The following is a 71,158-nucleotide window of genomic DNA, read 5'->3' as shown; positions in this document are numbered from 1 at the left end:
CCAGATTATTAAAGGGATAAAAAGATCCGACTTGGGAACTTACAGATGCCAGTATCAAAATGCTACTACCTTTGGATATAGCGAAATCAATATTACTGAAGCCAGAGTGAAACGAGCCATAGAACTGACCCAGGCACCCCAGGAGATTTATGTTCAAAAGAAAGATACTGAAAAAATTTGATGATTGGGTTAATCAAGGATTTTGCTAGAATGCAAAATACAAGTAAGATTACAGCATGCTTGCCTTTACCAAAAACGGGTGGAGAACCGATAAACTGGGGAATATTGACTTTCCCACTCCCAGAGGTAAAAGAAAATAAAACCGAATGTAAACAAATAATAACACCCATACAGGAAAAACAGAAAATAAGTATAAGAAGGGAGTGGAGAACTGCAGGAAGTCGAAGCGATTGTGAAAAATTACCAAATTATAAGTTCACACGTATCGGACGATTTAAAGATGTAGGATGGTGTTCATATGATGAAATAAAGGAAATAGTGAGGGAAAGAAATACAATGGAATGGGTGTGCCAGAAAAGAAATGATACAGAACAAAATTGGGACACAGTTTGGTCAACAAGTATTTTACAAAAATTCCAATACGGAAGAGAAACATCTTAATATTTTAAATGGACAGGAAAACAAAGTAGTGACAAATTACCAGTAAATGGCCGGATCAGTAGAGATCCTATTGATAGCGTTCCATGGTAGAATTATTCTAAAATTTTAGATTGTGACCTAGACCCTGAAGAGATCACCATACCTCCAGTTAAAATGGCTCTAATAGTAGGGTGTGCCTGTCAGGGATTTAAGGTCGGGGGGAAAGGTAATACAAGTACCAGTTAATAGAATAGACTGTAAATATTCGACAGTACGCAGTATGGGTAATTTTGTTTGGGCATCTAATGATGGAACTTGGACTACACATTTATCAATGGAGGGTCCAGTTAAAGAAATAACTCTGGGGTTGCCTACCCTGTGCCCAATTTAGAAGCGATTCCCCTTCAGAGGTAAATTGGAAACTTTACAAATTCGTGCTAAAAGAGACATAGAAAATGATATTAAAGACATAGATGACACTTGGCAGAAGCCTGAGACAGGAGTTAAAGTGAGATGGGCATTAAAATCCCTTTTTGCCCAAATAGCGACGTATCGTAATAGAGAAATGATTTACAAACTAATTGGACAAACTGAAAGATTGGCAAAAATAACAAAGAAGGGATTTCGAGATTTAAACTTGCAACTACAGGCGACAACGAAAATGACTTTGCAGAACAGAATGGCATTAGACATGCTCTTGTTAAAAGAACATGGTGTCTGTGGATATCTCAAAGATCGAACTGATCACTGCTGTGTGCATATACCTAATGTCACAGCCGATGTGGAATATGATATCTCGCAATTGGGAAAAATAGAAAGAGAAGCTGAAAAAGAGAAAGAAAAAATTGGTCAAAATTGGGTTGGGGCATTATTTGATAGGTTAAGCATCCATGTTACTGGCTGAATACACTCTCTCATTCAAACGTTATTCACACTTTTGCTTATATTCCTTACAATCTATCTAGTGTATTTGTGTATCTGGAGAGAAATTACTCACAAACAAAACTGGACACACAAAATTATTGGAGCAGTGACACGAGAATATCCACAGCACCCAATACCCCCATCAACTTACCAAGAAACAGTTACATGAAATGAAAATACTTGCTAAGGTGAAGTATTTTCAAAGGGGGGAAATGCTAGGAAAGTTACACTTAAAGTAGGATAAAACACTGATCATCGACTAATCAGGAACTAAGACTGAATGTAAAATTTCATGATTCTGTTGATTCTTAACGTATCCTAGCAACAGACCCGAGGTACTTGCTCAAAGGACCTCATGTGACAATAGGATCCAAGTGTGCTTAGGAAAAGTACATACTAGCTACCCTACCCAAGTAGAACATACACCTGCAACAGCCAAAAGACCACCATAAATCTTGTGAAAGACAGAAGAATAGGTTTCAGGAGGCAAGAAAGATATACCTGAGCGGTCAAGTGGAGATAAGTGCGGGTCCAGCCAAGAAAAACTGACGAGTTTGCCAAAAGAACAAGAAGTAATAAAGACAATGCGAGGAAGACTACTTACTTCATCTGAGGAAGACTACTTACTTCATCAGGACGACCACCAGAGGGGGGCTACGCAGGCGCAATAGAGACTGATGTCGCAATAAGGTGATGAAGTAACCTACCTATACATATGTATTAGATAATGAAGTAACCTGTTGAATATACAATAGATTGCGAAACTTTTAGAGAATAAAAAGCGGACGCGATGTGACGGTCTTTGGAACCAGATCTGGGTGCGTACCCCTGGTTCCCGGGGCCTCGAAATAAAGCACCACATATAACCTCCTAGTGTGGTTATGTGTTTGTCATTCTGCTAACACTCCCACCACAGGACAGTTACACACAGGTCTGTCAGGAAGCTGATCCACTCAGAGAGAAGCACTTTACTTGTGACCTAGCAAAAAATCACGGAACAGCAGAGGCACATAGGAACCTTATAGGTATCAGGAGATCCCACTGCTGGCCAGCTCCAGTTATGGAACTTCAGGGCTGCAGACAGAGGCAGGCTTTTCCCAAAGATGATAACAGCTTTCACAAGGACCTGACTTCAACATTATTTTTTTTCCTAACTCTAGTCTGTAAGAAGCCTGCGTAGTTTTGGTTGTCTGTTCAAGCCAGAAAGAGCACTGGTCACAGGGATGTACACTACTAAGATTTCCCTTAGGACGTGGCAAAAATCCACTCTGCCAAGCAATTTCTGCAGTACAGGTCACTTTTATATGTTGTGATAACAAACCAAAAAGCAGCTTCTATTCTGCTCAGAAAAAAAATGGACCCATAAGTTTTAATAAACTATTCTGCAGCCCGGTGATGAACCTAGTATGGGGCCACCTTCAGAGGACTGGAAGCAGCCCGGTACTGGCTGGAGTGGCTGCAGGCAGGCAGACATCATCCCAGTGGCTCCAAGCACCTGGGGAACCCCAGACTCATCGGCACAAACCAGTTGCGGAATGGGGCAGGGCCCAGGGCCTGAGAGTGGGGGAAGCAGGGAAAGCAGCAGCAGCACAGCCCGTACAGAGAGCTCTGCCCCTCGGGATCATAACATCATAGAATGGTCTGCTTTGGAACAGACTTTAAATACCATCCAGTTCCAACTCCCCTGCCATGGCGGGGAACTCCTTCCACCAGACCAGGCTGCTCAAGGCCCTGTCCAACGTGGCCTTGAACGCTTCCAGGGATGGGGCATCCACAGCTTCCCTGGGCAACCTGTGCCAGTGCCTCACCATCCTCATTGGGAAGAAATTTCTCCTTATGTCTAGCCTAAATCTGCCTCTCTCCAGTTTATATCCACTGCAGCTAGTCCTGTCACCACAAACTTTTGTGAACAGTCCCACTCCAGCTTTCTTGTAGCTCCTTTCAGGTACCGTAAGGTCGCTAGAAGGTCTTTTCAGAGCCTTCTCCCAGGCTGAACAACAACAACTCTCTCAGGCTGTCCTCATAGCAGAGGTGCTCCAGCCCTCTGATCATCTTTGTAGCCCTCTTCTGGACCCGTTCCAACAGCTCCATAGTCTTCTTATGTTGAGGATTCTAGAACTGGACACAATACTCCAGGTGGGGTCTCACGAGAGAGGAATAGAGGGGCAGAATCACTTCACTCGCCCTGCTGGCCACGCTTCTTTTGATGCGGCCCAGGACACGGTTGGCCTTCTGGGCTGTGAGTGCACATTGCTGGCTTATGTCGAGCTTCTCATCAACCAGCACCCCCAGGTCCTTCTCTGCAGGGCTGCTCTCAATCACGTCGTCCTCCATCCTGTATTGAAACTGGGGATAGCCCTGACCCAGGTGTAGGACCTTGGCCTTGTTGAACCTCATGAGGTTTCCCCAGGCCTATTTCTCCAGCCTGTCCAGGTCCCTCTGGATTACATTCCGTTCTTCCATGAGGAGCATGGATAAATCCGTTTTAAACTACTCCTATATGAATATATTTTCGTACCTTGAGAAAACACGCTTTTTTAAAAGCAACGTTATTTATGATGAAGGACTGTTTTCTTTACACAAAATCAAAGATCATGTATCTGTAGTGCCACTTTAATTCTTTCTCTCTGTCTCCAGGATATAAACAGGTCTGAGATCCAGAAGAAAATCTGCACCTGGCTCACGGTAACACATGAAATGTGTAACAAAGACGATGTGGTAAGAGGACATTATGGTACAACTTCTGTATTTATGTAATGCAGGATTCCTAATGTCATGATAAAAATGGCACGTAAATGGAAAGAAATGTTCAGGTGTTTTTATGACTGTTACTGAGATGAATCAGCACTCTAATTTAAAAATAAACTGTCCTCTAGTTGCTCTACTTAACAGATTCTCAAGAGCTGTTTTTAGGAGAATGCTTTTAAGCTTAAGACCAAGTTCCCTGCCTAGTTGTAAATGCAGCCAATATGAAATGTGACTGATTTTGTATGGTCAGAAGTCACATAATCCCCACATCTCAATAGCTTCTCAAGAAGTCAGGAATAGGTGTTGCTTCTGTCACAGAACACTGACTTTCAGAAAATGATTTATGAAAATCTCGGATGAAGTGAGCCTTGGTTTTGCAAAGCCGTGGCTCTGTTCAAAATGAAAGCTGTCCTGTCCAGAAGTGAAATAAGCTCAGTTTCTGTCGAATGCTTGCTGGTCTTTGGGCAGTGATATAAGAGTCATTAGCAGGTGCCACAGGGTGAAATACAAAAAATGTATTCCTCACTGACACCACAGTGACAATTGCTGTATCAAACCACGCATTTCACTGGTTGAAGTTCTGTATCAGGCAGCATTGAGATGATGCTTTCTGGAAAAGCAGCGCTCCAGAGAAAATAGGAATTACTAACTTAGCTGTTCAGAAAGACCGGCTTCCAACTTAAAATAAGAACATTTACAGAGGAGATTCTACACAAACACATTTAAGTAGTTTTCAATTTTTGAAGGAAAGTGGAGAGTGCTACTTCAGCAGTTTTCTTTTATGCCATCATGTCTTAAAAAAAGCATATGAATCTGATTATTTTATTGAATATTTTCATTTTGCAAGAAAGATGAGAAGGGCTGGACAAGACAGCAAAGGAAAGGGTAACAGCTGACATCTCTCCAGTTAACGCAGCACATTTCTTAGTGCTGTAAATTGAGCAAGTGAAGGCAAACGGGGGGGGATGGTGCTTCTGGTTAAATAATCATGAAACGAAATAAGTCATATAACTGCCTCAGAGCAACTTTTCTGAATGGAAAAATGTAGTATCAGCCCTTAGAGCCGCTCTGCAAAAAAGATAGCATAGAAGAGTAGGGAAATTGTACTGATAAGCCCTGTGGAATATCATACAGCTTTCTCCACGCTTGCAAATCCAGGAAAAATTGCCATTAGTGTCTCAGTCTTCTGGCACAGCTCAGGGGGTCTGAAGGTGATGTCTTGCATTTTACAATTATGAAGTTCCTTCCCTCTTTTTTTTCTTTCCTTGTCTTGTGTATATATGCATCTAATTTCAACTTTGACTTTTTTACCTTTGTAAAGGTGTTATTCTTTAAACTAGGATTCAAATGTGATCAAGTCTGTTAGGCCACAAATTTAATCTGCTGAACCTGAGAAGAGTTTCTAAAGTTGAGGAATGTGCTTCAGAAGTAAATGTCTTTTATTTTAAAGAACAGCTTTAAGTAACTGAATAGTTGTGCTTGGGTTTCACATGGTTGCAGCAACACAGCCCTCAGTCTGTGCTGTCTGACTGAATCTATTTGTTTGCATGTAGGAAGACACAAACAGAGAAGCGTACATCTTTAAAGTCTCTCTTGCTATGAATTGCTATCAAACCTCAAGCTTAGCAAACTGAATCATGGAAATCCATGAGATTTCTGTGTATTACAAGCAATGAAAAATTAAAAGCAGCTGAACGTGATTCCTTGGAGTTCATGGGCTGCATTTTAATGCTTGTTTCACACATGGACTAGGTACTTTTTTTCTTTCTTTCTTTTTGTTTTTGTTTTTTCTTTCTTTTGTAGCCCATCTCCAGTGTTAATATAAATATTTTGGTGTTTTTTCCAGATGGCAGCACTTGAGAAAGCTACTGGTGATGTTGTGCTCAAGTTTGAACCATTTGTTCTTCACGTGCAGTGTCAAGAGATGCAGGATGCACAGCTTCTGGTAAAATTACATTGAGTAACAGTATCACAATATTGTTCTCTTATATTCTGTGCTGCAAAGGAAAAAGTGTTGGCTCCTGAGCAAGCTCTAGCACTTTAGAATAGTCCCAGATGTGCTATATGTTTAATAACCAAGGTATTAAAAGTAAGCTAATGAAGAAAACACAGCTTTAAAGTGAGTAGAGATTTTGCTTTCCATTTTAAAATCAAAATTACTCAACTGCAGCTTGGTTTGCAAGCTGAAGCAGATTGCCTGCTAAAAAGCTTTTCCAGCGAGCTCAGGTTGCTTTCATGGGCTGAAAGTGACGGTGTTTGTAGACAGCATTTTGCTGCCAGCCAGGCCATTTGGCTCCTGTGTTGCAGCTCATTGAATAGTACCTTTGCCTTCTGCTTTTCTAGCCTGACTCCAGAGAGTAATGCATGATGCGTTTGTTCCTTCATTGATCTAGAAGAGAGCTGATTAGCTGCTTTTATAGCATTGCTGCCCTTCTAGCTGTACAAGAGTAGCATGACTGAGTGCATGGCTACCAGATAATGCAGTGCCGTGCCCAGAGAGATGGTCATGTCCCATCTGCAGTGACGGGTTTAGATTGGACAGTCAGGATTGACTGGAGCTCTCTTAAAACTGCCCACTATTTGTGACACTACATGGGTTTGATCTTAAAAACATTTTAATGTATCTATTTTCCTGTATTAATCTGGGGAGATGGTTTGGAATAAGTTTTTTGCAAAACTGAGACTGAGCTGCATTGCAACCTACTGGGAATTATTCCTTGCTGTGAAAGTGTGTGAGACTTGTTTAAGGTATCTTTTTTTTTCCTCAGCATTCAGTGGCTGTTGATTCTGGGTTCAGGAACTCTGGTATTACAGTTGGCAGAGGAGGAAAAAATATGATGGTAAGGACTTTTCTACTGACCTGTAAGGAATATAACAGAATCCCATCATTACTTGTAGCCTCAGTTTTTTTACAAGCCAAGATCTGTGCTGTAACGTGATTGACTGCTTTCACAGGCCATGCTGTAGCACTGCAAATTCTTTCTGCCTCATTTGACAGCAAACTAACCAATTCTGTGGGAGAGTGGTTTTTTTCCTTTAGTAAATTCCCCATAATATTCAAACAACCTTAATAAAATAAAAAACTTTATTCTAGAGAAATCCTTCTCTGTGTGTTTTTAGGCTGTCCGGAGCACTCATTGCTTAGAAGTTCCATTGAGCCACAAGGGGAAATTGATGGTCTCTGAAGAATATATTGAATTGTTGGATTCCACTAGTCCTGTTCATTACATCTAAATCTGAAAGTGAAAAATGCACAGGAGAGATTGTTTAAATAAAAAAAACAAACCAAAACACAAACTAGACAGCTCTTACAAAGTCTAAAATACAATTTCAATTAATTGTTTGAGCTCCAAAGGCTATAAAGTATTTAAGGAAAAACCTGTAAGCGACATGAGTTTGCAGACTTTGTTATTAAGTGTGGTTTGAGTTTCTTTTCTCATGTTAACAGCATTTGTTATTCTAACACAGTGGCCATCTCAGCAGAATTCAGGTGGCAATACATGCTTTAAACCACTAAATGCTTTGCATAGTTTGCAAAACTGAGGATTTTTGAGGGTGGTGGAGAGTTACACACAGTACAATTGTGTCCAGCTGAGGAAGAGAACAGGCAGAAGTGCCAGAGTGCGAGGGACACAGATACTGGTGAGGCACCTATGTATACGTAACCAGAGGAGTTTCTTTTTATATGTCCACTGGGAATCTCTGTAGTGGTTAAAGTTAGCAGTGACTGCTCATAGCAGCAGTCCATCTGATTGCTAATGCTGTCAGTCATTAAACATTTAACCTGATACCGTTTCTAGTTTCTGTAAGGTTAACAGGGTCTTCATGGCACTTGAGTGCCTCCACCACTTGATTGCTAACATCCAGGCATTACAGAGTGGAGTAGCAGGACACGCACAAGGACACGCCCTGGTATTTCTGATTATCCTTCCAGTGTTGGCTAGAACATCTCAATGTCAGTAACAATTTTCTTCTCTTGGCACATTTTGGTGATATTACAAAAGCATTTGTTTGTTCAGTTTTGCAGATCCTGAGCAAACCTACAAAAGTAATACTGACATAATTTGTTTCTTTCTAGATTCTACAGAAGCTTAGAGTCAGCTTTGCAAACTGCCGCTGGTGCAAATGACTTGCATTCTGAGGGGATGGAGAGGAGTCGCTCTGTGTATGTTCGTAGAAGGAAGAGGAAGACAGTTCACAGACAAAGAGTATGCTCCTCTCCCAAGGATCAGCATGAAGAGCTGGAGCCTGAGGATGATATAGAAAACAGTCTTGATATTTTTGCTGATATCATGATCTAGACTAAAGCAAACTGAATAACAATTGTAATGCTCTTTGTAAGAGACAGAAATACTGCTCTGTTCTAAGCAGTAACACTCCTATGGATGTTTACCAGAAAAAAGGTAATTAAACAGAATTGTGCACAGGTTCAATGCCAGAGAACAAAACCTTAGAAGGTTTTGGGTGTTGTTTTTTTTAAAAGCACTGTCTTTTACTCTGTCTGCTAGTCATCACAGAAATAACTGGTTTGGTACAGCCTTTGGCTATGTCCTCAGTGGTGGCGTTTTGTGTCCATATGCTGAGTTTAGGCCTTCTGATTTTCACCGACCAGAGAAACTCTAAAAGCCTAGTTGTTATCGCTGAAGGTTTTTAATCCCTGTAGGAGCTTTGCCAGCAGTACAGATGCCCGTCTCAGAACAGGACAAAGCTACGTGTCAGCCAGCTGAAGGACAGTTGCTGGTGTGGAGATAAGAACAGAAAACTAGAAGTTGGGTCCTGCTCTGTGCCAGCTTCAGCCACTGTGTCCTGGATCCTTTCTGGCCGTTGCACTGGGCAGCAGTGTTGATGTTGTTTTCCTGCACTTTGCTGTGTTTCAGGCCCCAGCCCCCTGTGTGTTGCCATGTTCTGCTTCCCTTGGCCAGTGGCCGTTAAGTGTTATTTTCCTTTGAGTCTTGTAGCCAGCTCCATACATTGATTTTGCTCCCTTACATCTCATTCCATGTGGCTGGTGCCCAGCCTCCGTTCTAGCTGTCGGGCATAAGGTCATCCCAAGTGTACCCTAACAGGCTTTCTTCCCAGGCTGTGAAGCATCGGCACTCAACAACTGTTAAGCACAAACCAGCGCAATAATGTGCACATTCCTGTATTGCACCCCTGGAAAATTCACTCCTTACTCCAGGTGTATTTTGCAGAACAATGGTGAATTTGTGAACATTTGCAGCAATGGATCCTGAGCCTGCCCTGCTTTTTATGCCCCTAGTAATACACTAACACTGCAAAACAAGGCCCTGACTGAAGGAAAATGGTTTATTTGGTGCGGTAGCTCCAAGTTCACAGAGCAGGGAGTTGTCTGTTGGGAAATGGTTAAGTGAACAAGGACATGTTCCCTTGAAGGAGCTGTATAAACCATCTCCCTGATGAGCTGGGAGCAGCTGGCTGTACAAGCTATTCTTTTTGATAACATTAAGCCTGACTCTAAGATAAGTCAGCACGTAGCCTAGAACATTGTAACCAAAACAGGACTTTTTGTCCTTGAACATAGAAACTATAGCAGGATGTTAGAAGCAAAATATCAGGTAGTAGTTAATGAATATTAACATAGGGGGCAATATGAATATGGCCAATGAACATGTATTTGCATGCTGTTACTAACCAATGAAATTATAATACGATGATGTAATCAAGTAGAAGAAAAGTATATAACCTGACTTGTTTTGAATAAAGACAACCTTGCTTTATCAATCATATTGATTTGACTGCTTGAGTCCCTCCCGCCGTGGCAAGTGGCGCCCGAACAGGGACCCGAAGACCTGACTGGACCGGGACCTGATATGGTCACCATCCTGACCGGCAGGAGCTCGGAAAAGCACCGGTAGCAGCGACCAGGGGGCAAAAGATTGACGCTGGCTGGAACAGGAAACTCGATCCGTGCCTGAAGAGACCTTATAGAAGGGGTTCGCCGTCCGACGAGGGCCAATGCAAACGTAAGGCTGCACCATTTATGTGATATAGGGCAAGTTACCAGTAACAATGGAAAAGCAAGTGGCCCTAGGTTTACTTCAATGCTTTTTAGAAAAGCGAAAGGTACAGGATATAAATCTTAAAAAGGAATTACCAGGGCTGACAATCCCTTTGATCCGGGTCCGAGAGACACCGACAAGGAGCCCAATCCACCCCCTCACTGTCCCTCAGACCAACAGGCGCGAGCCAGGAGGGAGGCACAGCAGCAGGGAGAAGTTGAAATATTGCAAGCTTTGATCTGTGTGCGGCACGGCAGTCTGCGCTGGGGACTAATTAGTGACGAAGCGATGCGGGGGATGTGGGCCATTCACAGGGGAGGTTTGGGATGCAGGGGGTGCGGGACGGCAGCGGGTGCAGGGGCGGCTGCGGTGCAAAGCGTGGGGGCAGGTTCATTCCTGCACTCCAAAACTGGGAAGAAGGGAAAAAGAAAATGAAAAAGTTTAGTTTGGGATTTTGTTTTACTGCCTTTTTCTACCTCTAATGGAATTCGTAGACCTAAAATGATTTGGCAGAACATTTTTCACCCAGCTCTAATCTTGATATTTTAAGCTGCTTTTGACATGGAAACTACTGAACAAACAGCTCTGAATCGCTACATCCATAGCTGTGAGGATTGGCATCGTTGCCACACAGAGGTATTATTGCCTGTGCCTGTCATTTCAGATTTGGCTTTCTATCTTTTAAAATGCATTTTTCCAATTAATTTGTGAGTTACTTTAGTTTTCTGTGTGTTCATAATAGTAGTAATAATTCCAACAATTATTATAAAAATAGCATACGGAACTGGTAGTTACAATCAGCTATAGGAAAAATCTGAGGCATACCTGACATTAAGCTCACTGAAAAGAATGTGTCTATATGACAACCAAAGCAAAAAAGGTGGCTTTGGTTTCAGCTATTTCAGTAAGAACATATGTTCAATTTCTTGTAATTCTTAATATACCTAATTTTTCTTAAATTTTTGAGCAATTAATGTCATAGTTTTATTTTCATCCTTACTACTTATTTTTTTATTTAATTTTGTAAGACTAGCTTTTTACTTTGGAATTCTTCCAGGCCTCAGACTGTGGGTGGGAGGGTCCAAGGAGGAGACATGAATCTCCTTGGTGACCAGTCCTTTGCTGTCTCTAATTCACTCCAAGCTTCAGGAACAGAGGGGGTTTGTTTTATTTTTGTTTTCTCCCTGGCAAGGCTGCACATCAGGACCCCTTGGTGGTCAGCCTGCCCTTTGCTGTGTCTTGTGCTGCAGTTTCAAGCCCAGGAGCAGTGGTGTGAGTTTGGGAGTGGTGCTTCCAGCTGTGAGGATTGTAGCTTGCTGGGGCGCTCGGTGTGGTGTTTGCCTGTGAGGCAGTGCCATTTGGCTGGTGCCCATCGATCCCGCTGGCTGTGCCGCAGTTTGTGGTAGCTGGACTTGCCATGTCTCTTCCTCGTGTGCAGAGAAGTCAGCCACAGCACAGTCCCTCTGCCCCCCAAGAATCAACACTGTGTTACTCCACTGCTTTTCTCCTGGCAGACTCAATGAGATTTTCAGGGGACCATGATGAGGATGTCATCACCACTTAGCCCTAAATGCACCTGGATCCTTTAGCTGTTTTAGGATTCGGGCTTGGCAGAGCCCACATGGTCACTGCTGTGCCTGTGTCCAGGAGTCGCTGCCTGGGGAGCAGACCAACAGTCAGGCTACAGGTATGCCAGTCCTGTGGGTCCTGCAAAGCAGCTGGAGGCATTCCTGGCCCTGGCTTTGCTTCCTCTTCTGCTGCAAGATCTCAAAAGTTCTGCAGTCTTTGTTACCTGGTGCTGGGTTTTCCCTGTCCTAAACTCATGGTGTTGTCCTTCCTGTTCTGTGCTTAGTTCCAGATGCTGAGCCATACATGGCACTGCTGCATTTCCAGGAACTCCTGCTCCTCTGATATCTTACACATCCTTTGGTCAAACTATATAATAAATTCATCTTAGAGAAATTATTGTTATCATCAGTTAATTTCTTTAGAGAGAGGGAACAAATAATTTTCTCCCGTGCCTTGTCAGCTGGCTTGGCACTGGCTTTCAACAAGGAGCGTTGGGTCCAGGGACAGTCTGAGCAGGGAAGCACATAGCTCAACAGGAACAGAATTGCACCAAAAGCAAACAAAACAGCATTACAAGTGCAACTTTCTCTGTGTTTCAGTGCTGTTAGTGCTGAGCCAATGTAGGTGTATCTGCAAAAGCTGCTGGAAGTGACGTCTGTGCTAAACCCTGCAAGTGGTGTCCCATCTGTCCTGCTCAGAGCAATGTCTGCTTCCCCTCCATGCTCTCAGCTCCCGGGCTGTGGCACTAATGCTGCAGAAAGCTCAGCTCCTTTGGCTTCTCTTGGACTGAGTCTATGAGGATGAAACTTCTCTCAGAAGAGGGCCCCGCTGCCTCCAGGTCTTGACACTGGCAGGTTTCTCCCTGCCTGTGGCTGCTGGGGTCCAATGCCTGGGAGGCAGACACCTGTCCTTGCAGGGATCCACCTCCCCTTCTGGAGCCAGGCACCTCAGGGAGGCCGAGGTTGTGTGAGTCACTATCCCTGGAGGTATTTAAAAGACGGGTGGATGAGGTGCTCAGGGACATGTTTTAGTGGCTGACAGGACTGGTTGGACTCAATGATCCTGGTGGTCTTCTCCAACCTAGTGATTCTGATTCTGTGATTCTGAGTGCTCTGCCTGCAGTGGTGGACACCTCGCCTGGATGTTTTGGTGCACTTACTTCAAACATTAGTGACCTGGCACAACTGACCATGGGCACCAGGATTTTGGAGACCAGCTCTCCCTCTATCCTTTCCCAAGACAAGGAAGACTGACTGAAAATGTCGTATGAGTTGGTGGAACGAGAAGGTGCACATTCAGCATACAAATCTCAGTAGCAGTTGACACAAAGGTGTTGAAGAAGCATTCCTGGATAGATGGGGGCTGAGCCTAGGGCCCCGTGGTGGAGATGAGCCTGAGGCAGCTGGGCAGCAGGTAAGTGTTGTACTCACCTGGTGCTACGCTGGGAGACAGTGCTGAGCTCTGGACTGCTGGCATAGGACTAAAGGACTGGTGTGACTGCAAAACACAGCACATAAACTGCTTATGCTGCTGAAGACAAGGAGGGACCATGAGTTCAGAACCAAACATTTCAGGAGGGGTAAAGTGAAAAGGTATGGTGGGCTAGCCACTCCAGAAAAAAATGCCTTAGAACTTGGTTGTCTGTGAAGTTAACTGTGCATTGCTTTACAGTGTGTTAGTCAGCAGTTTACTGTTCAAAAGCAGAAATTGCAGCTAATTTCTGGAGGAGAAACAAATTCTTGTGTAATACTGGCAAGGTGAAAACCCACTGTAGAGTTGTGCCAGTCTGATCCTGGATTGTACGCCTGGAGTTCCCTCCTTGTGAGGTTGCTAGAGTGAGGGCACGTTGATCCCTGGGGAATGATGACATTTGATTCACTTTAAACAAAAAGAAAAGTTAAGAGTTTTTTCAGGTGTTTTGGTTATCACTAAAGCCCTTTGCTTCTGTAGTGAAGAGTTAGCTTCAGGCTAGCACAGCCAAGATAACTGGCACAAAGGCAGAGCCCTGAGCTCTGGGGAGAAGGGGAGGTCTCAACCTCTGCCTCTCTGGTCTCGTTTTTCCTGTGTGGAGTAGTTACACTTTCCAGAGTCACAGCGCTGTGCCGCTGTCAGGGCTGTTGATTTCCTTGACATCATTTCTCCTTAAGGTTAATAGTATTTCACTTTTTTGTTTAAAACTACTAACAGCATTCTCTGTGTGCACTGGGACTTGGATATCTGAATTATAATATCAACAGCCTCCGCTGTTTTACTTTTGTGGAATGAGCTGTAGTTACCAGAACCCAAATTACACCCTCTGCTTCTGCTTTTGCTCAGATCTTTCCTGTGCTACCTTTCTTGAAAACTTATCTGCGTGTCCTTTCCTTATTTCCTCTGGGCCCATTCCTGAAGCTACTGTGGATGTAACTGTGTGAACTGGGGATGCTCACACAACTGCTTTGTTTGTTAATTAACATCCAGTGACCTAGGCTGCAGATGGTGAAGGCGAGTGATCATAATCATCAAGCTGTTTTTCTTTCTTTTCAATATGAAGAGTTTGGGGGTAGGAATGGAGGTGCCTTTGCAAAGCAGTGGTAGAACCAGCTGGCATGCTCAGGGCACAGCAAGGTTGTTTGCCTTTTTTAGCTTGGTTTTGGAGACAGGTTTTATATCTCCATATGCCACTTTGATTGAGTTATCTTTATTGTTTGCCTCTTGGTTTTTTTAGTTTCCACCTTGCTCTCTAACGGTGGAAAACACACATGCTAGAAATTTTCCATGACAGGAAGTTCAAACTCGGTACAAAGATTCCTTCTTGGGAAATAGCTGAGGAAGCAGGTTTTACTGTGTGCCCTGAAGATCAACAGACCTGGATCCCCATCAGTCAATGACAGAAGATAATTCCAGAGTCAGGGGGCTGAAAAACTTCATCTTTTTTTCCTAGAATAGTTAAATTCAATGGCAATGGACCATTAGATCGTATGGAAATCCTAGGGTCTCTCAATGCCTGAGCTATATAAGACCCCAGTTAGATGAAAACAGAGAGAAGGATGAGGTAAGATGCTAGGAGAACTATGCTGAAGTAAGTCTGCAATTGACAAACTTGCTTGAAGAAACTGTGCTTTCAAGATTGACTTCAGTGACTGATAAACTTAGGTGAGACATTTATAAAGATGTGAATGAATATCTGGCACTTTAGACCGCCTGAAATTTCTACCCTGAATTTTTTATTGGCTGCAGCTCTAAAATAGTGGAAGCCATTTATGTAACTCTCTGAACACCCTTGATAGGAGTGGCTATATATCCTATTCCTAAACAACTCTGCATGAAAAATGGTTTTTACTTGACTCTGCAAAGAGGCTGGAGAACTCCACAATGATACGTTGCATACCCTTGAAAATTAGCAGAAGTGGGAAAAGAAAGGTAGTGCAACAGTAAATCACAGATTCAAGGGGAGCAAGCTAGAATGGTAAATCCCAAATTATTGAATGAGGGTTCATTACTATGTGCTGTGAGTGCTGTGCGATTAAAGAATTGCGCCAGATTGCCTATGGTATGCTGGTATAATCACATTGATTTTATCACAGCTATGCCAGTGTGATGCAAAGGAGAATGTGGTCCTAGAAATGTTTATGGTTAAGTGTTAGCAACTCAGAGGAAGCAATCTAATTTTGTGCCTTCCAACGAGACAGAGCTCCTGGTGAACTCAGCCGTTCAAAGTGGCGTGTCGCTTCCATGAATGCCTTCTGTGGATGGCAATGCTGGGGAGCAGCAGGGCTAGCGGCTCAGAGTGCCTCCTTCTGTTATGTTTCTGTTGCATCAGGTCCCTGCTCCCAACACTGACAGAGAGTTGTGCCTGACAGTACCACAGGGTTCAGTCCTTCAGCTGCAGATGAGGAGTGAACATCTGAAGTCAGTTAGTCAGGATGGCTCTTCAACAACTGGCAGCATCTGTGCAACATTCATGGCAAGCACACAGTTTTAACAGCTTAGTTCTCAGCCATACCCATGCTTCTCTGTAAGACTGCAAAGCTGAAACAAGCTGTCCAACACTTTTGCAAGCTTTTACATTAAAGTGGATGATAATAAACCCATTTTTTTTTGAGACCTATGCATGTCAGCATGTTTTTGTAGCGACATGCCTTCATACCTCCCGTTCCACCGGTGATGGAATTTCAGCAACTGGCTTTTAGTGATACCAGAAATTTCTGGTGCCTCTAGGAAGCCCAGTGAACAGCTACAAGAAATGCAATTGTAGACACCTGTGATGAATAACAGCATTGATGTTATATGGTTAGCGAAGGCATAACTGCTCCTCTCTTGTACTAATTTCCCAGCCCTGTGCAGGCAGTGACTGTGAATGCACTCAGGCAGTGTGTCTATTAGCTCACTTCAGTTAGCATCGTAATGATCGACTCGCTAGGATAACCTATAACCATTATAAGGGATTTTCAGCCTTACTCACTGTGTATTCTTTTGCAAGGATGCACACTAGCAAACAGTTACTTTTCCAGATTGATATTGACCAGAGAAGGTGAAGCCAAAGGTGGGAGAATGGATCTCTTAAAGTCTCAAAAGCAAAGATTCATGTTTGATTATGTTTTAACGCCCTATGGACAGTTTGTTGCGATCAGTAACTTCTGTTCATCTGATATCCAAAGCCGCCTTCTTGAATCACTTTTCCTTTGTGATCTAGAGTTTGCCAGTTCTTTTTTTAAACTCAGGTTAACTCCTGCTGGCATTACATGACACTACATATTATGTTAGAAGTTTGTTTAACTCCGTACAGAAATATGTGGTGACAGATAGTTCCTCAAAGAGCTCATTGCTTTCACCGATTCTCCAGCTTGACACTTTGCTGGCTACTCAGAGACCTGTTTTTTGGCAGGGGTCGTGGATGCTACCAGAAGAGTATTTGAAGAGCATTTGAAGGTGAGAGTCAACAGTCTCCTGCTTTGCCAGCTATGTATAGTGCCAAAGTAAAGCTATCATATTAAAAGAAAATACACTCTAGACTTTTTTCATTTATTTATTGAAGCTAAAAGTGACCAGTACATTCAATGGTACAAAATGTGAGCCTAAACTCTGGTCTTGTTTTCTTCTTACAACACTCTGGGGCCCTTCTTCCTAAGGAAATTTCCTGCTGTTGTGTAGATTTCAGCTGTTTGAGCTCTGCCTCCAGATGCTCATGGAATTAAATGTTCAATATTGGCTGTCAATGGCAATGAGTGCTGCTGGTCGGAACCCCCATTCAAAGGGGAAAGCATAATTTCTTCTCTCGGAGCTTGTTAAAAGGCTGCTTGGCTGACCAGAAGCAGCCACATATAACCTCCATGACGGTAACCATAGTGGATTGAGGTTGGTGCTGTGACTGTGTGTGGGAGAATGGGGTGCAGCCCTTACTTCTCCACGGTGACTGCCAAAATGACTCTCCCAATGTGTGAATGCCACCGCTTTCCCTCTTTAAACTGGGTGCCTAAAACCCCACGGGCTGCCTTTTGGCATGACAGGATTTGGTGAATCCACTAAGAGCTCACACACACTTAAAATCCTCAGGCTGGAGACGACGCTGCTGATTGTCTGCTGAGGATAGCCTGGGAGGTCGAGCATCTCCGGGTTGAGAAAGGAGTGCAAGCTGGCTGGGTGCAGGCAGACTTCTGTCCTCAGGGAGGGTTTTGGCAGGTGCCTTTGGTGGAGTGGAAAGACCTGGGCTGGAAAGAGCCTGTGGTGAAGGGCCCTGGCAGTGTCAGGCATGGGGAGGGTAGTGAAGCATGCATGTGTGCTGCCCTGTGTGCTTTTCTTGTTCCTCTTCCCCAGGCTGTTCATCAGTGTGTGCAAGCGTGTATATCACACTGGGACATTCGACTCCCTTCACCTGCCTTTCCTGGGAAACAGTGTTCATGGTGCTGACAGTTGCATGTAGGTAAGTCGTCTTCTGGAATGCTCTGGGTGGTCCCGGTGCCAAGCTTTCTACCCAGCCCTGTGAGTGATGTGTGTTCTGGAGGTGGCACAGAGCAGTCTCTGATACCACTTGTCTGCTCTGGAGCCCTTTGCTACACCACCCTTCTTCAGCAAGGGGAATTTTCCTTGTCTAGTTTGGATTTTACTTTTGAATGAGGTTTCCAGTCTTGGGCCTTGGGTAACCTGCCTACTCCAAGGAATTACCAGTGCTCAGACTGTGGATGTGGTTATCGCCTTCCTGTGTGGGCTCTGCCTCACCGACATGGTAATGACATTGCTGTGACTCGTTACAGGCAAGCTTCTTTAAATTATAACCCCCACTGATAAAACAGAATAATGACCTCCCTATGTCATGCCAGCCAGAGGAGTCCCACTGGGGGCTATTGAGGTCAAGGGCAGTAAATTAGCAAATGCCACGACAAATAAATGAGAGTTAAGGGAAAAAAATCTACGCACATGGCACATTCTTGCTGAGCGTAGCCCACGATGGGGATTGTGAGGCTTTTATGATGCAGTTTGGGTGGGTGATTGAAATCCTGTAGTTTTGGAGAAAGGTGGAACCTTCTCCTCCCCACCCCCCTGCCTCCCTTGATCCCTGAGCTGGATTGATGCACATGGAAGACCTTCTGATGGGCTCCTTGCTAGGCTTCTCCTTTGCGAGCCTGAAACTGTCTAGGAGCTGCGGAGCTCCAGTTCTGCACATAGAGCTGTATTCCTGCTGAGCGGCTCAGCACTGTGCTTCTGCAGCACCTGTCCATGCTGAGTGCCTGCTCTGTACAGTTGGCATGGAGGTCCCACAGGCAGCTGGGGCTGGGCAGGCCACGCAGGCAAGCTGGAAGGGGTCTGATCTGACTGATAGTTGAGAAGCACAGTCCCCAAAATGGTGATCTAGGCAGCCTGTGTGACCGCATGCCGGTGCTGAGGAAGAGGTGGTGTGCCCCGAGCTCTCCTACCTGCGTCTCCTGGGTCATACGTGGCACCACCAATGAATCATAGAATCATAGAATGGTTTGGGTTGGAAGAGACCTTAAAGATCATTCATTTCCGACGCCCATGCCATGGGCAGGGACATCCCCTGGACCAGGCTGCCCAAGAACCCATCCAGCCTGGCCTTGAACACTTCCAAGGAGAGGACATCCACAACTTTCCTGCGCAACATGTTCCAGTGCCTCACCACCCTTGTTGTGAAGAATTTCTTAAGGTCTAGTCTATATATTCCCCCCCTTCCCCTCCCCCCTCCCAATTTAAAGCCATTCCCCTCGTTCTATCACTACATGTCTCTGTAAAAAGTCCCTCCCCAACTTTCTTGTACACCCTCTTTGGTGCAGCATCCCTCTGCATAAAGAGGGACCAGAGTCATTGCAGAGGAGAGAGAATGAAAGAGGGGTCGAGAACTGGCTCTTGGGCATTCAAACATGGTGTTTGACAGTCCTGGGATCTGTTCCCAGTGTCCCATGCTACTCCTGTACATTGCCTAACACAGAACATAAAAGTTGTCTTGCTGCCAGACACGTGAAGCCAAGAGGTGGGTTTTTTTACTGAGAAGTGCCCAGAAGTTAGGGTTTGTGGTACCTGGCTGCTTGTTACCTTGGGCCAGGTCCAGTAAAGCGTGTCAGCAATACGCAGTTCGTTAAGTGAAGGTCTGCGATCTGCCAGACTGCAAAAGTGTCTGTGTGCTGTGAGTCATTACACCAGAAGCACACCCTAAGCAACCAAAAGTGCATTGCACTGTGTCAGGCATAAAATTTGGACAGGAAACAGAGGGGTTTTGGCTTCAGCAGACAAATCGAACCCCTTGTGTAAAGAATTTGCAATTTCAAGAGGAAAACTTGGAAGGAGGGAAGAATGTACAAATAGTGCCAAGAAACAGACTCACTTATCTGGCACAAAATATGAAGAAATCTTTCCAGCTGATGGTGAGATACCCAAAAGCACTGCAGCGGTCACAAGTTAGCAAACTTATTTGTCTCTTTGTTCCAGGTAATATTAGTAATTTTCCAGTAGATTCTGAGGACCCTACAGTATGTTATAAAATCCCTTTTGGGTGACAAGAGCAAGAACATAAAGCAGATTCTAAGTTTGTCAGGCACATATATTCATGTTTCACTGATGAAAACCAACAGAACAGAAAGTTCTTTTGAACTTGGCTGTAGGTGTATACAATGAGCTCATGTAGATCCAGGTGCAGCCATTAAGGAAACATTTGATATTGTGAAGTTGCTTGAACTTCAAATACTGATACTTCTAGAAAGTGTGTTATTTAATATAAGTGTAAATACCAGGAAAGAAAGGGAACTGCTTTTTTTAGCTTGGGAAGTCGCGTGCTTTCTCAACAATAAATACAATTAACCATTGACCTCATTTTGCACACATGAAGTGAGATGTAGTGAGGTGTAATGATGTAGAACCTGTGACATTATCCCTCTGTGCATTGCTGATATATGAACCTATGACAACATTGCTAACCTACCGAAAGCCACGCTTGAGCTCTCTTCTGCCTACAAAACATAAATCCCCTGCTTCTGATCCTGTTCCCAAATGTTTCTTTGCAGAGCTCATCTTGGTGATTTTCCTGCCTTTGTACCTCTAAACTCAGGAAAGTGTCAAACTCATTTCATGTGCCAAGAGGTGGCTGCTGAGCAGGATGAACTTGGCCCGGGGCTGGCCAGCCCAGGGTGGCAGTGTCCTGGCAGGGACCCTCATAGCTGTGCCTGGGGAGAACCGAATGCTGCTGGGGCAGCTTCCCTGAGCTTAGCATTTTTCCTTCAGCTGTTGAATTTCAGTGTGGTGTGCTTGGTACATGCCTGGTGAGAAAAAGCTGATGGTTCATGTTCATGAATGCGTTGAGGATCATTCTTGGCTAAGGAAGTTGTATTAATAAGTATTAATAAGAAAGACAGGCCTCCTCCTGCACTCCAAATTAATTTGTTTCAACATTGTAAAGTAAGAATTCATATTTTTTTCACTGTTTTGTCTCCTTTTTAAAATTATTTCCAACTTCTAGTGGCCTCTAAAGTCGGTAAAGAATTTAGACAGTATGTTGCCTTCCTTTGTATTGGTGTTAAGTGGAGGCGTCAGCATAGTTTACAGTCTTTGTGGGGAGAGTAAAATGATAGATAGTTGGTCAACAAAACTTTAGACCAAACTCTTCTCTCTGCAGATATTTGTCCTTTGAAATGCTGACACCAAATCTCTTCAGATTTTAAAGGCTGCATGTTACTCTTCAGTTTCTGGTATTAAAGTCAATTTCTCACAAATATTGCCTAGAAGTCTTATATTCTTGCCTTCATTGATGTATTTAGATCCTGAAATGTATTGATCATATCTTTTAAATTCCTTTGTGCAAGACTAGAAATAAACTCCCCTAGGTCAAGTTCTGTTTATACAGTGGACTGTTCTTGCAGAATTACCTTCTTGACTTAATAGCTTCCTTTTGGATGACATTTCTGCCAGAAAGAAGACAAATTGTCGAAGGTCAGCGTGCAGATCAGCTCAGAGTGTGGGAGGAGATTGTAGCAGATCAGCTAAATTGCAGCAGGCCTGGCCAGCAGCGTTGGGCAGCATGATGCCGGCCAGCGGCAAGACACTGTGGGAGCGCAGCTCCCTCCCCACACTGTAATGTGCAGCAAGAGCCCTTTGGCTTTTGGATGCTATCAGGCTGTAATTTGTCCCGTTTAGTCTGTTCTTCAGCCTGAAGAACTTAACTGGCACGGTGACAATGAATTAGATCAGCATAGCTGATCCTTTCAGCTTAAATGTTGACAGGTTCAGTGGTCCTCCAGACTCTTTACATTAAACCTAGCAATTACCTGGCTGTACCCAAAGTAGTCACGTTCGTTTGCAGATGTTACACAGTGCAATTTTCCCTGCACCTTGCCTCCCACTGATTCCTGCAACCTTCTTTGAAACTGTTGTCTTACAAATAGTTGGGAGCCGAAACCTCGCTGCTGAATCTGCTCTCCTAATTGCACATCGGCTGTGATGCTGAATTGTTCTCCTGATGTGTAACATCAGGGAACCAGGACTAAAGGATCTCATACCATAACCCTACTCTTGGCGAACTTAATGCTGTTCCATATATATATGTATGTTATATAGAACACACTATGTTATATAGCACACATTCTATATACGATACATATACGTTACCTATGTTTTTTGTTTTGTTTTTATATATATATAAACAAATAAATATGAGTTGATAGAGAATAGTTCTGCTGAAGTTAAGGGCTTTAAATTGTATGAAGTTTATGGTAAGAGGATAATCAGGGCTGCAAGCACCAATAGAAGTGGCACCAAAATCTGTGCATTTTGCAGATGTACTTGAAAAATGAAGCTAAAACTTGACTCCATGCTTGTCTTGTCATATACTGTGTTCATTGAGGTGGGGATCAGTGTTTTTCTGTGGCATTTCTAGCTACTGCACCTTAATTCTGTTTAAAGTATGCCTCCAAAGCCTGTGCACATAGGGGGAAAAATGCTAAAGCACAACTGCGTCATAATTAAAACAAGGGAGTTGTCTTTTCCCTTTGCAAATTCTTCTATTTATTGTATGTTCTACAAGAGAAGAAATATAAAAGTCTCTTCTAATTAAGCTTTTTATCCTTTGAAGTTATTTTGGTTTTTTTTTCACATTGGTGATGTAATTTATGTAAATAATCATCTATCTATGAAAGGAGTGTGTCTGTCAAAAGCTAAAATAAAAAACATCCATCATTTTGAAGTGATTAACATTCTCCAGATGTTTAAATCATCAGATTCCTGGAGTTTCCCTTTGTTGTGATAATGATATAGTATCCAGAACAAGAATGTTTACTTTTTTGTATGGTTCAGACACAGATTTTTCACAATCTTATTAAAGCATGCAGTTTATTGTAATTGTATGTGCAGATGAAAGCATATGCAGTTATTATTATTTCCTTTAATTGTAAACTGCTGCTGGTAATTTTACTGTACTGCTGAAACAAAAGGAGTGAACTTGAAAGGACCACCACTGCCCACTTGTGTAATCAATTTATAGATGTCAAGTCTCTACAGAGATGGTTATCCTGCTCTGTTCGAGGAGTGGTGACATGCTACCACCCTGCAGCCAGCCCTCTCCCCGTCCTCTGCTTTGGGGGAGCTGCTTGGGCATACAGTAGATGTAGCTGATAATATTAAGTGACAGTTCTGAACCGTTGTAGTCAAATGTGTTCAGCTTGTTCAGCTTTAGACTTCAGGGAAGAAATCAAACATGCATTCTTCTCTAATGCGAGGACCTCGTGGTTGATCAAGAGAGATTTATCCGTCCTGCTCCAGCCAGCTCTCTATGGTAACTGGAGCCTCAAAGCCTCGCTGGAGGTTAAGGGCAGGGGGGGTTACAAGCAAGGAAAAGGGCTACACGTGGATAAAACGGGTCATTTCCTCTCCCTTCTGTTGTCATTGCAGAGCAAGACCCTTCAATTCATAAAAGTAGCTAACGTACAAGAGAAATGTGCAGATCTTGTGTGTCACCACCTTGGCAAACTTTTCTCAGTGCTGACAAAATACACCTGGACAAAACTCTGAGCAGGCTGCTTGATGATGGCAATGAGCCGACATGTTTGTTTTTAAAAAAACCTCTCCTGAAACAGAAATTTTGCTAGATTCCCCTCAAAAAATAATAGATAATCGTTCCAGGTAAATAACCGCCCTTTCTTCCCCAAGATTTAAATTGAGCTGAAATGTTAACCAAAAAATAGTTCAAAATCTAACATTTTTTCAGTTGATGGAGGGTGCTTGTGAAATGAATAACTACGCCCTGCAGGATCGCAGTATTAGGTAGCCAAGGCAGGGACAGTGTGTGATGCTGCCTCCCAACACCTTCCCCACAGGGCTTGTTTTAGCACGCAGCTGTCCACTTAGTGGCTCCAAGCAAGCTTTTCTTCGAAAGATGTACAAATCTGTCAGAGCGATTTCTGCCTTGACCCATCCAGGACTCGTGTTTCTCAAAGGCTGCGCTTGGATGGGTCCGCAAGGGGGAAGCTCAGCCGGGTCCCAACATCTCATGTGCATTATGGAAAACTTGCCTTTCCCCAGGCATTATAACACCCTCCTCGGTGTCCTTTACTCCATGGGAAAAAGGCAGAGAAGCGAAAGCTGTGTTTTGTGGAAGAGGAGAAACCAGGATTTCTCTCTGTTCTCGCCAGTCCCCGCCAACATACTATACATGATTAAGTCTCTAAAATGTTAGTCTGTTTTTTCATCTGGATCCTTGGATTTGATTTTGCCTCAGGCAAGGTAAAGAGAAAAGTCATCGAAACACAGTTTTCTGTCGCACGCAACCTTTACAGCGTCACAAGGTACTTGCCTAGGATGGCCAAAATAATTTATTAAGGACTTTAAGATTTATTTGCGAAGAAACCAGATTGTTCCACAGAAACCTGTGCTGCACCCAAAGGGCTGAAATGGTGAGCTAGATCAGCCGAGGAGCTGAGATGCGTAGGGAGAAAAACCACACACATGTGGTCAGAGCTCTGCGTGCTGTCCCTAGAGCAGCAGGAGAGAGTTGGTAATGAACAGACAGAGCTCGTTGGTGGTTTCCTGAGCCCTCACGCATCAGGAAGTTGGGCACTTTGCGGAGTCTGACACCAGCTGGGGGCTCTGCTCTGCTGTGCGGGTCTGATTCTCCATCCCTAGGGCTTCTGTGCAGCTCAGCTGCTCTGCCAGCTTAGCAGGCACAAAGTCCTCCCTGGTAAGCATGGGCATGAGGATAAGGTCAAATCCTTCACCCTTCTCAGTGTGCTCCTATGCTCTCTAGAAACTGGTGGGCTTCAGAATATGTAATCAATTATGCAAATGTGCCTGTTACAGACTGGGTGAGCTGCTCAGATGGGCAAATGCAACCAGGCGCATTTGTCTAAGTACAAGGAGAGTGGGTGGACGGGTTTCGTTCTTAGCATTGGATCAACTGGGAATAAAACAGTTCTCACTTGGAGAGTTACGTCAGCGACATCAAGTGTAAATGATGAATTAAAGCCAAAGGCTCTCTTCTGTTTTGTCCTACCTTGGTATTTTCATACAATAGTGCTGTGCAGTGCACTCTGGACTCCTTGTGCTAATTAAGAAGGTAAATGCAATTATTTGTATTGGGGTCTGGGTGAGGGGTGGAGGAGGTGGTGGGAGCATGGGGACAGGAGCATGGGGAGAGGACGGGCTGGGCTCAGCAAGTGGGCAGGTGCTAGAGAGGAGCAACTCAGAGGCTACCAAGTCTGGGGAGGAAAAGCGGGTGTCTGGGCCACCACTCGCCGCTGCCACAGTGCCACATTTGTGCAGGACTATTCCTACCAGTCGGGGGGAAGGGGTGATGGTCCCTGTGCCCCGGGGTCCCCTCCTGCCCCTCTGCACAGCTGGGCAGCTCGCTGGCATGAGCAAGGGCAAGAGAAAGGACCTTTTTCCTTGGCTGAGCGCTCCACTTGGGTTGTATTGACTGTCTCCCGACCATTGGCCTGATGCTACTTTCAGGGTAAGAGGCGTGGTGGTGCTCTGCAAGAATGTGTTGTAAATACAGGTGTAAGAAAGGAAATCATTTCTGCCATTGTGTGTTGGCTTCACTGTGCATTCTGTATTCCCTCTGAGTCTGACTAACTTTTTTTTTTCTCCTGAATAATGCTGAAACAGACTCTTCCTCTTTCTGGAGTAACTTATTTTTGTGAGTCTTCCATTACCTCATTCATATAAGCTTGCTAATTGGGCTGAAATATGAGCCAGTTGTGTGGTTTTTCCCCCCTTGATATACTGGACCCTCCTAAATGACAGCTTTGGAAAACAAATGATAGCTGTGAAAGTGAGTTAAAAATCTCCACTAAAATGGTCATTCTACTGCACTACAGCCTTTAGCACCCAGAAATACGAGTTCTGCTATCTTTCTTCTCCCTGGTTTTGTACACAGTAGCAAGTGCTGCCTTTCTAATGCAGCATTACATGAAATGGTGCAGTTTGACCTCTGTGCTCCCAGTGCCTGTCCCACCACTGCAGTCATGGATGTGGCAGCGCTTCAGTGCTAAACTTCTTTTAGAGATGTGCCAGTGGACAGTGGAAGTGTTACAGAGTTTCTCCCTGTGAACATACTCTGAAGCAAAATTCAGCTATTTCAGAGCAGTAGCAATTATGTAAATTTATTTTAAAGGTATACATGGCTTCCTACAGATGGGTGTATGTGTTTCTGAACCCCGAATGCCTGTGAGTGCTGCAGGTTGGCACCTCAGTGGGGCTGGAGTTGTCAGTGCTGCCTTTTCAGTGCTGTGGGCTGGAGTGAACCTTGATGGTCTCCGAGGCATTTTCCCCTTGTACCAGGACCCCCTCAGGTGTGCTGCACACCTCTACAGAAAACTTGGGAGGGGTTATAAAATAAATACGATATGCCAGCAAAACAGATGATTTCTGGTAAGAAGTGGTATAAATTCAAGCTCTCGTCTTGAATCTGGTTCCCAGACAAACAAAACTCTAAACTCCAGCACCTACCACACCCATCAGTGCTTTTAATTGACTTCAGTCATTTGAGCATTTCTTCGTCCTTATTTCCCATGTAACTGCAGGTTTGTTATGTGCCATGGAGTCCAGATGACATCCCAGCCAGCTTCTGCTGCTTTCTTTCAACTTCATACCTGGAATTGAAGTTCACACAATATTTTCAGCCCCCCGTCCCCCACAAAAAAAAAAAAAAAAAGGGGAAAAAAAAGGAAAGATACAGAGTGAGGAAGTAGAGGGGCAGGAGGAGAAAAGACAAACAAAAAATACAGTTCGCTTAAAAATATCTCTGCTTGATGGAGGCTAAAAGGTGGCAGCTGTGCCAAAGCAGTGGACCCTAAATCGTTGAGGAAAAGAGAGCAGGGAAAGCTCTGATTGCTTCTGGTACAGTGGTGAATGTGCGCTCTCAGCCATAAATCAAGCAAGCTTAAAAAAAAAAAAGACTCAATCAAGGCAATAATGGCCTCCACTTCACAATCAGACAAGTGCTCCTACTTCAGAAATCTTACCATTTAAGGCTGATTGCTAACCCTGGCCTCATTTCTAATCTAAAGGGCGAGTAATAATTTGGAAAAGGAATTATAACAACTTCCCAACCATTTGGTAAATTGTTATTATTTTAAAGGGGTGTTGGGAGGCTGTTGCTGTTTGTCAGACAGTTTGTCCCTGCTGCTGCGCTACCACTTCCACCGCACTGATTCTTGCTAATGTCAGACTAGAAGGAAAGAAATGCACAGCGAAAATATATAAGAAAGAAAAGCCCAGTGCGACATTCTGATCACAGGTCTTCAGCGAGTTACAAGTTTAGATGAAGGCACACAAAGAGAGAAGAAACGGCTCCTTTTTTGTTCCTGTACAGTGCCCACAGCCTTCTGTTGGGATGAGGGCTTGTGCGGAGCAGGGATGCTGTTTCTACTCCAGGAGCTCCTGCTGGAGTTGTCTTGGGTGGGAAGCTCTCCGCCTCAGAAAGGCCCCAAGCGCGCCGGGTGCTGCAGTGCCTGAGATGCTTCTGTGCCTGGGCTGCTGCAGTGCCTGGGTTGCTGTGGGGCCAAGGATGCTGTGGGGGTCGGGGTGCTGCGGCAGCCTCCTCGCAGGCCATCGAGGTGCTGGGGCAGCTGCCCCACTCCTGGATGGCGGTTGTGCTGCCTCGGCCCTCACGCTCAGGGGCTCCCCAGCCTAATGGGGACGAGGCTTTACTGGCCTGACACCACCTACACCGTTCCTCAGATGCAGTGCCACCAGAGCACATTAATTATTAAATTAATAATTTAACTGACAGGCTATCAGGAAGAGAAATGCAAGTTATATTAGTGTAGAACCCTGGCACCTTAATTACATTTATTGCACTTGTTTTCCCCTTTCAAGCATGCAGAACTGCATGTGTAAATATTTCAATATTTATGTAAATATTTATTTAAACATCTGCTCCAGATCTGTTGTGATTTTCATGTGGTTTTTTCTAGGGAGAAAGCCCTGAATGAGAGGATTTGGGCAATGTGCATTCCTGCCATGAATTTGGGGATTGCCACTCCGCAGAACATGGGATTCCATCAGCCTCTTTTCCGAACGACAAAGCATTGAAAAACAGATGCAATGTGACCCAGAGTGAAAAGAATGAGGGAGATCTGTGCCCGGCTTTCCCTAGGTTACTGGATCCTGCTGAAATCATGACAGTGTTTTGATAACAGCAGGCATTTGTGACCAAAATACCTCTTATTTTAGAGAATCGAGGACAAAACGGGATGCCATAATTTCCCGCATGACTGTGATACATTTTGTAAATAGGACTGTCAGTAGGTTTTGGAGGAGCGCAAAATTTCATTCACTGACTCAGGAGTTAAATGCAGCACCAGCTTTAATGCACATTATAAACCTTACTGCTGGTTTGCCTCGTGAAGGGATCTGCTGCCACGGTTATTTCAGTCTGTCTTTTAAACATGATTTGAAGACAGACTGATTCGAAAATTTTCAGCGACCTAGTGAAATCTGAACTGCTTATTGCTGGACAAAAAGTATGATGCTTCCATCAAAATAACAACTTGGAATGTGTTTTATTAAAGGGACTCCATCTAATATTACCCTGGAGTGCTGGGGATTTGAAAACACATTCTTGAATTTGAACTTTTGTATCTAGGTAATAGGAATGAGGGGGAAACGGTAATTTGTAATATTTGTAAAATACGCACATTTGGGGCCAAATTCTGATCCTGCGTAGAACCAGCCACAGTGTTGCTGCATATATTTTCCAAAAGCGGCACATCCCTGGGTGCTGCCTATCATTCCAAGGCGAAGATGGTGCGGGGAAAACATGCAGACCCTGCACAGGGCTCTGTAAAAATTGCTGTATTTTGCTCTCTCCTCACTGCTCCATTTCTGCACAATTTCTGCGGTGAATGTCTTTTCAGTGAGGGAAAAACGAAACCAGGTTCAGTCTCTGTGGAAAAATTCTGCCTAAAATATGCCGCCAAGGGATGGAAAATAACGGGAAAAAGTAAATTGTGTGCATAAACTCTGAGCGCATTTCACTTGTAAATATTCCTTGGGTTTTGTTAGCAATGTTATGCAAAAATATGTAAATCAGCGGATTATAAAAGAGCAGTACTGCCAGTTTAATATTGATACAGGACCGATCGGGAGGTAGAACACTACTTAGAAAGCAAAGGGATCCATTTACATCTCAGTTAGTGGAGAAACAGCGGTCAGTCCCAGAAAAAACGGGTTTTGCAGTCGAGCTGTTTGGTATTTCAGGAGTTTAAATGATTTATGTGACACGGGTGGGACAACCCCCAGGGGCTGATTTTTCTCTTTGGAAGATGGTGGTGTGAGTCCAACCGGCCCCAGAGACCACTGAGCCAGGCCGAGGCGAGGCCTGCGGCCGACGAGTCCTGACGTCGAAGTGCAGTGACAGTTGCGTTGGGGTCCTCGAGCGAGGGGGCCGTGCTCTGCCGTCTGCGTTGGGACTTCTCAGCCCTGTACCCAGAGCCGTGTTCCATCTTTGCCTCCTGCCACTGGTGCCGTGTCGCTGGGTCACTGCGGCGCGCAGGCATCCCAGGGCTGGGAAAGGGACACTGCGGCGTCCTATTCCCTCCAAGCAGACAAACCCAGGGAACGAGAGCCATTCCAGCGGAACAGCCCGAATAAAACACACGAGGGTTTGTTTAGGGGCTGTGAGTTCCAGATGCGGGGGGACCCTTGGCTTAACGTCGCGGTGTCACTGTTGGAATGATCACAGGGAGGGGGATGCGGGTGTTCCTGGCATCGGTGTCACGGGCACCGCGAGCAGGACGCTTCCCGGTTTCGGAAGCTGCCTCTGCAGTTCACGCACCGGGGCAGACGCGGTCCTGCTGAACGCGTCACGCGGGGCGCTCGGTGCGGGGTCGCTGCGGCGTCCGGAGGGCGGCGGGACGGGCACCGCAGGACGGGCTGGGGGCCACGGACGAGCCCCGGGGGGCTCCCCGCGGTGGGGAACGCGGCTGCGCTCCTACCCGAGGCGGAGGGCTCTGCCCCGGGTGATCGGGGCCGTGTGCGGGGGCCGTGTATGGGATCGGATCCGTGTGCGGGACTGTGTGCGGGTCTGTGTGCAGGCTCCGTGTGCGAGTCCGTGTGCGGCTCTGTGTGCGGGATCCTTGTATGGGATCCACGCGCGGGTCTGTGTGCGGGACCCTTGTATGGGATCGGGTCCAAGCGTGGGTCCGTGTGCGGGTCTGTGTATGGGATCGGCTCCGTGTGCGGGTCTGGCTCCGTGTGCGGAGTCCGTGTATGGGATCAGGTCCGTGTGCGGGATTGGATCCACGCGTGGCTCCGTGTGCGGGGTCCGTGTGCGGGTCTGTGTGCGGGACCCTTGTATGGGATCCGTGTGCGGGGTCCGTGTCTGGGATCGGCTCCGTGTGCGGACCGTGTCCGAGCTCTCCCCGCGGCGGTGGCAGCGCCGCCGGCACCTGCGACCCAGCGCCGCGCTCGCCCATCACCGCGTTTCCCGTGCCGCGTCCAAAATGCCGTAAAATCGCATTTAAACGGTATTTAGAGAACTCAGCCAGGAAATAACGCGTTTAGGGGCATGAAAGAGCGCGTCCTGCTCGACCGGGCGCAGCCCCGACGCCTCGGCTGCCACCCGCCCCCAGCTCGGGCTGTTGGGCCCCCTCTCACCCCTCGCGACTCTCGGCTGTTGGATTTTACCCTTTCTGCTGCCCTGGCCGTGCCGTGTCGAGCCTCGTCCCAGCACAGCGCTGCGATTCCTCGGCTCCGTGCCGGCGGAGGGGAAAAGCCCCGAGGAGATGCGCGTCCACCCCGCGGGGAGGTGCTGGGAGCGGCGCGGCTGCCGGCGAGGGAATGGTTAAACGACCGGCTTGTTCGCTTCTAGTGGTCGTCTTCAAAGAAATCTAATTACAGTCACTACAAAGCTTGATTACGGCGTTATTCGAGGGAAGAAATTACCTTCTTTTTGATAAAAATTCAATTGGCTTTGAGAACAGTATTTCTCTTCTCGTGGGGTCGTGCGGAATGAAAACAAAATAAGATCTATTTCTTTTCCCCGGTATAAAATTGACCAAAGTACTGCATCTGCTCAGTTACCAGAGAGAAACCTCATCCAGAAAGCAGAATAAAAGCTTATGTGTAGTTTCTGTGTGGAACAGGGTTATTGTTCTCTGTAGTTAAAAAGGGCTGAGGATGCTCTGCTCCTGACGTCTGGATGTCTGTCTGCTGCTGTCGCACCAGAGCTGGGCGGTTTAAAACAGCACTTTTTACAGGATTTGCTTTCTCTTCCTGTAAAGAAATAAAGAAAAAAAAAATCGAGGAAAGTTTAGGTATACGATTATCTATTTTTTTTTATAGACTCAAATTTCTTTTCAAGGAGAAAAAGCACAGCGCACACCACTGGTGTTGCTTCCAACCGGAAAGTTAAATGTCCTCCTTAATATCACATTGTGTAAAATCAAATTGAGAAGATATTGCAAACTAATTGTGTATTTTCAGTAATCAGAAGTATTAAAGACTTTCTAAGACTCCAGGGCACGGTATATTTAAGAGTACAAAATTGTTTTAAAAATTTGAGACTAAATTTTATACAATTGCATGTAGTTGTTAAGTGCAGGGAAATTCAAGTAAAGGATTAATAGGAGTGGTGGCTGAGAATGGATAACCCGTCCCATCCTGAGGCTTTAACTCCATTTGAAAACAGTGCTTTTTACTGCAATCTGATGCTGTTACTGTTATGTTCTTGTAAACTGATCTAAGTACTCAAGTTTCAGAGGAAGAAGGCGTTTCAAGCAAATACTTGTGCTTGTGACACCTGTGATTTGTATATAAAGCATTATCGCTGAGTGACTCCCGTGCTGAAGTGCCTGCCCGATGCTGTTTGTGAGCAGGACTCTAATGCCAGGAACAGCAACTTGAAGTGATTTTGTGGTACGGATGACAAATGTTATGGTGAGAGAAGACCATCAGTTACTGGAGGGAATGAACACAGCTGCCTCGCTAGAAACAGTTGAATGCAAAGTGAATGAGACTGTACTTTTAAATGTTCCAATATTTAGCAAAAGCAATTATGAAAGTTGGGCTGTAAATACCCTTTTGTTAACTATGGCTAAGCCCACTTAGAAGTGGTAAAGATTTGCCAGTTTTAGGAATCTTATTGCTTCTCAGTAAGTTTCTTTTCTGCCATGAACCCCAGAATTACCTTTCCAAAGGCTCCGTGCAGCCTTCCTGTCTGCTGGGATCCCTGCAGTCTGCAGTTGAGTAATGCATTTAGGGCATGACAGAATTAGTTGCAGGAGCTGGAGATAAAACACAGCTTGACAAAATTAATCTCAAAAGGAACTTGTGAAAGTCGAGTAAGACTCAGGAGAAGTGTGGTTATCCCCTAGAATTAGGGCTAATAGGGGCAGTGATGCAGGGAGCAAGGTGGTGCTGGCATTTGGCACCTCCCCAGCAAGGCTGCAGGACCCCTGAAACTCCCCTTGGTATCGCCTCTGGAACATTCAGGGGAGGAAAAAAATAAGAAAAACTTTGTTATAACTGTTTGATCATTTAGGCAGTGAGGTAACAGGATTCTCTAATTATACTGAGAATCACACAACTACATATTTTTTCTTGTTGTGGGGTCGTTTTGATTTTTTGTATGAGGTCCCCAACAGTCTGCAATAATTGGAGTTAACAGGTATAAAGCAACAAGATGGCCATAGTTAGGGTCAACTTTCTGGGTTAAGACTGTCAAAAAATGTTCCTGAATTTGATATATAACTTCTAAGAGGAACGTGGGATCACATTGCACTGCAGTTGCTGGCAAACCTTATTTCTGAGAACGTAAATCCTGTACGGGCTGTTACACGCTGTCAAGGTTTGGGCATTATTGTACTGCTTGGACTAATTTTTTAAAAGAAAACAAAAGTAAAAGGAGTTTCCCAAAAATGAAGTAGTTTCACTAAATACCTTTTCCTCCGATGCACAGCCCCACAGCTCTGCCCTTGAAAGCACACTGGCATCCTGGGTTATACATAAAATTAGTATCCATGCTCCCTCTCCCACCTTGCACAGGTGCAGTCATGACCATACACAGCTGGAAGCAAAGCCTTCTGAGTTCTGAGGCAGGCTGCCTCGGACACAGCAATGGCAACTCTTTGGGCTGGGGTTGAAGTCTGATGCAGTTTCTTCCAATCTCTGCTTTTTCAGTACTAAATTTTTATCTTCCCATACGTGGGGCAAGGTGACAGCACTGTGAAGTGCACGGCAATGGCTCCCGTTCATTAATGACATCTGCAATCCCTTGCAGGATTGCCAACAGATCAGAGCCAGACCTTGCCAGCATCGCTTTGGAGGTAGAAGGTTGTTCTGGCTGCTCCAAGCAAACCCTCTGCAATCCACACACACCCCGATAATGTGTGGCAGAGCCACATCCCCAGGCCTTGAGAGGCTGCTGACTCCAGCTGCCGTGGGGACCCTCGGCTGCTCCCACCCGTGGTCCTGCTGTTGCACAGGCTGTGGGATCCCAGGTTCACTTGTCCCTGTGGTGGCAGATTCTCTCTGCCCATTCCAAGCCCACCAGGACTCAGCACTTGCTGCAAGCCTCCCAGCAAGCAGCTCCTCAGCATTAGAAATGGTCTCCCCCTGGTTCAGTCAGAATGAAACAAGGATTAGTCCACCCAGATACGAAGGCTTCTTGCAATATTTCAAGATCTTATGTACACATTCACCTCACAAGCTGATTTTCTTTCATCTTCAAAAACTTATCACTAGTGCCTCACCCCCTCCACAAGAGGAAAATTGTAGCGACTACTTTTTCTGTTGTTTGTCCAATTTGTGCTTGCAGCCAGCAGCCAAGGGCAGCATCAGCCTCCAAGTACCTCACTTGACACAACCACAATCTTCTTGCATGGATGGAACCGTGTTGTCCTGATCACCTTGCCACACTTCTGCTGAGATCCTTCGAGCCACCAGAAACAGAGTGAAAGCACGTGCACCGAACTGCTCAGGCAGTACATTAGAAACACCGCAAGCAACACAAAAGGCTCAAGTTTATTTTTTCTGGCATGCATGCTGCTGGAAACACAGCCCAACAGGTCTTCCAGAATCTATTTAAAACCCCAACTACTTTTCCCTTTAGCTGCCACTTTGTATGTCACTTTTTTTTTTTTTTACGGTGGAATTAAAACATCCCCAAGAACAAGTTTACGTAATGGAAACAATGACAACTCCCTGCTCTGTGAACTTGGAGCTACCGCACCAAATAAACCATTTTCCTTCAGTCAGGGCCTTGTTTTGCAGTGTTAGTGTATTACTAGGGGCATAAAAAGCAGGGCAGGCTCAGGATCCATTGCTGCAAATGTTCACAAATTCACCATTGTTCTGCAAAATACACCTGGAGTAAGGAGTGAATTTTCCAGGGGTGCAATACAGGAACGTGCACATTATTGAGCTGGTTTGTGTTTAACAGTTGTTGAGTGCCGATGCTTCACAGCCTGGGAAGAAAGCCTGTTAGGGTACACTTGGGATGACCTTATGCCCGACAGCTAGAACGGGGGCTGGGCACCAGCCACATGGAATGAGATGTAAGGGAGCAAAATCAATGTATGGAGCTGGCTACAAGACTCAAAGGAAAATAACACTTAACGGCCACTGGCCAAGGGAAGCAGAACATGGCAACACACAGGGGGCTGGGGCCTGAAACACAGCAAAGTGCAGGAAAACAACATCAACACTGCTGCCCAGTGCAATGGCCAGAAAGGATCCAGGACACAGTGGCTGAAGCTGGCACAGAGCAGGACCCAACTTCTAGTTTTCTGTTCTTATCTCCACACCAGCAACTGTCCTTCAGCTGGCTGACACGTAGCTTTGTCCTGTTCTGAGACGGGCATCTGTACTGCTGGCAAAGCTCCTGGATTAAAAACCTTCAGCGATAACAACTAGGCTTTTAGAGTTTCTCTGGTCGGTGAAAATCAGAAGGCCTAAACTCAGCATATGGACACAAAACGCCGCCACTGAGGACATAGCAAAAGGCTGTACCAAACCAGTTATTTCTGTGATGACTAGCAGACAGAGTAAAAGACAGTGCTTTTAAAAAAAACAACACCCAAAACCTTCTAAGGTTTTGTTCTCTGGCATTGAACCTGTGCACAATTCTGTTTAATTACCTTTTTTCTGGTAAACATCCATGGGAGTGTTACTGCTTAGAACAGAGCAGTATTTCTGTCTCTTACAAAGAGCATTACAATTGTTATTCAGTTTGCTTTAGTCTAGATCATGATATCAGCAAAAATATCAAGACTGTTTTCTATATCATCCTCAGGCTCCAGCTCTTCATGCTGATCCTTGGGAGAGGGGCATACTCTTTGTCTGTGAACTGTCTTCCTCTTCCTTCTACGAACATACACAGAGCGACTCCTCTCCATCCCCTCAGAATGCAAGTCATTTGCACCAGCGGCAGTTTGCAAAGCTGACTCTAAGCTTCTGTAGAATCTAGAAAGAAACAAATTATGTCAGTATTACTTTTGTAGGTTTGCTCAGAATCTGCAAAACTGAACAAACAAATGCTTTTGTAATATCACCAAAATGTGCCAAGAGAAGAAAATTGCTACTGACATTGAGATGTTCTAGCCAACACTGGAAGGATAATCAGAAATACCAGGGCGTGTCCTTGTGCGTGTCCTGCTACTCCACTCTGTAATGCCTGGATGTTAGCAATCAAGTGGTGGAGGCACTCAAGTGCCATGAAGACCCTGTTAACCTTACAGAAACTAGAAACGGTATCAGGTTAAATGTCTAATGACTGACAGCATTAGCAATCAGATGGACTGCTGCTATGAGCAGTCACTGCTAACTTTAACCACTACAGAGATTCCCAGTGGACATATAAAAAGAAACTCCTCTGGTTACGTATACATAGGTGCCTCACCAGTATCTGTGTCCCTCGCACTCTGGCACTTCTGCCTGTTCTCTTCCTCAGCTGGACACAATTGTACTGTGTGTAACTCTCCACCACCCTCAAAAATCCTCAGTTTTGCAAACTATGCAAAGCATTTAGTGGTTTAAAGCATGTATTGCCACCTGAATTCTGCTGAGATGGCCACTGTGTTAGAATAACAAATGCTGTTAACATGAGAAAAGAAACTCAAACCACACTTAATAACAAAGTCTGCAAACTCATGTCGCTTACAGGTTTTTCCTTAAATACTTTATAGCCTTTGGAGCTCCTACAATTAATTGAAATTGTATTTTAGACTTTGTAAGAGCTGTCTAGTTTGTGTTTTGGTTTGTTTTTTTTATTTAAACAATCTCTCCTGTGCATTTTTCACTTTCAGATTTAGATGTAATGAACAGGACTAGTGGAATCCAACAAACCTGCCAATCCTCCTTATGTTTTCTTCCATTTTCTGATTAGCTACATGTATCAGAAATTCAATATATTCTTCAGAGACCATCAGTTTCCCCTTGTGTCTCAATGGAACTTCTAAGCAATGAGTGCTCCGGACAGCCTAAAAACACACAGAGAAGGATTTCTCTAGAATAAAGTTTTTTATTTTATTAAGGTTGTTTGAATATTATGGGGAATTTACTAAAGGAAAAAACCCACTCTTCCACACAATTGGTTAGTTTGCTGTTAAATGAGGCAGAAAGAATTTGCAGTGCTACAGCATGGCCTGTGAAAGCAGTCAATCACGTTACAGCACAGATCTTGGCTTGTAAAAAAACTGAGGCTACAAGTAATGATGGGATTCTGTTATATTCCTTACAGGTCAGTAGAAAAGTCCTTACCATCATAATTTTTCCTCCTCTGCCAACTGTAATACCAGAGTTCCTGAACCCAGAATCAACAGCCACTGAATGCTGAGGAAAAAAAAAGATACCTTAAACAAGTCTCACACACTTTCACAGCAAGGAATAATTCCCAGTAGGTTGCAATGCAGCTCAGTCTCAGTTTTGCAAAAAACTTATTCCAAACCATCTCCCCAGATTAATACAGGAAAATAGATACATTAAAATGTTTTTAAGATCAAACCCATGTAGTGTCACAAATAGTGGGCAGTTTTAAGAGAGCTCCAGTCAATCCTGACTGTCCAATCTAAACCCGTCACTGCAGATGGGACATGACCATCTCTCTGGGCACGGCACTGCATTATCTGGTAGCCATGCACTCAGTCATGCTACTCTTGTACAGCTAGAAGGGCAGCAATGCTATAAAAGCAGCTAATCAGCTCTCTTCTAGATCAATGAAGGAACACACGCATCATGCATTACTCTCTGGAGTCAGGCTAGAAAAGCAGAAGGCAAAGGTACTATTCAATGAGCTGCAACACAGGAGCCAAATGGCCTGGCTGGCAGCAAAATGCTGTCTACAAACACCGTCACTTTCAGCCCATGAAAGCAACCTGAGATCGCTGGAAAAGCTTTTTAGCAGGCAATCTGCTTCAGCTTGCAAACCAAGCTGCAGTTGAGTAATTTTGATTTTAAAATGGAAAGCAAAATCTCTACTCACTTTAAAGCTGTGTTTTCTTCATTAGCTTACTTTTAATACCTTGGTTATTAAACATATAGCACATCTGGGACTATTCTAAAGTGCTAGAGCTTGCTCAGGAGCCAACACTTTTTCCTTTGCAGCACAGAATATAAGAGAACAATATTGTGATACTGTTACTCAATGTAATTTTACCAGAAGCTGTGCATCCTGCATCTCTTGACACTGCACGTGAAGAACAAATGATTCAAACTTGAGCACAACATCACCAGTAGCTTTCTCAAGTGCTGCCATCTGGAAAAAACACCAAAATATTTATATTAACACTGGAGATGGGCTACAAAAGAAAGAAAAAACAAAAACAAAAAGAAAGAAAAAAAGTACCTAGTCCATGTGTGAAACAAGCATTAAAATGCAGCCCATGAACTCCAAGGAATCACGTTCAGCTGCTTTTAATTTTTCATTGCTTGTAATACACAGAAATCTCATGGATTTCCATGATTCAGTTTGCTAAGCTTGAGGTTTGATAGCAATTCATAGCAAGAGAGACTTTAAAGATGTACGCTTCTCTGTTTGTGTCTTCCTACATGCAAACAAATAGATTCAGTCAGACAGCACAGACTGAGGGCTGTGTTGCTGCAACCATGTGAAACCCGAGCACAACTATTCAGTTACTTAAAGCTGTTCTTTAAAATAAAAGACATTTACTTCTGAAGCACATTCCTCAACTTTAGAAACTCTTCTCAGGTTCAGCAGATTAAATTTGTGGCCTAACAGACTTGATCACGTTTGAATCCTAGTTTAAAGAATAACACCTACAAAGGTAAAAAAGTCAAAGTTGAAATTAGATGCATATATACACAAGACAAGGAAAGAAAAAAAAGAGGGAAGGAACTTCATAACTGTAAAATGCAAGACATCACCTTCAGACCCCCTGAGCTGTGCCAGAAGACTGAGACACTAATGGCAGTTTTTCCTGGATTTGCAAGCGTGGAGAAAGCTGTATGATATTCCACAGGGCTTATCAGTACAATTTCCCTACTTTTCTATGCTATCTTTTTTGCAGAGCGGCTCTAAGGGCTGATACTACATTTTTCCATTCAGAAAAGTTGCTCTGAGGCAGTTATATGACTTATTTCATTTCATGATTATTTAACCATAAGCACCATCCCCCACCGTTTGCCTTCACTTGCTCAATTTACAGCACTAAGAAATGTGCTGCGTTAACTGGAAAGATGTCAGCTGTTACCCTTTCCTTTGCTGTCTTGTCCAGCCCTTCTCATCTTTCTTGCAAAATGAAAATATTCAATAAAATAATCAGATTCATATGCTTTTTTTAAGACATGATGGCATAAAAGAAAACTGCTGAAGTAGCACTCTCCACTTTCCTTCAAAAATTGAAAACTACTTAAATGTGTTTGTGTAGAATCTCCTCTGTAAATGTTCTTATTTTAAGTTGGAAGCCGGTCTTTCTGAACAGCTCAGTTAGTAATTCCTATTTTCTCTGGAGCGCTGCTTTTCCAGAAAGCATCATCTCAATGCTGCCTGATACAGAACTTCAACCAGTGAAATGCGTGGTTTGATACAGCAATTGTCACTGTGGTGTCAGTGAGGAATACATTTTTTGTATTTCACCCTGTGGCACCTGCTAATGACTCTTATATCACTGCCCAAAGACCAGCAAGCATTCGACAGAAACTGAGCTTATTTCACTTCTGGACAGGACAGCTTTCATTTTGAACAGAGCCACGGCTTTGCAAAACCAAGGCTCACTTCATCCGAGATTTTCATAAATCATTTTCTGAAAGTCAGTGTTCTGTGACAGAAGCAACACCTATTCCTGACTTCTTGAGAAGCTATTGAGACGTGGGGATTATGTGACTTCTGACCATACAAAATCAGTCACATTTCATATTGGCTGCATTTACAACTACGCAGGGAACTTGGTCTTAAGCTTAAAAGCATTCTCCTAAAAACAGCTCTTGAGAATCTGTTAAGTAGAGCAACTAGAGGACAGTTTATTTTTAAATTAGAGTGCTGATTCATCTCAGTAACAGTCATAAAAACACCTGAACATTTCTTTCCATTTACATGCCATTTTTATCATGACATTAGGAATCCTGCATTACATAATTACAGAAGTTGTACCATAATGTCCTCTTACCACATCGTCTTTGTTACACATTTCATGTGTTACCGTGAGCCAGGTGCAGATTTTCTTCTGGATCTCAGACCTGTTTATATCCTGGAGATAGAGAGAAAGAATTAAAGTGGCACTACAGATACATGATCTTTGATTTTGTGTAAAGAAAACAGTCCTTCATCATAAATAACGTTGCTTTTAAAAAAGCGTGTTTTCTCAAGGTACGAAAATATATTCATATAGGAGTAGTTTAAAATGGATTTATCCATGCTCCTCATGGAAGAACGGAATGTAATCCAGAGGGACCTGGACAGGCTGGAGAAATAGGCCTGGGGAAACCTCATGAGGTTCAACAAGGCCAAGGTCCTACACCTGGGTCAGGGCTATCCCCAGTTTCAATACAGGATGGAGGACGACGTGATTGAGAGCAGCCCTGCAGAGAAGGACCTGGGGGTGCTGGTTGATGAGAAGCTCGACATAAGCCAGCAATGTGCACTCACAGCCCAGAAGGCCAACCGTGTCCTGGGCTGCATCAAAAGAAGCGTGGCCAGCAGGGCGAGTGAAGTGATTCTGCCCCTCTATTCCTCTCTCGTGAGACCCCACCTGGAGTATTGTGTCCAGTTCTAGAATCCTCAACATAAGAAGACTATGGAGCTGTTGGAACGGGTCCAGAAGAGGGCTACAAAGATGATCAGAGGGCTGGAGCACCTCTGCTATGAGGACAGGCTGAGAGAGTTGTTGTTGTTCAGCCTGGGAGAAGGCTCTGAAAAGACCTTCTAGCGACCTTACGGTACCTGAAAGGAGCTACAAGAAAGCTGGAGTGGGACTGTTCACAAAAGTTTGTGGTGACAGGACTAGCTGCAGTGGATATAAACTGGAGAGAGGCAGATTTAGGCTAGACATAAGGAGAAATTTCTTCCCAATGAGGATGGTGAGGCACTGGCACAGGTTGCCCAGGGAAGCTGTGGATGCCCCATCCCTGGAAGCGTTCAAGGCCACGTTGGACAGGGCCTTGAGCAGCCTGGTCTGGTGGAAGGAGTCCCCCGCCATGGCAGGGGAGTTGGAACTGGATGGTATTTAAAGTCTGTTCCAAAGCAGACCATTCTATGATGTTATGATCCCGAGGGGCAGAGCTCTCTGTACGGGCTGTGCTGCTGCTGCTTTCCCTGCTTCCCCCACTCTCAGGCCCTGGGCCCTGCCCCATTCCGCAACTGGTTTGTGCCGATGAGTCTGGGGTTCCCCAGGTGCTTGGAGCCACTGGGATGATGTCTGCCTGCCTGCAGCCACTCCAGCCAGTACCGGGCTGCTTCCAGTCCTCTGAAGGTGGCCCCATACTAGGTTCATCACCGGGCTGCAGAATAGTTTATTAAAACTTATGGGTCCATTTTTTTTCTGAGCAGAATAGAAGCTGCTTTTTGGTTTGTTATCACAACATATAAAAGTGACCTGTACTGCAGAAATTGCTTGGCAGAGAGGATTTTTGCCACGTCCTAAGGGAAATCTTAGTAGTGTACATCCCTGTGACCAGTGCTCTTTCTGGCTTGAACAGACAACCAAAACTACGCAGGCTTCTTACAGACTAGAGTTAGGAAAAAAAATAATGTTGAAGTCAGGTCCTTGTGAAAGCTGTAATCATCTTTGGGAAAAGCCTGCCTCTGTCTGCAGCCCTGAAGTTCCATAACTGGAGTTGGCCAGCAGTGGGATCTCCTGATACCTATAAGGTTCCTATGTGCCTCTGCTGATCCGTGATTTTTTGCTAGGTCACAAGTAAAGTGCTTCTCTCTGAGTGGATCAGCTTCCTGACAGACCTGTGTGTAACTGTCCTGTGGTGGGAGTACCGTGCTCATGGTGGTTTGTTGGAGCCCATCAGGAATGAGTGTGGTTGGAGCAGTTGCACCTCCCTGTGTTGATAAGCTTTCCTTGTGTCCAGCAGTGCCTGTGAGCTGTGAGCTGCAGCACAGGGCTGTCACATACAGATGCAGTTGTGGAATTAAGGACTGGAATCTTAAATGTCTGCATTTCAGTCTTTCCTGGCTTGTTTTAATGTTCTAGGGGTACCTTTGTTTGTGATAGCTGATTAATAGACTTTTTTTGCCTTTTTTACCTGGAGGTTTGACAGCCTGCAGGAGCGGTGACTGGAATGTCACTTGGTTAGACAACCCTGTTGGCCTGTGTGTAGCAGGCTTTTTTTTTGCCAGAGTGTAGCAGTAAGTTGTAGCAGTTTTCCCCCCAAAGTGCTGTATATCTGTACAGATGTGACAGCTCCTGTTCACAGGAGCTGCTGTAGAAACATTTCTATGGGAAAATTATTTGCATGTGGTTCTCTTAATACCCATAAAGCCCTGCAAGTGGTGGGGTAAATGTTCTGCGTTTTGCAAGTTTTGGGAAAAAAGCCCAAACCAACTCTCCTTCCCCCAGTTTAAATAAAGAGTGAAGCTCTGTTTAATCTGTTGCTTGGCAGGTGGTTGTTTGATTTCTTTATTTTGAAAATGCAAAATAAATTATGATGGCAATACCATATTTTTTTTCCCTGCAGATATTCTGATAACTATGGCAGCCACAAGAAATCTGATGAGAGCTGTCAGAGTTTTTGAATTTGGTGGCCCTGAAGTGCTTAAAATCCAGTCAGACGTCGTAATTCCTGTTCCAAAAGAAAATCAGGTATATATGAGTTCTGTGAACAGAAATAATGGCATTGAATGATAATAGGCGTACTCAGAACAGAATGAAGAATACAAACCAAAACTTTTCATCTTGAATATGTAGTTTTTGATCAGTATATTCGTTCTGGGACTTACGCTAGAAAACCAACTTTACCCTACACTCCAGGCTCAGATGTGGCTGGTGTAATTGAAGGGGTTGGAGAACATGTTACTGCATTCAAGGTAGGTGTAGAAAATACATTGAGTTTTAATTCACGATTGTTTATGGGTTCATCTTTGTGGGGTTGCTCTGCTGCTAATCCTGTTTCTATTGCTTTGCTGGCTTTTTTCACCTTTGCCAGCTAGTGGCAGCACACAGTGGGGTCACCCTGACAGTCCAGAGTGAGAGCTGATGCAATCCGTGTGTGTGCCCCAGACAGACATCCCAAAAATGCCGAGTGGCCAAGCTCGTGCATTTGCATGCTCGAGCTGCTTGGGAAACCATTGCACTACCCTGCAGCAGTTACTACCCGGTGTCCGCAGACCGGACCCACCCCATCCACATGCTGGATGTTTATGGAAGTCACCATGCTGGCAGCAGAAGACTCAGAGCTGTGTATCTGTGCCTTCTGTGGGCCCTGGCATTGCTCTGCCAGTGGCCAAGGGCCAGGCTGGGTGCTGTCTTGGCCCCACAGCTGGTGTTGTGCCACGGCGCTGGGCATACATAGGTGACGTGCTGCCCGCTGTGCATGTCCACATCGCCTGTGGGATTTTGGCTTGAGCCGGCCCTTCTGCAGAACAGTGGCAATATTGAGGTGTTGTAAGGTTTATTAAGAGAATATCTCTTTCCCACATTTAAGCAAAAATAATTGAGAAATGTTTATTTTGTGTTTGTGAAAACTTTTTAGGTTTTGCATTTGGAATCTGTGTTTGGAATTCTCTAGTGTTCAGGTTCATTAAGGTCAATATTAATGAGACAGTAGGTTTGTGTGTTACCCTCTAGAGCTGGGGTTCTAATTATGACACTTTAGGTGTATGAAATGATATGGTTTGTATTGCATGGATTGTATGTATTAGCATTATAAAAATCCTCTCTGTGACAAATATAATCGGTTAGTTTTAATAGGAGAGCTGTTAGAAATCAGCTAAACATCTGTGAACTGGTTCTTAAACTATATTAAAGAAAATATAAGCGAGATGATTAATGTCTCTATTTTTTTTCCCTCCTTTCTAGAAAGGTGACAGGATTTTTACCATTGGTACGATCTCTGGAGGATATGCAGATTATGCAGTTGCTGCAGCTAATAAAGTGTTTCCTTTGTCGGATAAACTGGACTTTAAACAAGGAGCAGCAGTTGCAATACCCTACTTCACTGCTTATCGTGCTCTTTTCCAAAAGTAAGGTGTCAAATCTAAGTTTATCCATTTTGCTTATGAATATTTAAAAAATTGAAGCCCGCTTTTTCATTGTCCTCTAAAAGGAGAGGAGATCAATGAGTGGAAATGTTTAAAACTCTTAAGTTAAATTTGTTATGCTGATGGCATTGTCATATCATTGTCACCTAGAAGCTAGCAACTGTGTTCTCCTGTTACACATTTCTTCTCAAGAGAACAGGCCTGGAAAGGCTTCTCTGATAAGATTCTTGTAATAAAATGTATAACTCTCTCTCAGTGCTAATTGTTACTTCAGCCAGTGAAGAACAGGAATAGTTCTAATTTCTTCTAATTTCTTCTTCTAATTTCTCTTCTTCCTGAGCCTCTGTGCCAGAGAGGCTTCATGTACAGCCCTGTCTGTGCCATAGGGCAGGGTAATGAGTTAAAGCCAGGCTTCATGTCAGCTAGGTGAGAGCTTAGGTCTGGACATCTGGTTTAGTTTGATGGAACAAATTGTTAGAACCAGCATGGTTTGCTTTTATGTTCTGTAACAGGTGAAAATCTTTAAGTTCAGTACCAGACCATGACTTGCTGCTAGGTGCACAACATAACTGTGCAGTACGTAAATTTGTAAGTGATATAGTTTATTTTGCCTCCTTGTTTTCCCAAAGAAGCTGATTGTACCTGTTTAGCCATAACATGAATTGGAAATCATACTGTGTGAAAGATGAGATTTGACGTTGGTTTATACAATCTGATGCGTAACGGCTGTGTACTGCAATCTTCATGCCAATATTTTCTGTTTTCCACTCAGAGGGCATGCCAAAGCAGGAGAGAGCGTGCTAGTGCATGGAGCCAGTGAGGGGGTAAGTATTTGGAGAAGGCAGCTTGTAAGAAATGCTGCTTTCTGTCTTTGCATCTGCTTTTGTCTGTGGTATGATTTATGGTCACATTTATATCAATTAGTGGATTAACAAAATTAGGTTTCTGTTTCAGATGATTTAGATGCTTTTTTTTTCTGGAGCGTGTCCAGAGAAGGGCGACAAAGATGATGAAGGGGCTGGAGAACAAGCCTTACGAGGAGCAGCTGAGGGAACTGGGGTCGTTTAGCTTGGAGAAGAGAAGGCTGAGGGGAGACCTCTGTAACTACCTGAAAAGAGGTTGTGGAGAGGAGGGAGCTGGCCTCCCAAGTGACAGGGGACGGGACAAGGGGCTGTGGCCTCAAGCTCCACCAGGGGAGGTTCAGGCTGGACGTCAGAAAAAAATTTTTTGTGGAAAGGGTCATTGGGCACGGGAACAGGCTGCCCAGGGAGGTGGTTGAGTCACCATCCTTGGAGCATGCGTTTCGGAACATATCCTGTAACTGTGGCTGCTGTGGGAGCTGCTGAATCGGTAGCCTCCGGGAGCTGACCAGCTGGGACTGAATCCTGGGCAGGCAGTGTCTGTGTTCCCCCATCTTGGTCTCCCATGCTGTTGCCATGACACAGAGCAATGCCAAGAGATGGCATTGCTGTGCCTGGATGACCATTGGCTCCAGCACCAGGTTTTTGTGGAGGCATCCAACACCTCCAGACGTCCTCTGGAGTGCAGAGCTGGTACGAGACCCAGAGAATTTGGTTTCTAAAGGAACAATTTATCTGGCTGTGCAAGGTTCATAATGTTAACAAAATTTCTGCTTGCAGGTTTTCTTTGCAGTATGTAGTGCTGGTATCAATAGCAGATGATTCTGTGAAGGCAAGAATTTCCTTGGCTTTGTATCAAGTATCTATGGCCCAGCTTTAACAAACAGACTGCATTCTACGTGGATTTATATTAAATGCTGATATCTCTTCAAAAACCCCACAAAGTTTTACCACATCTCTGTAAATATCTTTTCTTTATTAGACTGATTCTAAGGTGCAAATAACTTATGGCTAAAAAAATGTTTCCAGGCTAACTTTTTAAATGGGTAAGTTCCAATTTGCAGGTGAAATATATGAAATCGATGCTAAGAAAGAAAGAGAAAAAAGACTTAATTACTTAATTTTTCCTTTTTGTGGTTTTTTTTTTTTTTCCTTTTCTTCCCTCCCCCTTCATCCCCTCAGGTTGGAATAGCGACATGTCAGATTGCCAGAGCTTGTGGTTTAAAGGTTTTGGGTACAGCAGGAACTGAGGAGGGCATGAACATAGTCCTGAGAAATGGTGCTCACCAAGTATTTAATCACAGAGAAGCAAATTACATTGATAAAATTAAGGTAAGCATGTATCAGGGCTAGGTGATTCTTGTTACTAACAGAATGAGCAGTCATTTGCAGAAGTTTTTTTTTAAGTAGATTTATGTGGGAGCAATAGCGTACTGTCTTTGTCATTTCTACACAAGATAAAACTTTCCCAGGCTAGAAGAGCTGAGCTTTCTTCACTGGCGATGGAATTTAGAAACTCTTGCATTCCAGCAATTTCCAATATGGTAGCATATTACAATTCATCAGATCAAAATACTCTAAAATTAAATTTATTACCTGTCAGTCTTAGTACAAAGGCTGTATTTAAAATGTAATCAATAAACTGTAAAATGTGTGTTATTTATAGGATATGAAATAAACGGTAGTACCCAAGCACTAATTGGACTGATAATAAGGTATTATATCCTGTATAGGAATACACAAAGATGGAAGGAGTTGATATAATAATAGAAATGCTCTCTAACATCAATCTTGCTGCTGACTTACAATTGCTGTCCTGTGGAGGAAGGGTGATGGTAAGTGGTTTTGTCACTTACTTTGTGCACGTAACACCGCAGTTGAATAGTTACGAATGGAACTCGATCGTAACTTATTTGTAACAGGTTGTGGGCTGTAGAGGTCCCATCGAGATAAATCCCAGAGACACGATGACTAAGGAATCTAGTATAATTGGAGTCAGTCTGTTTCTTGCAACTGAGGCAGGAACATTTTCATTTTAAAGCATGTTTTGTTGGCATATTCCAACACTTCTCTGTTTTCAGTTAAAACCTATTGTAGGGATCATTTCACCGTAAATAACTTGTTGGTTCATTCCTTTACATTTTTATCTAATCTCAGAACATCATAAAATATTTTTGGGTTGTGAAATTTGGTTTAACTTTTGCATAAACAGTAAATACATTTCTAGAATGTAAAGGCCCTGCGGTGGTAAATGCTGTCTTTATTACATGCCGGAGGAGATGCATGAATGTGCAGCGGCACTTCTTGATGGCATAGAAGCTGGCTGGCTGAACCCAATTGTGGGCCCAGAATATCCACTGGAGCAAGTAGCTAAGGCTCATGAAGACATTATTCATGGCAGTGGTGCACGAGGAAAGATGGTGCTCCTTCTGTGAAGCCTTTTCCCATTTATTTTGTAGCTGTTCTAACTGCATCTTTGCTTACATGATTAATTGGATGTATGGTATAAAACTTACTTCTAATCAGGTTTAGCAGTAACAGCAAATGCTGATTTACATTAATTATATCAATCAATTACCGATCGGTTTTCTTTTTGTAATAAGCAGAGTTGTGTATACTTTAAAGTAATTTTTGTAGCTCTTTTGGCTGATGTGGAAATAATAAATTTTCTCTGGTGATGTGGCCTTGTGGTACAAGGGAAGCGAATACCTCAGGCAGGATTGGATCTCTTGCTCTCTGAGAAGTTACAATGAAGCTGCTGTGGGCAGTGCAAAATGATTTTTAACAGATACACATATGTCTAGAACTAGCTATACAGATATAACTAGGACTTCGTTAATTTTTTAACCGTAATTAGTCTTATTCCATTTTTGTCACATAATTTACTTGGAATAAAAGCTTTTACTGTCAAAACAATTCACTTTTGAGCTCATGGCCAAAGAATCTGTCAAATGAGAACTACTAGGACGCAGAGGCATTTTTGTTTTGCTACGTTTGACTTAGTATCTGAATTGCAAATGTCACAGATAATTCAGAGGGACTGTAACTCTGAATTTACTTGCTGTTATTGTATTTGCTACTCTGTAGCTGATGATATTGGGAGAAACAGCTAATTCCTTGATGGTAAGTAGCTGGGTAGCGAGGATTTAAATTCTTCCTGCAAACTTTATTAAATTTAAAGTCACCTGAATCTGTGGCTAAAGCGAGGAGAAGAGAAAGGCTGAACAGCTTTCATTGGTGCTGAGAATTGTGTTAGTTCATAAATGAATGTGGATACATTGTTGTCCATATCCAAATACAATGCAGTTAAGGAAGAACAATTTCTTTGTGTTGACAGTTTTTACACTCAAAATGTTTGGTATTACAGGCACTTCCTTTTAATGATCCAATTCTCTAATGAGTCATGAAGTCATCACTTGCAGATGAGTTTTCTCAACTTCAAGGAGAACTTCTGTTCCTCTGAGGAAAAGTGAGTCCTTACTGACCATAAATTTCAATATAGAGGCATTTTTGTCTGCGAAACTTGTTTTTTAACGTTTGGTTTAGATTTGTTTACTGTCATACTATCACAAATCAGCACATGTTCTCTGAATCCAAGTGTAGTTTCCTCAGGCATTGTACTACCTTCTTTGAAGCTGTGATTTTTTTTTTTTTTTCTGAGACGGCATTAATTTCTACTGATGTTTTGCTTAATCCCAACTAAGAAAATAATTGGCAAAATCTTTTGAAATGTCTGGATTTCTCCCCTAGGTTTGTCATCCCCTGTTAAAATATTAAGGTGAGAGAAGAGGTTTTTACAGGGAGGCTTACGGAACTAATTCAGTTAATATTGGTGGTGAAAGAGCAAGGTCTCAGTGTCAAAGAGGAAAGGAATGTTCTTCTAATGGAAGTTAAGTCATGTAAGGAAGACATTGTCCAGCACCAAGCTTGTCCCTGTGGAAGTGCATCTCTGGTGTTTTGCATTAACCTCTCAGTAGAGAGGAGAGCGCTCCAAGTCACCGATTCAGACTTGCAATATCAGCCTTTTTCAGGTATGAAAGCGTCTCTTTTAATGCCATGTTTGGGATTGCTACTCAAGTGATAATTTAAACTTACAGGTGAGTAAATTTTCTAACATAGCATAAATATACGCACCTCTAAAAAGCTCTACCTATTTTTCCCAGCAGGAATTAAGAAAGTGTTTGAATTTCTGATGGGGGGGGATAATACTAAGATATTATAGCTATTAAACATAGGTCCAAAGGAATATGCTGGGTGACTGAGTTAAGTCCTCATTTCTTTCAAGATGTGTGTAATTGGTTTGGTAAACTACTTGAGCTCCGTCTTCTATAGCAGGCAGATCACAGTGCTGTTTCTTCTGTGCAAATGTAAATGTGAGGTCCTTCTGCTATTATACGGAGTCATTTAACTGTTCCTTGTTCATACAAACCTTATAGCCATTGCATCAAATGGATGCTTTTGCCAGGGATAAAGATGGGAGTGTTTCTGGAGTTAAGTATTTCAAACTAATATTTTAGTAAGTGCTTTTGAAAGTAGTTGCTGGGGAAGAGAAGGATTATGCGAACTTGGCTGTAGGAGTGCAGTAGCGTGGTCCTTGCCTGCCAGTGTCACAGGTTTGGCATCTGTCACAGCTGGAGGCTGTGTGGATGTCCCAGTGGCCAGATGCTGGCTTCCCTGCAGGTCAAAATTCCAACATGAGTAGGGAGCTGCATTCCCACTTGCTCTGAATTTGAAGGTTTAAGAATGATTAGCCTAGTGTAAATGATGTGGGTAGGTAGTGTTTAACTGATTATTAAGGTAAAAGATGCTGATTATTCCTGTTCCTTCTGGTGAAATTATGGCAGGTAGGGAATCTGTGATTCTGCTTGGCAGCACTGTTAGAAAAAGTAAAACATCTCTTAATGTGAAGGTACTAAATAGCAGGTCAAGCATAGCAGTTAATGGTTGATATGATGATGTGTGTATGAAAATACACATTTTCTTTATACACGGTATGTTTTAAAATCTGTGGTTCTTTTTAATTTGTCCTTTGCTCAGAGGGTGTTACAGGAATGAGAGGCTTATGGTTTACAGTGACTCCTTTCTTGCTTCATGCCGCCTCTGTGCTGGAGCTAATGCTCAGAGATGAAATTGAGAGCAGTTTCCCTGTCAATGCATTTGCTGATGTTCATAGGACAGGGTTTGTTACAGGCTCCTGACCAGAAGGTGTCAGAGGAGTTCTTCTGTTTCTCTGACGCTGCAGGCTTCTCCCGGCAAAGCTAAGCACATTGAACCCGCAGCACTCAGACAGCTGTGTCACAGAATCACAGAATCACTAGTTTGGAAAAGATCCACAGAATCATCAAGTCCAACCATTCCCATCAACCATTAAACCATGCCCCTCAGCACCTCATCCACCCATCTTTTGAACACCTCCAGGGATGGTGACTCAACCACTTCCCTGGGCAGCCTGTTCCAGTGCCCAATGACCCTTTCTGTGAAAATTTTTTTTTCTGATGTCCAGCCTGAACCTCCCCTGGTGGAGTTTGAGGCCATTCCCTCTCGTCCTGTCCCCTGTCACTTGGGAGAAGAGGTCTCCCCTCAGCCTCCTCTTCTCAAGGCTAAACAACCCCAGTTCCCTCAGCTGCTCCTCGTAAGTCTTGTTCTCCACCCCCCTCACCAGCTTCGTTGCCCTTCTCCGGACACACTCCAGAGCTGCAACATCCTTCTTGTAGTGAGGGGCCCCAAGAAGACATGCAATAGAGCATCTAAATTCTTGGTCTATATCTGATGTATGGTACAAATGGAAGGGGTTGTTTTCATTTTGGGACACGCAATGTGAATAAAAATTACAGCATAGCACTGACCACAAGGTACAGGGAGGAACAAGGAGATGCAGTGGCTCTTTGGGACTGTGGGCAGGAGGTGGGCGTGAGGGATGAGAGGGCAGTGTTGTCAGTGCTGTGGCAGACATGAGCCTGGGCTGCGGCTGTAGGTGGAGGTGCAGCGCTGTGAGATCTTGTCATGCTGAAGGTGAGGGGGCCAGGGCTTGCCCACAACTTAATTCCAGTAGCCCCAGCCTCGCATTTCAGTGCAAACCCGCTCTCACTGTAATCTGCCAGGGGGAACGGTTGAAAGTGTCCATGGATGTTCCGTGCTGTGTTCGTTGTTAGCAGAACACTCTTGTCACTGGAGGGGGAACCACTTTGGCTTGGGAACTGCTGCAGCTGAGCTTCTTGGAGACGTTGCTTGTCACATTTCTGACTAATCCTTCAGCTGCGTCTGGTCTGTCAGGGCACCCATCTGCAGAGTCTGTCAACCTAGAGATCCCTTGGTCCAGCTCTCTTTTTAGAACGTGCCATCCCCTCCACAGAGCGGAGAGTATGGAGGAAAAGGATAGCAGACAAACAAACTAGGCAGAATAATTCTGTCAGGTTGGCTGGTTTTGAGTTTAATCAGAGGAGGGGTCTGAATCAGCGAATGCTGGTGCTCTCTGTGATGGGGCTGTGAGTGGTGGGAGAGGCTACACCGGCTCTCACTGTTGTGCTCAACTTCGCACAGACAGGCAGGGCTTGGGGTTCCACGCTTGCCACATGTTATCTGTGTATCTGTGTGTGCCATGTGTAGCCATGGCAGCATCTGGAAAGGGCAGGTACGTGTATTTCTGAAAGACAGAGGGGTGGAATTGCAGCTGTGGTTCGTTAATATCATTGTGCCCAAAATAAATGGTGCTTCAAAAGTATCCCCTCTCCGTTGTAACCGAGTGGTTCCCTGCATGTGTTCCTGCCGCCTTGGTGTGTTCCAGCAGGATACAATAAATTAATGAGACTTTAATTGCAGGGTTGGGAAGATAAAAAAGTCTGGAAGATGTTGATGTTCTTGATAGTTGCTTCTTTTACAAGAGACAATTCAGTATTCCATGTGGGTGGATCATGGCACAGAGGACCATTGAAGGACAGCTGAAGTCCTTCAATGTTTTGGAGTTGGTTCATCAGCAAGGGAGGGCTGGCCCTGCTCTTCCTCGCCTTCTCAGTTCAGTTGTGCTGCAGCCTTGAGAGGAACCGCTGTGATGCAGAGGAAAAACAGGAGCGGGGAAGGATGATGATATCTCCTGTATCAGAGTCAAGCTGGAGGCCACTGAAATGCACCCTTTGGAGCTTTCCTGTCATTTGTGCTGAGAGAATGGAAATGTGGATGGATATTTGAGCAACTAATCTGGCGAGGGGGCTGGAGAACAGGCCTTATGAGGAGCGGCTGAGAGAGCTGGGCTTGTTTAGCCTGGAGAAGAGGAGGCTGAGGGGAGACCTCATTGCTCTCTCCAACTACCTGAAAGGAAGAGAGGAGGGTGCTGGCCTCTTCTCCCAAGTGACAGGGGACAGGATGAGACAGAATGGCCTCAAGCTGCACCAGGGGAGGTTTAAGGTTGGACATTAGGAAAAAATTTTCACGGAAAGGGTCATTGGGCACTGGCAGAGGCTGCCCAGGGAGGGGCTTGAGTCACCTTCCCTGGAGGTGTTTAGAAGATGGGTGGATGAGGTGCTGAGGGGCATGGTTTGGTGATTGACGGGAATGGTTGGACTCAACGATCCGGTGGGTCTTTTCCAGCGCGGTGATTCTATGAGTCTATGATTTGAAACAATCGAGCATCCTCTCATCTCCCACTGTGTTTTTAAGTTCACAGGCGTGTATTGTATCCAAAGGCCTTCTTCATCCTTCCCTTCTCCTTGCCTTTCTCTTCCTTTACCCTGGCAGCTCGCTGGTACTGCAGGGGAAGAGCCCGTTGCAGCGTCTCCTGCCAGCTCGGGGTCGGCGTCACAGGCGGCCGCCGCCGGGGGGTTGGGGGGCGGCCCTGGCAACCCCGCCCCTCCCCGCTGTGTCCTAGCGACGCTCGGGACGCGGCCAATAGCGCCGCTGGGAGCCGCCGCGATGGGAGCTCCGCAGACGGGGTGAGTGGAGCGGGGGCCGGGCCGTGCTTGCCCGGTTCTGTCGGGACGCGGAGCGAGAGCCTGGGGGGGAAGGAGGGTGGGGGTGCAGCCGGGGGCTGGCTCCGCGTAGAGCCGCGCCGCTCCGAGCCTTGGGAACTCGGGGACCGCCGTGTCGCTGCGTCCAGCGCGGGGGGGATGCGCCGCCTGTCCCCTCACAACGAAAGCGCCGGCCAAGACCCCGAGAATTCGTTGTATCCCCTCCGTCCGTGAAGGGGCTGGCGGCAGGTGTGCCCCTCCTCGGTGTCCGGCTTCGCAGCCGCGGGCTGGAACGTTCAGAGCATCCACACGGCCCCGAGGCGGCACGAATTACAGATCCTGAGGACCTGTGCACGTCCCCGTCTCTGTAACGTGATTTGGCACGTCCTGTATGCTGAGCGATGCTCTGGGTAAAGAACCGACCGAGTCCCTTGCTCCCGGCCGTGTCACAAATCGGTAGCAGAACAAGAGCCTTTTGGCTCCCGTTTCCATGCCAAGTTGTGCTCAAGATTGGAACCTGTAGAAAGATTTGCTTGTATAAAAGCCTTTGGAAAAAAGAGTGTTTCTTGTATGCAGAAATATATAGGACTCCAAACAAAATACTTAAAACCTTATTCTTGGAAGATTGTTTCCCTCTAGTTACCGTGAAAGGCACTTTTGGAGTCGGGATGATAGTTGGTTAGAACAGTTTTGGGGAAACAGTTCTGCCGTGGCCGATGGCATTTATTTCACAGATGTATTGAGGAATAGCTCCAATCTCTACCTTACAGGGAAAACACTGGAAATTGCAGAGCTGTGACTTGCAAAGACCTTGCTGAAGTGGAGAGGCCACCACATGTGGGGTTTGCCTCTGCTCCTCACTCTGGGAGCCGTTCAATAGTGCTAGCTTAGTACAGCAGTCAAATGAGCCACAGGATCACAAAATAATTCACTCTGCAAAAGACAAGGAAGATCTCTTGTCTGGTCTGCTCATGGGGTCAGCTGACATCAGACCAAGTTGCTTCATTCAGACTGACCCCTGCTCCGGCTGCGCAGCCTCTCCTCCTTCAGCCTCTCCTCACAGGGCGTGTGCTCCAGCTCCACCATCCTGGTGGCCTCCTTGAGCTCACTTCAGTGCATCCACGGCTCCTGTGCACTAGGGCCCAAACCTGGATGCAGCCACGCACATGGGGTCTAGTGGGTGACAAGGAAAGGGGACAATCGCTTCCCTCCTGCCAGCTGTGCTCCTCTTATTTCAGCTCAGGATGCTGCTGGCCGTCCTCGCTGCCTGGTGCTGTGGCTGACTCACCTCATCCAGCTTGTGTCCCCAGGACTGGCTGATCCTTTCCAGTAGAGCTACGTCCAGCCTGTCTGTCTCCAGCTTGTGCTGTTTGTAGCACAGGGTTGTTCGTTCCTGGGTGTAGGACTTTCACCTGGCCATGTTAAACTTCCTAAGGGTCCTGTGTAGCCTTTGGGCAGTGCTGGGCAAGCCACTGTCTGTGTTCCAGAGCTTCGTGACTGCCTTTGGGTGCAGGCAGAGTAAGCTCATTTCTGTCTGCTTGTTAGATCTCTGGCTGCCTTTGAGGTCATTGACCATGCCCTGGGGCAAAGTATTCATAAAATAAAGTAATTTTCACGGAGTATCTGGCCAAAGAATCTTCAGTGGTTTGGCCATGAAATAGTTCAGGTTAGGCAAAGAGTAAAGAGAGCAGCTTGAAGCTTTTGAAACAAAAGTGAAAGGTGAATGTAGCCTGTGTGTCCATGAGGCAAACAACTGGTAGTCTCATTGAGGTCAGCTGGCCAAGGCTGGAGGGGACGTGCAACTATTTAAGCAGAGATGCAGTGTGGTTTGGAGAGACTGTGACCTTCCCCTTCCTTGTTATCACCTGAGGAAGATTGTACCTGGGCTTCAGGGTTTTGTGAGCTTGAAATAATGCAATTAATTATCATTAGACTGCACAGCCCCATCCAGATTTCAAGTCATCTACTGACTTCAATGAAGTTTGGTTCAGTAGCTGGGTTCCAGCGTGGCTTCTTATTCTTATAAGCACAGCAGCAGAGGTTGAAATCAAAAAACACAGAAGCCAGAGCTGTGCCTCAAGTCCAAAGGTGGTGCAGCTGAGGGTCTGCCAGTGACCCAGCTGCACAGCAGCAGCTCCCCATATTTTGAAAAGGGCCACGGCCTAAGGCTGTAGTTGGAAAAGTCAGTTCGCAAGTGTTACAACCCTGCCACCCTACAAAGCAAGATCCTCTTTTTGCGGAGACTGGGGATTGTTTTCCTGGCTTTTCATCTTCTGGTCCTCTTTCACAGAGAGAGGAATCCAAGTGCAGTGTAGTCACTGGCCGTATTCACTTGGCTCAAGCTTGGAGGCACCAAACGGAACAAGCATTTATGTTGAGTTGTGTGGCAATGCCAGCAGTTGTCTTCTAAATGCCTGTACTGGTGGGTTGATGGCAAAATCCCATCCTCTGTGATGGAACTATGCCGTCTTTGGAATCTTAGGCCCACATGTGCCTGTTGGGCTATTCCCAGCTAAAATTCACAATGTCCTGACCTTCAGGACTTCATGTCATATTCCAGTCCTGCAGAAAATCACTTTGCCACCATCTGCTTTCCTCTGTGGAGACCCTGACGGCATTGTTTTTTGAAATGGGATGTACTTAATGGTGGCTGAAGAGTTTCCTTAGGGAGGGTATTGCAGGCAGTGGCCAGGTGTCTGGAAAGTCTCCTGGGAGGAGTCTTTGCTCCCAAATGGAACATGTTGGGCAGGGGCCTTGCCTTGTGGGGTTCTTAACTGACAGTCTGTGTTTGAATTTGTTCTGTCTGGAGGCTGGCTGAGCCTTTCTTGTTTATGTCCCCAGCAGAAGCAATGCCAGATCCATTAGCTTGTTAAAGCGAGGAATGGTCTCCGTTAGGGCAGGACTCTTTGCTTGATTGAAGGAGCAACGAACTCCAGTGATCATGTAAAACATGGGAGCTGTAATTCCCTGTGACTCTACCGATCAATAACTAGAGCTTTGATGCTCTCTTAGATTATTTCTTTGGTGAACGGTCACTGATTTAATTGCACTGTAAATTATTAACTGTGAACATGTGCTTTACAAAACTGATGCTGGATGCCTACTGTGACTTAGTCCTTTCAAATGAATAAGAGTGGTTTTAAAGATCCTTTTGATACACAGCACAAGCTCTGCACGCAGTGCGTTGCGCTGTAAGCTGATCAAAACCAGATACTGTTAATAAATAGTAATGGTAATGATAATGCAATGAAAATCTGGTATAATACAGAGTTCTAAGTGGACACTTCCTTAATTTACTAAAATCCTAGTCACTGGCTCTGGTGTATTTTTTGTTTTGTGTACTTAGTCATCTGCACAGCTGGACTCCCTGCCACTGCAGACGTAATTCCTTCTGCGGGGCTTTGGGCTGATAATTGGTTTACTTTGGCCCTCAATACATTCTTTTAAAGCAGAACAAATTGTGGCTTTTTTGGTTTGTGCCTCCGTTCTGTGTGTTGATTTGTGTCCTTGTACTTGGCTTTATTAATTTATTACTTTTGGGAGAAAAGAAGAGTTGTCTTTAGCAACAGCAGTTTGTTTTCATGAACAGGCAGTTAAGGTGTTACCTAGGAGCACAGATGGTACCGAAGGGTGAGTGAGCACCTGGCATGCTGCTGGTCTCAAAGGGTGGGAGGTCAAGATGCCCACATAAAGCAGAGACAGACCTGGGAATGGGATGCATCTGCCTCCCAGGGTCCCCTCCTTGTGCCAGCGGGTAGGGAACTCCCTTCATGTACTAAGTTCTTCAGGGTGTCCAGAGAGAACATGTGCTCCATGCGCATGATGGTATTTGGTAGACTTCCTTGGTGCCTGGGGGAAGGAAGTTACCTGGTTTGGTAACTCGCCCTGGCTGCCCTTGGGCTGGGAATTGCACCTGCACCTCATCCTCTGGAGTGCCGAGTCGGTCTAACTCTTTGGTGTCAGTGGGATACTCCAGGGGGACTTGGGAGAGGTGTCAGCATGGCCCGCTCCGGCTGCACTTGCCTAAAGTCTGACAGGGGAGGATGAACCAGTCAGTCAGCATGAGCAGAAACTGGGCAGCAGCTGCTAGTGGGCACAGACTTGCAGGGCTAGATGCTGCTTCTGCACACAGTTTGAACCCAAGCTTGAGCCAGTGCCCGGGTGTTCAGTGAGGCTCTGCTTGTGCTGCTCTTCTAGGCAACTGAGGCATTCACCTGGGCAGAGAGCTTGGGTGTCTCTGGGAAGTCAGGCTCTGCCAAAGCCTAGTGGATGCCCTTCCATTCTTTCCAGTGGTTTCCTGGGTTTTGTTTCAGGCCCAAAACATTTCCTCGTTTTCCCCAATACTCTCTGAACTTTGAGTTTAATTCAGCATTTTTAAAGACCAGCCTGTTCATAATTTAAATGAGAAAACGTGTGCAGAGTTGTCTTTGAAACTAAAGTTGCTGTGTCACCGTACTCAGGTGGGAATTGTGTTTTGACTAGTTACATGGTCCATGAAATATTAGATGGAAGGGAGTAAATGAAGAGGAGTTGGATTGAGTTTCTCCTCTGCCTCTGTATGCCACTGCCAGGGCGTACTGTAAGTCAACATTTAGCATAATTGATGTAATCTGGTGGTTTCAAATGCAAATGGTTTTAAAAAGTAATGTAGAACAGTTGCTATAGTGCCGGTATTTGATCAACGTGCATAACAAGGTAAGCTAAATTGTTTGTTTAAAGTTTAATTTATTGTTGGTAGGCTACTTGGGCGATTATTGTGAAACCCCAGATAAAATTCCTGTAAATTCATGATCTCCTTGCTTTTTTTAATTTTTTTTTTAATCAAATTGTTCTTTCTTCCCCTGAACATGCTGTTGTGTGTGGTGCCCTGGCCTAATAATAGACATTTTTCATGAATCGTCCCATTGAAAGACAGGCAAGAGAGGTACAGTGGCATTTAAATTTAAAGCCAAAGAAAACCAGAGAGATCAATCTCTTGTTGTGTAATTAAAATATTTCCTGCCCAGAGAGCCTGAAGGTCAGGCTGAACACTATGCAATGTGTGGCTGAGCGTGTGCATTTAACAACGTGAATGGATCTAGACTATTAAAAACTTCAGCTGACTGAAATGTATTTTGTTGTTTGTCCTCTTTCCAGAGGGTGACGTACGATAAGGTTGTGCTAAGAACTCTTAAAAAAGGTATCTGCTAGTTACGGATGCTTCTGGTTTTGTGTTTAACTCTCATATCTTGGGTTCAATTTTTTGAAGCTCTGATCTTTGGCAGCTAGGAAGTTGTAGCTCTGTTGGCATTCCAGAGGTGCAAGGCATTTCTTGTGTGGAGCAGGGGAGGGCCTTACTCTGACAAGCTACATGATCAGGGTCTCTGTGTTTGTTGATTTGGCGGATTTTCACCAATAAAGAGAAGAGAGATGCAGTTTGTTCACTTTGGATTGCTCAGTGTATGCATTAAAGACAATCCTGAGTATTTTAGCATGGGAACTGGAAAATACTCGAGAGGTTCTTGCATTTCATATTGGACCCGTGTTTATTGCTCCAAATACAGAAAAGGACTTTTGCATAACATGAGGGGTGTTTTGAGGGGCAAAGATTGGCAGCAGGTAGTGTAGCCCAGCCACGCTGGCCGCTACGACTGCCTAGTCCCAGGACTCTTTTAGACTGAGCAGCCCTTCAGAGCTGTTGTGCTACTGGCTAGTCAGTCTCGTTAAAATCTTGAGAGCATGGTGTGGCAAAAGCCTTGGGTCCTTGGCTCTGAGCTGTGCAGGCTGGTACCGAACTGAGCGATGGGTTGCCCGGTGTCTGTGCTTTCTAACCCAGGAAGACCTGGGTTCTCAAGAGAGATCCTTCATCACTTGCCTCTTTTCTGACACCTGGGTCTGGAGGGGGACTTTCTTCGGTCCTGCCAGTGCAAAGCGTGCTCTCCACAGAAAGGCCGAGGTGGTGAAGAGGTGGTAGCTGGCTGAGTGCTGGAGCAATAGTGATGGGATTCCTGCAGACACAGGAGTCTGCTTGCTGCCCCAACTTTGGCACAAACTCTTTGCTTTCCTGCAGAGCGTGTTTGGATTTTATTGAGTTTGAGGAAATAGGCTACACAGAGCAGATCTGCTGATTTTTGGTAAAAGGTAATAAAGTAAATGTAAAAATGTAAAAATGTAAAAATGTAACACAGTAACTGTATTTAGAGAGCAAAATTGTTCTCATCAATGCAAGTTGCACTTCAAACTATAGCCATGTGGGGCCAGCCAGCAAAACCGTAATGCCGTACCGTAGGCTTCCTGGCCTGTATATACCATGGAAGTTATGAATCTTGCCCTGCACAAGTTTTGTGCAATTGAATTTATCAATATGTTTGTGGGATAAACATTCTTGTCTGTCTGTTTAAATAATAGCCTGGAGTCACTGTTGTGTTCACATAAATGCTCCCCGAAATGGTTTAGGATGGTTCCTAATGTTGCTGTTGTAGATTGGTTTTCCTGAGTTGTTTGTGAGTTCTATTTGTGTAAAGGCCAAATGGAGAAATGCTTTTTTGAGGCAGGCTTTTTTGTTCATGAGCAAATTAGTGGTTAGCCAGACAACATTGTAACAGATACGTAGCTGAATCCCAATTGAGAAAATTGTTCAAAACAGAAGGTTATATTTAAGCCTATTTTTTGACATCTGCAATTGAAGCAACCTAGTTTTCTGTATAGGTGTTTGAAGTGGCAAATTTGATGTACACTCCCTCTGATGGAGGGAACATTAAAGAAGGGGAAATAGCTGTTAAAATAAAAGGTTGGAAATGTGGATACAGAAGGAGGCTTCGGCTAAAAAAACAAATAAATAGTCCCTTCATCAGAGCAGAATTTGCATCCAAGTTAATAACATGTCTGCTAACTTTCAAGGCAGTGAAAATAATAGGGAAACAGTGTTCTGTCTTGAAAATATATTTTGGTGCTAGCAGTTTCTGTTAACCTGAGTAGATGGAAGAAAGCAATTTTTTTGGTGTTAGAGACCAGACAATAATGGCTCAGAGCTGGCTATGAAGACTGCAGGAAAATTCTTTTGTAGAGATAAAGTTGTATAAGTGATCTGTCTGGAGCTGGGATCTGGATTAGGTGGCTTCTGAAGATCCCTCCCAAGCCAAGTTATTATTATAGGTCTTTGCGCAAGCTGCCAGAAGCTCTATCACTGCCATGCCTACCACGAGTTGGGAGGCGGGAGGAGGAAGGGGAGCATGAGGTGCATGGTAGGGCAGTGCAGTGGTGCAGGAGTTATGGGACATCCCCCTCCCTGGAGATGTACCATATACTGCACTTCTGACAAAGCCCATGGCTGGGTAGCAAGGGAGCTGGAGTCCATGCCAGTAATCCAGCTCCAGATGTTGTATGATATGGTGATGGCCTGGTGAAGGTCACCTGAGGAGGCTGTTGCGAGAGTCGGTCTTGGAGGAGACTTTCAGAGCTGGGCTTTCTTGGACCCTGTGCCTCAGTGGTAGGATGCTGGTCAATGCTGAACTGCTGTATCTTACGTAGAAGTCAGTTGTTTCTGATAGGAACATTCCACAGACAGTAAGATCTTGCTTTTACATAGTCTGATTAGCATTTATCTGACAAAATGTTGGGCTTGATTCATCAAGATAGCATTTTGTGCAGCAAACTATTGGGTAAGTATGTATAACTTAAGCTGTAATAATTTGACTGTCAAAGGGATTATATGCATCTATATTGATTTTATTTCAGATTTATTGGAACCTACAATAGCCTTACAGACAAACACCTGGTTGGATATTTCAGCAATGCCAGGATAAGACGACATCTTGTGAGATCAGGACTGGTGAGACTGAAAAGTTTCCTTTTCTGAGAAAAAAAAAGAGGAGAGTTCTTTGTTTCCTCTAATAGTGGACAAATCAAACCACTAATGGATTTGTTGTTTGTTTGTTAGAGGTATGTGTTGGTGAGGAGTTGACCAGCTAGCCAAATGTGAAATCATGCTGTGCCAGATCACAGCCATGCGATCACACTGAGACTGAGGGCAGGTTTGTTTAATCCAGGCATTTTCTGCTGCATTATTACCTACCGTAGGTCATCTAGATAACAGAATCACAAGGTTGGAAAAGACCCACAGGATCGTTGAGTCCAACCATTCCCATCAGTCACTAAACCATGCCCCTCAGCACCTCATCCAGCCGTCTTTTAAACACCTCCAGGGATGGTGACTCAACCACCTCCCTGGGCAGCCTCTGCCAGTGCCCAATGACCCTTTCCATGAAAAAAATTTTTGATGTGCAGCCTGAACCTCCCCTAGCGGAGCTTGAGGCCATTCTGTCTCATCCTGTCCCCTGTCACTTGGGAGAAGAGGCCATCACCCTCCTCTCTACAACCTCCTTTCAGGTAGTTGTAGAGAGCAATGAGGTCTCCCCTCAGCCTCCTCTTCTCCAGGCTAAACAACCCCAGCTCTCTCAGCCACTCCTCGTTAAGTCTTGTTCTCCAGCCCCTTCACCAGCTTCGTTGCTCTTCTCTGGACTCGTTGCAGAGCCTCAACATCCTTCTTGTGGTGAGGGGCCCAGAACTGAACACAGGATTCGAGGAGCGGTCTCACCAGTGCCGAATACAGAGGGAGAATAACCTCCCTGGACCTGCTGGTCACACCGTTTCGTCCTAAGGCTGCATTACTGAAATCCGAATGACAGAAAGCCAGAGCTCGGAGCTTAGTTGTGTGTGCTAAGCAGTTTTGAAGACAGTAGTTGCAGCTGAGGAAATGCTTCACCTGACACTGAGCGTATTTCAGGATGACAAGGTCCAAGGGCCACCTGGGGCTCTCAAAGTGCTGCCATGGGGGCTGCTGGTGAACGATGATTCCACACAAGAAGGAATGTGCTAAGAGTCAATATGGAGGCCATACTCCATGGAATATCAAGCTTATGCTTCCACTGCAGCTTCTGTAATGCAGCAGTCATAATGCCTGTCTGCCTGAAACTGCGAAGAGTTGCTGACATGGATTGATGATGTATCTAAACATTGGAGAACTTTGGCTTAGCCCTGAGCTTCTGCTCAGTAAATGCATTTCCAGGAAGAAGTTACATGTGGCACTGTATTACTGTACTGTTCTGGTGATGTGAGAATGCTTGTCAATCTGCTTGCATTTCACATCCAGGCAGAAGAAGATCTTTCATGGAGGTGTTTTGATAAATTTAGAATGTTTTATGTTTTTTGGTCTGTATTTCTTTTTGCTTACTGGATTTTTTCTCTGCAAGATCTTTCAGTTTGCAAATATACAGACTCATATTGATTCTCTTGGTTTTTTTTTTAAACTGTGAGATCTAAGCATCTTTGACTCTATTAGCAGTTTAAATAGCTTCAATGTTATTTTTCAAAAGTGTTTAATGGAAAACTGAAGGATTTGGTAAAGGTGAATGTGCTGAATATTTTAAAAAATACCTATGCACTCCTAGGTGTGATGCTGGTTAGCACAGGCAGATGCAACCCTCACACAGTGGGAAGGCGAGTGTTTAATTACCCTTCACTGACTTGGGCGATGGCCCGTGAAGAGTAAGGGTGAGCCCTCAGTTGTTAGAAAACGTGACTGCTTCTCTCCTGCTCTTGTTTGGCTGGTGGGCTCCATGCAGTCAAAGAAACTACAGTTTTGTGCTGGGAAGGTGAGCTCCAGCACCACGACAGAAAGCAGAGGTGCTACTCTGTTTGAAAACATACTTTAGTCTGTTTTCTGTTCTTTTTAGTCACTTTATATTTGATTACCACAGATCTCAAGGAGTGGAAGAATAATACCTGATAAAGAATACTGGCAAAATGTTCGGAGGAAGGATCGGCAAAGATACGCAGAGGAGTGCCTGGCTCAGGCCACGTTTCAGAAGATCCTTGATATGGAGGTATGCATTTACTAGGGATCTGTAAGCCTTTTCAAATACTTCCCAGCAGACAGACAGTGGCTATTATCTCATACCAGTCTGTTTTCTGTAGCTGTGCCCTCATGCTCTCCTGAAAATGTATCTCCTGCTGGGAAGAGGGACAATCTTTGTACTTGGCGTCCCCCACATGGAACCTCCACTGGCCTCTAGCTGTTAAACCATACTGCCATTAGAACAGACACTATCTTGGCTCACTTAATGCATGCTGGCAGTTGTCAGATTCTGGGGTGATAGTCACAGGCTAGTTTGCTTAAAAAATTCTAATAAAACCAAAATAATTTGAACATGGTTATATATGTTACCTGAGTACAAGATTTGGTCACATTCCCACTACGTATCAAGAGTGCAGCTGGTCCCTACAACTTTACAAATGCTCAGTTGTTCCCTTTCTGATATTAATACACACGGATGTAATGCAAATGGATTGAGTCAGTAGTAGTTTCATAGCTGGGCAAAATGAGGATAATGGCCAGGGAGCAGGTGAGTGATAAGCAGAACAGAAGCAAATGCTCTTACATTCACTGACATCTCATAATGTCTGTTAATGAGATTTCTTTCTCTGATATTGATAGCGTTATCACGAGCTGGAAATGAAAAGGAAACTTGAAAATTCTGTGAAGAAGGTGAGGGTGCAGAAAATCAAGGTAAGGCTTGAACGCTATTGAGTACTGATGGGACTTGCTAGTTTTGCCCTGTGCTAAATAACAGCCCTGAGTCAGGCCAACGATTCATTGAATCAAGCATCCTGTCTCTGTGGGTTATGGAAAAAGTACAAGGAACAAGCAAGTAGAGGATGATCCTGCCCCAGGTTACCTCTTCTAGCTCTATCGAATGGCTCAGGAGCTCCCATTCATAAACATGATTCCCTTTGAATCAACTTATTATTTTGGTTCTGCAGTATTCTTAGTTGTGGAATCTAATTGCAAGTTGAATAAAATGGTACTTGCTTGAATTTCTGCACAATAATTACTGTATCTGCTGTCTGATAATTCTGTTTGATGCTCCATTGTTCTCATTATGAACAAAATTAATAACTATTCCCCTTTTCCAAGACATTTGTGATTTTACATGCGTTTTTCATATTCCTTCTCATTTTCCCAAGCTGAAGACCCTCAGTCTGTTTTCAGTCGTTTGCCTCTCCTCACGATGTTTATCTGAACCAGCATGTAACTAATGAAAAGAGTTTGGTGTTGTGTGGGTAGAGCTTGATGCTGTAGTTGTTACAGTAGTGGAAATCCCAGAGAAGTCAATGGTTCTCCCTATGAAGTCACTTGGACGCGTATGGGAAAAGTTGTCATTTTGGCTGACATGTCCTCAACATCCTATCTCTTCGTTAGAGACTGCATTGAGAAGCATGCGCTGAGAAGCTAGCTGCTTCTTTGAGCAGTTAAAGAACAGTTTTGAATCTTTTTAATTTTAATAATGCGTTTGTGAGCAATTAATCAGGTAAAGAAAGGAGGAGATTTTAATGAAAACCACTGCTCACTATGATAAGTGCAAAAGCATTATTTACTGACTGAACTCCTGCTGGTAGAAAGTTGCCACTGTGTAAGCAGTGACCAAGGCACCCTATTAAGGGATTCTGGAGTTGGGTACTTTTGGAACATAAAGCAAAACTGCTTCCTTCAGTGAGAAGTGTAAAGGAGACGCCTGCAGATATACGATCTGTGTCTTTGCTGTGATGCCACGCTAGGACACAGGAACCTGTCTGCAATTAGTATTGTAATTTAATTCTCCCTTCATACATTCAGTGAAATTGGTTGAGTAGCTAATCTGAAAGGAAAGGAGAAAACCTGATGACTGGGCAAGGGAGGATAAGAAATGTAGCTATCTATGTCCAGGACGGTAATCAGCCCAGTGTGGAGCTCTTGAGAAGAAAAGGCAGGGACGGGCACTGTCAGAGCAAGGAAATGGCAGATGCACTCAAATTTTGAAAAGAAAAAGGCCTTCGACTAAACCAAGAAATGGGAGATCTACAGAAATAGGCAGAGGAATTGAACTTGGGGAGATGTGCAGCTGTAGAAGGGTGCAGGGGAATCAATCAGAGACTGGAACAAGTCTTTTCCCTCATCTCTCTCTCATTCCTTAAGCAGGTGTTCAATTGGATCTGGGCAATTTGATTATCATAGCTGTCTGATGAAAGACAGAGGGAAGGCAAGCTCAGACATTGCTGTTAAGGATATTTAGCACCTCAGAGACATACATTTCTATTCTTTTAGGTGGAAAAATCCAGAAAATCAGTGGAAGATGCTAGCTCTGTGTACACCCCACATCCACAACTCGTTCCACGAAATCATTATAGGCGCCATCCTTTTGTGGTGGGAGAACCATCTGGTCAGTCACAACTGGTGAGTTTCACCAAATGCTCTATACGCTATAATGTAAGCATGCACAGCCAAAAGTGTGTACGTACACCTATGACATCTATGCCTAGTGTAAAGCAATGATCACCCTGATTGTTCTACCTGAAGGCTTCGTCTTGCCCGACTCGAGGCTGATTTCCTTTTTGCAGGATTGTGTAGTTAAAAAGAAATCTCCAGAAGCTGAGGTTGCAAGAGTGTCAAATCAGAACCTAGAGAAAAATGGCTTTGCTTTGTGATAAATCTACTTTAATATTTCCTTTTTGTGTGCCTCGTCACCCAAGGCTAGGCTGGTATCCTTACCATAAGTATTGTCAATGAATACTGTGGCTGCAGACAAGCTTACACATGTTATAAAACCCTGAAAGCAAGGGAGGGTTTTTAGAGAACAGAGTTGAAGGGGCGAAGTAAGACTAAAGTTCATTCCAGAAGGCCATGCTTTGGAGTGCTGGCTCAGAAATTTCTTACTCTGTTGATGGGAAGAGAAGGAATGTTAATATACTGTTGAAAAAGAATGATACTGAAGTCCAAGGTCAACTATATAGCACAGTTTTATCTGGTTCTCCATTTCTATAATGATAGTTGGTGCGGACTGAAGAAAGTTGTTCAGTCCTGAATGACCTTCTCCTCTCCAACCCATACAGAAGGCACGTAGGGCTGTAGTTGATGATCATGGTGAACATCCTTCTCGTCAACACCAAGCCAAGGAGTTTGCCTTTTCCAAGATGGTGACTTAACTCAGTTAAACAGGTTTTTTTTTTGGTGGGGGGAGGTGTTTAACATTTCAATGCGGTATTCTGAAGAGTATACAAGGAAAAGATAAAATAAAAAGTCAGAAAAGTGTTCAGCATTGAACAGTCGTGCTTTTGTGGTGTAGTGTCTGAATGTCCATGTGGTGAAGCCACCGAAACAGCATGCTGCTACAGTTCCTTTCAGTTCATTACATTTGCTTTAAGGCTGCACTGTGAGGAGACAGTAGCAAAAACTATATTTATGGCCAAGAATTCTTTTGGATGCTCCAGTTTGTGGATACTCAGTTAGCGATGCCTAAAGTGGTCTGGCTCTTTGGAGGCAGTCCAGGAAATTTTGTTTCCCCAGGATACCTGAGAGTCACTCATCACTTCCAAATATATTGATCAGTGCTATTTTTTATTTTAAGAGTCTACTCTGCACTGGAAGTGATCCACTGAGATTTTGTAGCTGTTTTCTTTTTCCTTTTTAGACTTCTTGGCGACCAAATACAGCTCCAGGAAATACGCTACAACCTCTTCGCCTCCCGCCAGTTTGTAGCTCTGCTGCCATAGGGTCTGCGCCGAAGGCTTCAAGCTATAAACAAAAGCACCACACACTTGAGCCTGATCAGCAGTTTGCCAGTGGGGTGAGGCTGGATTTCATTCTGGAGGTAATGCAGATTCATGGAGAGTTTTATAATAGTGCTTTAGTACTGCAGTTCGCAGAACTGCATACTGCAGGCAACACGCCTTCCAAATATTTATCAGCTTTTATTTAAATGCTCCTTTTTGATCTCTGTTTAATTTTCAAGACATTGTCTTAGTGGTCTAATGCCCAGTTTTTCATCACAGCCCGGAAAAATGTGGTGACTTGTCTTTTATAGTCTAAAATCTCTCTATGTGCAAATTTTTCTACCTCTACATAGATTTTCCTTTATGTAGAGAGGGAAGCAGCCATCTGGGTAAGATCAAGAACTCAGGAATATTTTCACACAGTCTTACAAGATTTCATCTTCACCTACAGCTGAAAAGTAGCAAAAACCATCTTTCTTTTTTTACCATTACTACTACTAAATCACACTAGCGGGTTCAGAGAATGAGAGCTTTTTGGTGTAGCCAAACATGGTCTTAATATGCATTCAGTTACTTTCAGGTGAGATTTGGACTTGTCTTCTCTTCTAGGAAAAGCATTATGTAATCGACTGTGTGATAGGAGTTCCATGGGAATGGAGGATGTTGGATCTGTGGCCACTGACAGGCAGGAAATGCATGAATAACTTTGTGCTGCTGTGCATTTGTTCCATATTATGATGGTCATGATCTTCCCTCCAAGAATTTGCTGACACTTTCTATGTCTTCTATAATTATGGGTGATTTGCATTGTTTCTTTAATGCTCACAACAGACAAAACAGCTAAATCAGTCATAAAGCATGAAGATGATGCAGAACTCGGATCCAGAGCACGCAATGTTTGCAGAATTTATTCTCTAGAGATGTTTTGCTTTTCAGGGCCTTGGTCCTCTGTTTGCAATTCATTCAGAAGGAGGACTAAACCTCTGCTACAAAGGCAAAGAAGCGTTTTGAACAACTTCTTGTATAATTGGTGCCAAATAGTGTTACTGTTGGAAGATTCTGGGTGACTGCTTTGGAATTTGCTTGCCATCGGAAAGAATGCAGCAGTGCTGTGGGGTTGTGCAGTATTGTGCCTGCCTGGAAGCAGAACTCTGCATGGTTACGAGTAGTATGTGTTTAACAATGATGGTGTCTAGATCTATAAGGGCCACATTTTCAAGCCGCCTGTCCGTTGCTTTGCAAATTAAACCGAAGAGGTTTAGCGTATAAAGGTTTTCATAAACGTAATGGCAAGCACCAAGTGAGGAAATTGTTCGAGAGGCATGAGTGTTACTAATTGTAAAGAGCAGTCAAACCATGAGTAGTTCAATATGCTTGGTAGCTATTTTTTGTGTCACCTACTTAACCTGGTTAACATGTTTTTGCAGGGGGAGAGGAGTGAGTTAACACTTATGAATTCAGTGGAACACGTAACTGGTATATCCCCGTATCAACTCCCAGTCATCAATCATATGATACCAGTGCCACCTCCCCCTCTGCAAAAGGGAGACAAGAGCGTAAATGCAGTGAGAGCAGTGAGAACTAGGATGCTCAGAGGCAGATTATTCCATCCCACCACTGCAGCAAATGACAGAGGGCAGCTTTTACCAAAGGTGAGTTATTCCTGTCTGCTTCTCTGTTTATTGTTACGTTACCTTCCCTGTGGGTGTATTTGCCTAAAGCTGAAAGATGTGGCTATCTAGTTTGCATAAAGATTCCCTGAATTTTTGAAAGAAAAAAAAATTATAACTATTAAAATACATAGCTGCCACCCTTTTCTCTGTATACTAAAACATTGGGTGTTTTTCATCAGCTGGGGCTAAAAAGGTGCTTGAACAAAAAGGCGTAGGAACTCTTACTCATGGCCTTCTGTCTTCGTCAATCCTTCTGTCTTAGTCAAGATCCTGCCTCTGACTGTATCTGGTGCCAGAACTTCAGCAGGATGGGGGAAATGCTGTGAGTGTGTGAAAACTTCTTCTGTTACACTCCAGCCAGTCTTGACTGCTGCAAGGAAATTGTAGGAACCCAGGACTGGGAGAGACAATCAAACTTGGTCCCTGCCATTCTGGGAAATTCAATTTCTAGCGACTATCCACTTCTGACTGCTGCTGAGCACTGCATTCAAATTTTCAGTCGTTTGCCTCTCCTCACGATGTTTATCTGAACCAGCATGTAACTAATGAAAAGAGTTTGGTGTTGTGTGGGCAGAGCTTGATCCTGTAGTTGTTACAGTAGTGGAAATCCCAGAGAAGTCAATGGTTCTCCCTATGAAGTCACTTGGACGCGTATGGGAAAAGTTGTCATTTTGGCTGACATGTCCTCAACATCCTATCTCTTCGTTAGAGCCTGCATTGAGAAGCATGCGCTGAGAAGCTAGCTGCTTCTTTGAGCAGTTAAAGAACAGTTTTGAATCTTTTTAGTTTTAATAATGCGTTTGTGAGCAATTAATCAGGTAAAGAAAGGAGGAGATTTTAATGAAAACCACTGCTCACTATGATAATTGCAAAAGCATTATTTACTGACTGAATTCCTGCTGGTAGAAAGTTGCCACTGTGTAAGCAGTGACCAAGGCACCCTATTAAGGGATTCTGGAGTTGGGTACTTTTGGAACATAAAGCAAAACTGCTTCCTTCAGTGAGAAGTGTAAAGGAGACGCCTGCAGATATACGATCTGTGTCTTTGCTGTGATGCCACGCTAGGACACAGGAACCTGTCTGCAATTAGTATTGTAATTTAATTCTCCCTTCATACATTCAGTGAAATTGGTTGAGTAGCTAATCTGAAAGGAAAGGAGAAAACCTGATGACTGGGCAAGGGAGGATAAGAAGTGTAGCTATCTATGTCCAGGAGGGTAATCGGCCCAGTGTGGAGCTCTTGAGAAGAAAAGGCAGGGAGGGGCACTGTCAGAGCAAGGAAATGGCAGATGCACTCAGATTTTGAAAAGAAAAAGGCCTTCGACTAAATCAAGAAATGGGAGATGTACAGAAATAGGCAGAGGAATTGAACTTGGGGAGATGTGCAGCTGTAGAAGGGTGCAGGGGAATCAATCAGAGACTGGAACAAGTCTTTTCCCTCATCTCTCTCTCATTCCTTAAGCAGGTGTTCAATTGGATCTGGGCAATTTGATTATCATAGCTGTCTGATGAAAGACAGAGGGAAGGCAAGCTCAGACATTGCTGTTAAGGATATTTAGCACCTCAGAGACATACATTTCTATTCTTTTAGGTGGAAAAATCCAGAAAATCAGTGGAAGATGCTAGCTCTGTGTACACCCCACATCCACAACTCGTTCCACGAAATCATTATAGGCGCCATCCTTTTGTGGTGGGAGAACCATCTGGTCAGTCACAACTGGTGAGTTTCACCAAATGCTCTATACGCTATAATGTAAGCATGCACAGCCAAAAGTGTGTACGTACACCTATGACATCTATGCCTAGTGTAAAGCAATGATCACCCTGATTGTTCTACCTGAAGGCTTCGTCTTGCCCGACTCGAGGCTGATTTCCTTTTTGCAGGATTGTGTAGTTAAAAAGAAATCTCCAGAAGCTGAGGTTGCAAGAGTGTCAAATCAGAACCTAGAGAAAAATGGCTTTGCTTTGTGATAAATCTACTTTAATATTTCCTTTTTGTGTGCCTCGTCACCCAAGGCTAGGCTGGTATCCTTACCATAAGTATTGTCAATGAATACTGTGGCTGCAGACAAGCTTACACATGTTATAAAACCCTGAAAGCAAGGGAGGGTTTTTAGAGAACAGAGTTGAAGGGGCGAAGTAAGACTAAAGTTCATTCCAGAAGGCCATGCTTTGGAGTGCTGGCTCAGAAATTTCTTACTCTGTTGATGGGAAGAGAAGGAATGTTAATATACTGTTGAAAAAGAATGATACTGAAGTCCAAGGTCAACTATATAGCACAGTTTTATCTGGTTCTCCATTTCTATAATGATAGTTGGTGCGGACTGAAGAAAGTTGTTCAGTCCTGAATGACCTTCTCCTCTCCAACCCATACAGAAGGCACGTAGGGCTGTAGTTGATGATCATGGTGAACATCCTTCTCGTCAACACCAAGCCAAGGAGTTTGCCTTTTCCAAGATGGTGACTTAACTCAGTTAAACAGGTTTTTTTTTTGGTGGGGGGAGGTGTTTAACATTTCAATGCGGTATTCTGAAGAGTATACAAGGAAAAGATAAAATAAAAAGTCAGAAAAGTGTTCAGCATTGAACAGTCGTGCTTTTGTGGTGTAGTGTCTGAATGTCCATGTGGTGAAGCCACCGAAACAGCATGCTGCTACAGTTCCTTTCAGTTCATTACATTTGCTTTAAGGCTGCACTGTGAGGAGACAGTAGCAAAAACTATATTTATGGCCAAGAATTCTTTTGGATGCTCCAGTTTGTGGATACTCAGTTAGCGATGCCTAAAGTGGTCTGGCTCTTTGGAGGCAGTCCAGGAAATTTTGTTTCCCCAGGATACCTGAGAGTCACTCATCACTTCCAAATATATTGATCAGTGCTATTTTTTATTTTAAGAGTCTACTCTGCACTGGAAGTGATCCACTGAGATTTTGTAGCTGTTTTCTTTTTCCTTTTTAGACTTCTTGGCGACCAAATACAGCTCCAGGAAATACGCTACAACCTCTTCGCCTCCCGCCAGTTTGTAGCTCTGCTGCCATAGGGTCTGCGCCGAAGGCTTCAAGCTATAAACAAAAGCACCACACACTTGAGCCTGATCAGCAGTTTGCCAGTGGGGTGAGGCTGGATTTCATTCTGGAGGTAATGCAGATTCATGGAGAGTTTTATAATAGTGCTTTAGTACTGCAGTTCGCAGAACTGCATACTGCAGGCAACACGCCTTCCAAATATTTATCAGCTTTTATTTAAATGCTCCTTTTTGATCTCTGTTTAATTTTCAAGACATTGTCTTAGTGGTCTAATGCCCAGTTTTTCATCACAGCCCGGAAAAATGTGGTGACTTGTCTTTTATAGTCTAAAATCTCTCTATGTGCAAATTTTTCTACCTCTACATAGATTTTCCTTTATGTAGAGAGGGAAGCAGCCATCTGGGTAAGATCAAGAACTCAGGAATATTTTCACACAGTCTTACAAGATTTCATCTTCACCTACAGCTGAAAAGTAGCAAAAACCATCTTTCTTTTTTTACCATTACTACTACTAAATCACACTAGCGGGTTCAGAGAATGAGAGCTTTTTGGTGTAGCCAAACATGGTCTTAATATGCATTCAGTTACTTTCAGGTGAGATTTGGACTTGTCTTCTCTTCTAGGAAAAGCATTATGTAATCGACTGTGTGATAGGAGTTC

At 44.3% G+C, this 71,158-nt stretch overlaps 1 protein-coding gene, 2 long non-coding RNA genes and 1 pseudogene across 3 annotated transcripts; 3 read left to right on the top strand and 1 right to left on the bottom strand.

Annotated features, from left to right (window-relative positions):
* Positions 1-4,182: 4,182 nt before the first annotated feature.
* Positions 4,183-8,758, top strand: LOC138723407 (tRNA wybutosine-synthesizing protein 3 homolog; annotated as a pseudogene).
* Positions 8,759-34,862: 26,104 nt separating this feature from the next.
* Positions 34,863-37,860, bottom strand: LOC138723406 (tRNA wybutosine-synthesizing protein 3 homolog). The gene is made up of 4 exons (XM_069862360.1): positions 37,432-37,860; positions 36,537-36,608; positions 36,123-36,256; positions 34,863-35,240 (listed from the first exon to the last, which is right to left on the bottom strand). The coding sequence occupies exons 1-4, from the start codon at positions 37,528-37,530 to the stop codon at positions 35,018-35,020; spliced, it is 528 nt and encodes a 175-aa protein (XP_069718461.1). The 5' UTR covers positions 37,531-37,860; the 3' UTR covers positions 34,863-35,017.
* A 7,564-nt stretch (positions 37,861-45,424) lies between these two features.
* LOC138723405 (uncharacterized) lies at positions 45,425-46,338 on the top strand. The gene is made up of 3 exons (XR_011337863.1): positions 45,425-45,629; positions 46,031-46,132; positions 46,220-46,338. It is a non-coding gene; the product is annotated as an uncharacterized lncRNA (long non-coding RNA).
* A 1,331-nt stretch (positions 46,339-47,669) lies between these two features.
* Positions 47,670-62,033, top strand: LOC138723404 (uncharacterized). The gene is made up of 3 exons (XR_011337862.1): positions 47,670-47,766; positions 59,954-60,047; positions 61,975-62,033. It is a non-coding gene; the product is annotated as an uncharacterized lncRNA (long non-coding RNA).
* The last annotated feature ends 9,125 nt before the right edge of the window (positions 62,034-71,158 follow it).

This window comes from Phaenicophaeus curvirostris, chromosome 8 (assembly GCF_032191515.1).
Source record: "Phaenicophaeus curvirostris isolate KB17595 chromosome 8, BPBGC_Pcur_1.0, whole genome shotgun sequence".
Lineage (NCBI taxonomy): Eukaryota > Metazoa > Chordata > Aves > Cuculiformes > Cuculidae > Phaenicophaeus > Phaenicophaeus curvirostris.
Note: the sequence above shows the minus strand (reverse complement) of the source record. Positions and strands in the feature narration are given on the sequence as shown.

Bases quoted from the DNA above. Each gene is read 5' to 3' on its own strand.
- LOC138723406 (XM_069862360.1), bottom strand. From the start codon at position 37,530: ATGGCAGCACTTGAGAAAGCTACTGGTGATGTTGTGCTCAAGTTTGAA. The intron at 36,609-37,431 runs GTAAAATTACAT...TTTTTTCCTCAG, and splicing joins TGCAGGATGCACAGCTTCTG to CATTCAGTGGCTGTTGATTC. The intron at 35,241-36,122 runs GTTTGTTGGATT...GTTTCTTTCTAG, and splicing joins AACATAAGGAGGATTGGCAG to ATTCTACAGAAGCTTAGAGT.